The sequence below is a fragment of the Pezoporus flaviventris genome, unplaced genomic scaffold, assembly GCF_033815535.1.
Source record: "Pezoporus flaviventris isolate CSIRO_AGI_PZ_B2104156 unplaced genomic scaffold, CSIRO_AGI_Pfla_v1 ptg000035l, whole genome shotgun sequence".
NCBI classification, from domain to species: Eukaryota; Metazoa; Chordata; class Aves; order Psittaciformes; family Psittacidae; genus Pezoporus; species Pezoporus flaviventris.
The window spans coordinates 28876-98288 of NW_026892583.1; the positions used below are offsets into that span (position 1 = coordinate 28876).

General features: G+C 47.0%; 8 protein-coding genes across 9 annotated transcripts; 5 read left to right on the forward strand and 3 right to left on the reverse strand.

The window, feature by feature from the left end:
- The first annotated feature begins 2233 nt into the window (after positions 1-2233).
- On the forward strand, positions 2234-3491 carry LOC133273968 (olfactory receptor 4S2-like). The gene has a single exon (XM_061462737.1). The coding sequence runs from the start codon at positions 2298-2300 to the stop codon at positions 3294-3296; it is 999 nt and encodes a 332-aa protein (XP_061318721.1). The 5' UTR covers positions 2234-2297; the 3' UTR covers positions 3297-3491.
- Positions 3492-7594: 4103 nt separating this feature from the next.
- LOC133273969 (olfactory receptor 4S2-like) lies at positions 7595-8542 on the forward strand. Its single transcript, XM_061462738.1, has one exon. It carries the CDS (start codon positions 7613-7615, stop codon positions 8540-8542), a length of 930 nt encoding a protein of 309 aa, XP_061318722.1. The 5' UTR covers positions 7595-7612.
- Positions 8543-12999: 4457 nt separating this feature from the next.
- LOC133273970 (olfactory receptor 4D5-like) lies at positions 13000-13999 on the forward strand. The gene has a single exon (XM_061462739.1). It carries the CDS (start codon positions 13000-13002, stop codon positions 13954-13956), a length of 957 nt encoding a protein of 318 aa, XP_061318723.1. The 3' UTR covers positions 13957-13999.
- Positions 14000-19007: 5008 nt separating this feature from the next.
- Positions 19008-28370, forward strand: LOC133273971 (olfactory receptor 5F1-like). Of its 2 annotated transcripts, XM_061462741.1 has the most exons (4): positions 19008-19117; positions 21114-21202; positions 25011-25105; positions 26381-28370. In XM_061462741.1, the coding sequence occupies exon 4, from the start codon at positions 26406-26408 to the stop codon at positions 27411-27413; it is 1008 nt and encodes a 335-aa protein (XP_061318725.1). In that variant the 5' UTR covers positions 19008-19117; positions 21114-21202; positions 25011-25105; positions 26381-26405; the 3' UTR covers positions 27414-28370. The 2 variants fall into 2 exon arrangements, with proteins under 2 accessions (XP_061318725.1, XP_061318724.1); XM_061462740.1 differs by lacking the exon at positions 25011-25105.
- LOC133273963 (uncharacterized) lies at positions 27469-32762 on the reverse strand. Its single transcript, XM_061462731.1, has 3 exons — positions 32500-32762; positions 31306-32384; positions 27469-27597 (listed from the first exon to the last, which is right to left on the reverse strand). Exons 1-3 carry the CDS (start codon positions 32735-32737, stop codon positions 27469-27471), a joined length of 1446 nt encoding a protein of 481 aa, XP_061318715.1. The 5' UTR covers positions 32738-32762.
- Positions 32763-40918: 8156 nt separating this feature from the next.
- On the forward strand, positions 40919-42419 carry LOC133273671 (olfactory receptor 5AS1-like). Its single transcript, XM_061462043.1, has one exon. It carries the CDS (start codon positions 40932-40934, stop codon positions 41868-41870), a length of 939 nt encoding a protein of 312 aa, XP_061318027.1. The 5' UTR covers positions 40919-40931; the 3' UTR covers positions 41871-42419.
- A 10277-nt stretch (positions 42420-52696) lies between these two features.
- Positions 52697-54144, reverse strand: LOC133273672 (olfactory receptor 2D2-like). The gene has a single exon (XM_061462044.1). The coding sequence runs from the start codon at positions 54131-54133 to the stop codon at positions 53192-53194; it is 942 nt and encodes a 313-aa protein (XP_061318028.1). The 5' UTR covers positions 54134-54144; the 3' UTR covers positions 52697-53191.
- A 12750-nt stretch (positions 54145-66894) lies between these two features.
- Positions 66895-67902, reverse strand: LOC133273973 (olfactory receptor 5AR1-like). The gene has a single exon (XM_061462742.1). It carries the CDS (start codon positions 67855-67857, stop codon positions 66895-66897), a length of 963 nt encoding a protein of 320 aa, XP_061318726.1. The 5' UTR covers positions 67858-67902.
- Positions 67903-69413: the final 1511 nt, after the last annotated feature.

The following is a 69413-nucleotide window of genomic DNA, read 5'->3' on the forward strand; positions in this document are numbered from 1 at the left end:
AAGGGCAGGTTGGACACAGGGGCTTGGAGCAAGCTGCTCCAGTGGAAGGTGTTGGGGTTGGAGCTGGATGAGCTTGAAGGTTCCTTCCAACCCAAACCAGTCTGGGATTCTATGATTCTGCATTGTAAAATGCAATTTGGTAGTGGTGACAGAGGCCTTACGATAACGCATGCACGGTAAAGGTGTCTGTTGTGAGTGGGTGGTATCTTTATAATCCTTTCAGAAGTATGCACTTTCTTTCACTGGGCAATTTCCCACCTGCCATTATTCAGGAATATACTTTTCCTTGATCATCTGTCTCTTGCTCACTCCTTTATGAACCACAGATTGCCTGAATGTGACACTGAAACTGGTGGGGTTTGCTTCCCATCCTGCTCTGGCCAGACAGATTCCTGCTGTTTCTCTTCCACTGGCTATTGCACAGCCATAAATACATACCCATTTTGTCCTTTTGTTTTCAATGGAAAACTGTCAGTGCTAAGTGAAAAGAGGAGGGATGGAGGTAGAAACCAGTATCACATTCTTACTGCTTGGAGATACACCAGAAAAGGAATTATCCATGTAAATTTTACCTTCCCTTCTTGACTATCTTTTACTTTGTTAGCACATATGCAAGCACAGGAAAAGTCCCTAACTTTCCCAACTTCCTCTCTAGGCTTCACTTTGTGGGTTTGAGAGCAATTCTGTTTTTTTCAGTGTTTCCTGTGGGTGCTTGATCAGTATTTGCCTGCACAAGAGTTTCACATTTTTCTGTAGTTCCAAATAGGTGCTATGTAATTTGTGTTAGCTGAATCATTCCATGGATCTGATCCATGGAGCTGCTCTGATCACTGCTTGTGTTTTTACTGGGCACGACTTGCAAAGGTGATTTATAATAGCAGTTGACTGGGGATGTTTGGATACCAGGATAGATCCCATACAGCTGAGAATCTGCTTCTAAGAGAGAGAATCATAGAATAGTTAGGGTTGGAAAGGATCTTAAGATTATCTAGTTCCAACCCCCCTGCCATGGGCAGGGATGCCTCACATTAAAGATGTTTATTTTCGGTTAAACTCAGTAACATGTTTAATCTAGTGGTTTCCAGGCTTCCCTGACCAAAGCCACTCTGATATTTGGGTGTGTAACGGCAAGTTGGCAGTGTTAAGGAGTAAGTCTTTTTAAAGATGTAGATTATTTACTAGTGACATTTACTTCTCTGGGGCTATCACTGGAACAGGCCAAACCAAAGAAGCCCCACACTCACCCTGGAATTTCTGAACAGAGAAAGTGCAGAGGTCTAGAAGTACGTAGAAGTACGTTCAGCCATAGCACATACACAAGAAATGAGGATGGCATCATGAAAGCTCTGACCTACCTTCAGACGGCAAACAGGATTATTCCCTGAAGTTAACTTTACCCTGGTGATGTTAATTTACTTAGGCTCCTCTTAGTCAGTGGAAAAAGAAAGGGTTCTGAAAAGGACCTTAGTTTAGCTATAGCTATAGTCTTCAATAGAGGCAGAGAGGCTTTGACCACCAGCTACACTGGTTTTACTAACCAGAAATTAACTCTTCAGAATATCTCCCAGAGGGTATCATGAATCAGTATAAAGCAAAAGCCATACAATGCTGCAATGAGTTCTGAAAAGATCTTTTCATTCTTCCCTTATCTTAAAGAAACATTGCTGAGATTTAGAGCAAGCTAAATACTAACGCATGTCATGGAATCATAGAATAGTTTGGACTGGAAGGACCTGCAAAGGTCATCTTCATATGTGATACTGTTTGCTGGTTTTGCCATTATTATTAATTTCCCCAGAATTCATAGTTCAGCCCATGAAGCTGCATATTCATGTTCCAAAATGTACATACACCAGAGAGGTATATTTTTTTCTCTGTAGGTGGTTTCATCACAACTCAATAAATATATATAAATAAAAAAAAAAAATCATTATTCCAAGGAATACTTCTTCCAGGCACTATTGTTACAAAGACTGTTTTTATGGATTTGGTCTACACTGAGGGCAAACATGCTTTTAAACATCTATGGAGCCTCTAGTGAGCACTCTAGTCTTATCCTTAGCACATCAGCCATAAATCCTGGAGGACCAGAATAGAGGAACATATCCCAGAGTGCACTCGTCTGGGAGTGCACTGCAGGAACAGGCATGGCTCAAATCTTGTGCAAGGAGAATTAAAAACATAAGGGAAGGGAAAAAAATCCAACCCCCCCCCCCCCCCCCCCCCCATAAACTAAATACCAACCCTGTATATCTCTTAGTGTGTGTGACCATTTGATAAGGAATCCATTTTTAATAATGGAAAAACTGACAAATCATTTGCCTTTATGTTTCCTTGTGCCTAGGCATTTTGCTGCCCAACTGATTAACATGGAGAATGCAAGCAGTGTGAAGGAATTCATTCTTCTGGGCCTCTCAGAGGATCCAGGAGTGCAGAAGATATGTTTCGTGTTGTTTCTCTTCTTCTATATGATTATTGTGGCAGGAAATCTGCTCATTATTATCACCGTAACCAGCAGTCAGCCTCTGAGCTCCCCCATGTATTTCTTCCTCTGCTACCTGTCCTTTGTAGACATCTGCTACTCCTCTGTCACAGCTCCCAAAATGCTTGCTGACTTCCTTGTTGAAAATAAAACCATCTCCTTTGTAGGCTGCATAGCCCAGCTGTTTGGGGTACATTTCTTTGGCTGCACAGAGATCTTCATCCTCACGGTGATGGCCTACGATCGCTACCTTGCCATCTGCAGACCTCTCCATTACACCTCCCTCATGACCAGGCAGGTGTGTGGCCGGATGGTGATCGGCTCATGGGTAGGAGGCTTCATGCACTCCATAGTGCAGACTCTTCTAATCATCCAGCTCCCCTTCTGTGGCCCTAACAAAATAGACCACTACTTTTGTGATGTCCACCCATTACTACAGCTGGCCTGTACGGACACCTATGCTATGGGCATCGCTATTGTGGCCAACAGTGGAATGATAACTCTGAGCAGTTTCTTCATCCTGGTCATGTCCTATGTTGTCATCCTGGTTTCCTTGAAAAGGATAGGGTGGCACAAGGCCCTCTCCACCTGTGGGTCCCACATCACTGTGGTGATTCTGTTCTTCGGGCCATGCACATTCATCTACATACGTCCATCCAGCAATCTGTTGGAGGACAAGAGCATAGCAGTGTTTTACACTGTCATTGCCCCCATGCTGAACCCGCTCATCTACACGCTAAGAAATGAGGAGGTGAAGACTGCCATGAGAAAACTGTGGAGTAGAAAAGTGGGAAGTGAAAATGGGAAGGTATAGAACTGCAGTAACATTCCCAAAGGAAATATCTGCCATGGAAATTCCCCAGGAACTGCCTTTCGAGGAAAATCTTGCTGTTAGTTCCTGTTGTAGTTAGGAATCATAGACTATAATACCAGTTTGGAAGATAGTGGAAGTCAAACTTTTGATCTGAAGGACATTGTGAATTCTGTGCTGAGCAGGCATTCCATTTCTACTCTCTTGTCAGCTGGGGCAGGGGCAGACCTGGTGCTCCTGAGCACTAACCGAAACACCAGTGTTTAAATAATTACCATCAAAACCACTGAGAATGGTATCCAGGTAGAGCATCCCATTACTCAGGGATAAACTTCAGAATGGACTTCATCTGCTGCGTAATCCATTCAGCTGGGAAGGAGAGGATCATGGCCAACTGATGCTGGAAACCGAGTCCCCTTTCTGCTTCAAGTAATGCCTTTTTATGAGAACTACATTGTGGTATCTTGAAATCATACATCAGCAAGTAAAAACCTGGTATTAGGTGCTAGCTGGGTCATCTGCTCATGCAGGCAACAGGAGAGGAAGCTTCTCCCCTTCCCCTGCCAGTGCAACAAATGCTTTCTGCAGTGTTCAAGGCCAGGTTGGACAGGGCTTTGAGCAACCTGGTCTAGTTGGAGATGTCCCTGCCCGTGGCAGGGGTGATTGGAATAGAAGATCTTCAAAGGGTCCTTCCAACACAAACTGCTCTATGATTCTATCTACTCCACCTATCACTGATGTCATCCTTCCAACCACCCTCTCTACCCTTCAGCTCTGACTCGGGTGTTTTAATGTTGATCTTAAGGTCCTTTCCAACCCTCACCATGCTATGATTCTAATACAGAATCATTGATTCAATGAAGGACATCTTGCTGACTGTAAGAAATGAAGGACCAAACATGGCATTTGGAGACACAATTCCATGTATCAATGGAAAAAGAAAAAGAATTGTTTAAGAACTATTCCAGTATACAACTCCAAGACAACAAAGCACGTTTACACATCCACACAAGGGAAGAAGTGTGTTTGCCATGGGAAAGAGCTGGTATACTCCTACTGCAGGAGGGAAGAGAAGAATCGTCAGGATGAAAGACCAAACCAGGCAAAGCTGCCACAGGGTGATAAGCTGTAGCAGCTCAGGATCTCCACATGAGGATCCACAATGAGACAAGAGACCCTAGCCCCTACCTTACCAGCAGAAAACCACCAAATCAGCTGAGTGAGGAAGGGAAAGACTTGCTTCATGCCATTTGAAAGTAACTGAAGCACTTTGATTCCTTCACTTTCATTCCCTATCAACATCACGTGTTATGCATTAACATGACTTAAGTAGGATTCAGCGTCACAAGGTGTTCTGAAGCCCAAGTTAGGGCTTATAACTTTTTTTATATATCAATAAAATTGCATATGTATGTGTATATGTATAATAGATTGTTGTGTTAATGCTTTGGAGATGAACACCAGTGTTTTTTTTTTTTAATCAAAATTATATATATACACATATATGTTAAAAATAGATTATTTTTTAATGCTTTAGAAATGAACACAAGTTGTTTTCTTCTGGAGTTCTCATTTCTGGATACTGCTGGGCAAATATTTGACTGTAGCTTACGGAAGGTGTCACTGAAAACAACATTAAGCTACTCTACACAAGAATTCTTATAAGAACTTATTACTCAGGCTAAAGAGTTGCTTCTGTGTTTTGCATTGTATCAGTAAAAACACCTGCAGTGAGGACTAGCCACAAACCTTTCTAAATGTTTGAAGTAATTTCCTGTTGTACTTCTTGTTTCAAATTTGTACAGCAGCAGCCTAAGAAATGAAGTCTGTAGCACAATTGTGATATTCTTTTGTGATGGCAACATGCAATGGTAAGAAGTTAAGAAGAAATGAGAATGTGTATGAGATATGTTAGCTTAGGACAGAAAGCAGAATTTACGTAAATGTCCTGTGTAAGGGACATTTTTATGCCAAGAATATTTGTTTGCAAAGGTAAGGTGAATATAAATCATAGAATCATAGAATAGTTAGGGTTAGAAAGGACCTTAAGATGATTCAGTTCCAACCCTCCTGCTATGGGCAGGGACACCTCACACTAAACCATGTCACCCAAGGCTCGGCATGGGGCAGCCACAGCTTCTCTGGGCACCCTGTGCCAGCATCTCACCGCTCTCACAGTAAAGAATTTCTTCCTTATATCCAATCTAAACTTCCCCTGTTTCAGTTTGAACCCGTTACCCCTTGTCCTATCACTACAGTCTCTAATGAAGAGTCCCTCCCCAGCATCCCTATAGCCCCCTTCAGATACTGGAAGCTGCTCTTAGGTCTCCACACAGCTTCTCTTCTCCAGGCTGAACAGCCCCAACTTTCTCAGCCTGTCTTCGTATGGCAGTGGACAATAAAGCTTGCAAATGGTGAGATGTGCTGGTTATTTGAACCAGAAATGCTTCCAGAGCAAATACATATCCACTAGTAAATAAAGCTTATTTATCTGGACAGCATTGAAAAGCCATTCAGCAAACAAAGAAGCAAACAAGCAAACCTATGTGCAGTGTAAGAGTTGAGGTGACCACACTCCAACACTACTCTCAAGAGATGACCCTAATAGATATCTAAAGAACAAGTCTTAGCTCCTTGTCCACTGACGATTTCTGATAAAGCTTCGTATGCCTCTGGGATCTCATTACTCTTGATAGTCTTGTGCCTCTGCTGTGTGATTTACTTTAAATATATTTGCTACCATTTCCCCACCTGGTGAGAGACAATTGTTTGTGTAGGTGCTCTTGGGTGTTGTGGGTTTTTTTTTTGCAGAATGAGGAATGCAGATAGCCAAGCTGCTCTTTCAGCCGTTCTAGGTTTCAGAACCAGCAGCCACAACTTGCAGCTGAGACGTGCTGATGAAGCCACCTAAAAGTGGTCAGAGGAGGTCATCAGAGGAGCAATGCTCAGAGGCTGGCAAATATGAACTGTGTAAGTATCGTTCCTTTGTTCTGTTCAAGAGTGACTGAAATCCTGCCTATGAAAATAGTGAATTTTGTGTGGTCCATTTTATGAATTAGAAAACACTCCATTATATATTTTCCAGCTTTTGTTTTAGTTGATGTTTTATTTGCTTTTTCCCCCACTTATGTGTTCTTTCCAACAAAATCTGTGAAAAGGATGTTGTCAGTGTTACAGAGAGGGCTCGGCAGCTGATGGACACTTCCCATGTGCTCAGTCTTACTTTGCCTGAGTTGGACATGTCACATATAGCCATGACATGCACACTTTGGCCTTCTTCACAATGCTTTCCCATGGAGAGGCATGGAAATAGGGATGGAGACACTGAAGAGCCTTCCCTTTGCTTCCCTAGTTGGGCAATAGCTGGGAGGTGAGGCAGAGAGCTCAGGAGAAAGAGCTGAGCATTATGTGGTTGTCAAATAGAATTCAGACCCAAAAGGGCTTGATGATATCACAGTCAAGGTTATTACATATTTACCTCCTCTATCTTCATATATACATTGAACTAATGATACTTGTGTCCATGGGAATGCCACAGAGGTGGATTCATGGGTGTTTTTGAGTAAAGCAAGGTCACCAGCAATACATTCGTTACCCTGGTATCACTATAGGTGTATTTATGAGATATTCCACACTAAGTCCTGGGCTTGGGTGAGGTATAGGAGCCCCGCTAATGTGCCATTAATGTATATTAGCTCCAATTAGTCAATTTATGTGCTGTAAGAAAGGTGGTTTAAGAAAACACTGGCCAGCTCTTTCTGTGGCTGAACTTATCCGGGTCTGTCGCAGGGGGATAGTAAGGAGTAGTTCTGTTGCAATCCTTTAGAGGACTGAAAAGGAAAGTACAATCGCTGTGCAAGGACCTTCATCAGGCCATGATCAAAGTGTTGAGACTGGAATTAGAGCCACACTGTCTCTTTCAGTCAACTTTTATTCCTAAATCAACATTATAGGTTTAAAGTTAGTCTTCAGAGGACTTTGTAATTAGTCTTCTGTTTTAAAAGAGGCAAAGGCGAGAACTTGAGGGTGTTATTTCTACCACTCTTCTCAAATAGATAACCTGAGCTTGTTATATATTATTATGTTGTGTTATATATATTATTATTATATATGTCAATAATACATTCTGATTTGGATATCGACTGTTATTCCTTGAGAAAAGCATTGTCTTTAAATGGAAACTGTCCCCAAAAGACAGCAAAGGAGAAACATTAAACGTATTTAACATAGCAGTTGTCACTGTGTATGTGTGATAATGTCCCATGTCTAATGCCATAGCTGGTCTTTTCTGTGCTTCAGGTCCTGTCTACGTGATACCTATGGAGAAAGCAAACAACGTGACAGAGTTCATCCTCCATGGGCTGACACAAGATAAGAGAGTTGCAAAAGTTTGCTTCTTGTTATTCTTAACTTTCTACGTCACTATCATTCTTGGAAACCTGCTTATCATTATTACTATAAAAACGAGTGAACAGCTGAGCTCTCCCATGTACATCTTCCTGAGCCACTTGTCTTTTGTGGACATCAGTTACTCTACTGTCATAGCTCCCAAACTCATTTATGACCTTCTTCTTGAGAAGAAGACCATCTCTTTCGTGGGCTGCACAGCTCAACTGTTTGGGGGCCATTTCTTCAGGTGCACTGAGATCTTCCTTCTCACAGTGATGGCCTATGACCGTTGCACTGCTATATGCAAGCCGCTTCATTACACAAATATTGTGACCAAACGCGTCTGCACCTGGCTGGTGGCAGCTTCTTGGGTGGGAGGCTTTGTACACTCCATGGTGCAGACCCTGCTGGTCATTCAGCTGCCTTTTTGTGGGCCCAGTGAGATCGACCACTATTTCTGTGATGTTCACCCTTTACTGAAGCTGGCTTGCACTGACACCTATATCATTGGTGTCAGCGTGATTGCCAATAGTGGTGTGATTTCCCTGGGCTGTTTCATTGTTCTTATTGTGTCCTACACTGTTGTCTTGGTTTCTTTGAGGGTGTGCTTTTTCGAAGGGCATCTTAAAGCTGTCCGTACGTGTACTTTCCAGATCACTGTTGTAGTTCTGCTCTTTGGACCAGGCATTTTCATCTATATGCGCCCTTCCACCACCTTCTCAGCAGACAAGACAGTCTCTGTGTTCTACACCGTCATCACACCTATGCTCAACCCCTTGATCTACACCCTCCAAAACAAAGAAGTGAAAAATGCCATGAAAAAGTTGTGGAGCAGGAAAGTGCAGAGGAGTGAGAAGTGAAACAACACAGTGTATGTTTGTAAGATGGTGTGAGCTTAAGTAATCATGGGGAGGGTTCAGAGAAGTGCCCAGGAGAGACTTTCCAGTAATGCTGCTGTGGTTTTAGTGCAGCTATTCAGAATAATGCTGACACTAAACTCAAGGGTTTATGTAACTCATGTGCTTCGGAAACTGTTAACCAAAAGGATGTGAGCTTATCATCAGCTCTCAGACATGAACTTGGTGGGTGTTATTGTGGCATTTACCTTGAGGCACCTCAGAGCTGTATCTGGGGTATTTGCTTAGGCTTCTCTTGGCATTAGGAGAAACAACCAAGTGTTTGAGAGGTTGTTCTATCCTCCAAAGCTCTGGAGAGTAGCATCTTCTTCCATTTCTGCGCAAAGGAGTGATGGTGGTACCAAGTTCTAAGAGTAAACAAACCTTTCAGTAGGGCACAACATCAACAGCTTTTATCTAACACACTTTGAGGTGTCTACAACTGAGTAAGCTGACGAAAGTCAGCAGCCTTTAGGATTCATTTCATGGTAAAACAGGACCTTGAGAGAAGGAGGAGGTTATATTTGGTCTCTGCACAACAGGGAGAGATGAAAGATTGTACTGAAACACCAGCAAATAAATAAACTCCAATATGTAACTATTGAAAGGGTTTTCCATACAGAGCATCTTATTAGCAGGAGTGTGAACTTTCAGTCGGTCAACCTGAAGCTACTCTGAAATCCCTTCAGATGAGAAATGGAAACTTCTCTCCTTCCTCTGCCAGTGCAATTCCCAGTAATAATAGCTACTATTATTGTAGCTCAATGTCAGTACTGTGATTCCAAATCTCACCAGGTTAATAGCTAAAATTCCTACAGTAAGTCTGAATGTTTCTATCTTTACATATTTAGTACTTTTCTGGTGAATGTGCTATCTACTTCAGCTTTGTTCTCATCCTGCCCCTGGTCCCTCAATCTCAGCTAGCCAGTGACAATAAATGTAAATGCATCTTAAGCCCAGGTCAAAAAAAATCCTATAAACCTGAAATTATGGCTATTCTTGCTTGGATCTACTTCATTTAAAGGAGTCCTGTTGTCTAACACTTTTCTGAGACCTTTATATCATAGGTGACCTTTATAATCTATGAGAACAGCAACCCAGGCATGGTTAAAGACCACAGAACCAGAATGATCCCATATCCAGTGAAATTATCTGCAGGTTTTCATGGCGTTATTCAGACACTGGATGAAATGCCATGTTTTGGCCGGTAGCTGCTCTGGAGCTATTACATTGGTATTATCTGAGGGATTTATATCCCAGTGGAAATACAAGAACTAAATATTTCTGTATATGGAAATACAAGCAAGTTACTTGTTGAACATAGAAAACATTCCTTAACTTCTTAATAAGAATGTTTTTGTCTGGTTGACTTTTCCTCAGCCATTTTCAGTCCCGATACAGAAACATAGAACTGATCTTGGAATCCCATGACTCTGGGCAATGCTGTTCTGCAAATGGACTGACAGTGGTTATTGACTGTTTCCTTATTTTGGGAAGGGGAACGGAGGAACAGGATGTCCTTAAAATAGTTCACAACTCAACCATTTGCTCCAAGGTGATTGGTGATGCATGGAGGCGAAATACAGGAACAAGCCCTAGCTGCTTTATGATGGTAGTAAAATTAGAAGTAAAACATCAGTACTTGGACTTAGAATTTTTATAATGTCTCCATATTTTCAGGCAAAATAGGAAGAGAAAGAGGTAGAAACGATTGACAGAAGAGGAAGGGTTTTTATTCCCTATTGTTAGGACATGAAACCAGATACATAGTCACCAAGATTTCCCTTTTAGATCTTCAGGTTCCTCCTCACTAGGAGAGGATACTCCTTTCATCTCCTGGATGGGGTCTTCATCAAACTGCTCCAGTAGAAGGTGTCCCTGCCTGTGGCAAGGGATTGGAACTGGATGAGCTTTGAGGTCCCTTCCAATCTAAAAACATTCTATGATTCCATGTAGGAGAAATGGCCACAAAATTCAGTAATCACATTTCTTTTCTTGTATTGCAAGCTTTCAGAAACTCATTTCCAGTCTTAAAAGTTTATACCAGTGTTTGTTTTACCCTGGCTAACTGCTGGACACCCATCCAACTACTCTCTTACTCATCTTCCTCAACAGGAAAGGAGGAGAAAATGAGATAAAAAAGCTTGTGGGTCGAGATAAAGACGAGGGGATCTCTTACCAGTGAACATTTATGTTTTTATTATTAGACACTTCGGGATTTTATCATACAAATGGCTTCTGAGTGCTTAGAAGCACACATTGTTTCATCCTCTATCAGCCTTCAAGACTCCGCACGCAGAAGGTCATTGGGCAAATTGATGTGCTCCTGCACACCAAGGGACCCAGCCACAAAAACTGCTTAATAAGGCCCTCAGGTACCTACTTGGAGTTTGGTAATGACACACTTGTCACTCTTTTTTGCCTGTGTTTAGTACTTAGCATGTTACAGGGGTATTTATATGCTGTGCTCGGATGGGATGACTTCAGGGAGAAGGAAGATGCGGGAAACATAAAAGTCAGCTCAGAAAGCCTTGGAGATGTTGCCTCATTGGATCTTTCTGTCTAAGTGATAGACAGAAAATGGGACATTGATACCATCACAGTAAAATTTGCCTGTAAGCTGTCAGGAAAAGAAAAAAATGCTTGGAAACTTTCTGATACAAAGAAATTCAAAAGCAAGGATATGGCAATGACAAGCAAGAGGAAGAAGAGTGGGACAACACCCTGACCTCTTGGATGGATAACTTGAAGCAGATTTGGAGGGAATGATTAAAAATGTTTTCAGACAACAAATGTGGAGTTGAGACTTGAAATTTCATGTTGTAGCAGCGATTAGTAACTGGGTACAGTAGTAACCATTTTTTCTTCTCCTTTGCCTATGTTCTTCATATCAGCCATGGCATAGTAAAGCCCATGTGTGTGGTTATGTTTATATGAAAGGCAGAGAGAAAAGCTTGGTAATTTGTTCAAAAATATACATAAAAAATGTAAATACTATTATGATGGTTTTGGTCATTTGTATCCTTCAAAGCAGCTTCATTTAATGTTGATGACACTGTAGGCATTTAGCATGGGGCAGGTATCTGCTCTCCAAGCAAGGACATCTCAAGGACAGATGGACTGTCTTCTATGGAGTAAGTCATCTCACTGTGGTATAATGATTTAAACAAGGTAAGCCAAGAGCCTTTAAGGTGTTTATTCTTCTTCATTAACTATACAGGGAGTTAGAGCTGTTACACTCAGATGGTGATGCCTATTCTGCAGGTCTCTAGCACAACATCAGAGATCTCTAGAGGCAGCTCACCCTCTGTGCAGCTCTGGAAGACTGCTGAGCCCTTGGGAGTGCAGAGAGGAAAAAGTGAGATAATTCCTGAACCAGTGTTGTGATTTGCAGATGTATATTCCCAATTCTGCATGAAGCAAGCCTGTTTGATGGGCAAGAAAAACAGTCGTTGAGAACTACCAGGAAGTGGTAGAGAATAGGGCAGGACCTGAGGAAAAGTGCTCAGGTATTAGCAATGGCAAGAGGCATATATGACAAGCAGACACTGCTTTCTTAGTAGTAATCTGCTTGCTGAGTTATAAATGTTGAGGCAGTAATGAGCAGGTAAAGGATTTCCTGGTATGATTGTAAATGAAAATGAGCACTGATATGCTGGTCACATCTCAGCGTCCACAAGACAGTGAGTTTATCTCTCCACTTAAGAGCTATATGAATTACTCAGAGAGACAAAGATGTGGAGAAACTGTGCAGAGTTTCACAGCTTCTGCTCTGTTAGAAAGCACCATTTCTTCGGGAAAGGATTTTCTGTTAACAGCAGGCTTAAGAGATCACTCAAGATACTAAATGGCTGCTAGTTCAATAGAGAGGAATTGGTGAAGAACCTGTTTTCTGTGCTTGTATTTCTAGTTTCAGAGTAGACTGGAGGGCCCTTTCATCAGCTTAGAGGAATGCAATTAGGAATAGAACATGGAACAGCTTATGGTGGAGCTGTACACCATAGACACAATACTTGACTGCGACAAACATTTGCTTCCATCAAGACACTCTCAGCAGGTAAAAGGACAGTGTGCCATTCCTCCATTTCTGGTGGCTATTATCCTGTGACAGTAGGATGTGATTTCTCCCTGACGGAATGGAAGCATGCACTTTATTACACCAAATAGTGGTCAGAAAGATAGTGGCCAGAGTGAAGGTCAGTGTGGAGGGGCCAGAAACCTGGAAAGAGAGTGGGAAGGCAGCAGATGGATGGTGCTCTTTGCGAACACTGCTCACCATAACTTATGATGCAACACTGTGCTTTCTGTGGCAGGCACAGCAGCAGTAAATGCATCCTGATCTCATCACTCATGAGCCTTGGAGCCATAGCACATCCCCTTCTCTTCCTTGCAGCCCATGAGTCCATCCCCAGACCTGTGCTATGGGAGCCCGAGCTGAAGTGATGGTGCTGGGAAACTTCTCCCAAGTGCCTGAATTCATCCTCCTGGGCCTTTCTGATACAAGGGAGCTGCAAGTCCTCTTCTTCATTTTCTTCCTCCTGGCCTATGCCATGGTTCTGCTGGGGAACCTTCTCATCATTGTGACCGTCAGGACTGACCCCAAGCTGTTGTCACCCATGTACTTCCTCCTCTGCAATTTGTCCATCTTAGATATCTGCTGCACCTCCGCCACCTCTCCCAGGCTGCTGGTGGACCTGCTGTCCCAGAGGAAGGCCATTGACTTCGAAGACTGCATGGCCCAGCTCTTTTTCCTGCACTTTGTAGGGGCATCAGAGATGTTCCTCCTGACTGTGATGGCTTATGACCGGTACACTGCCATCTGCAAGCCCCTGCACTACACAGCCATCATGAACCGGAGGGTGTGCTGGCTCCTGGTGTTTGCCTGCTGGGCAGGGGGCTTCCTCCACTCCATTGTCCAGACACTGCTCACAGTCCAGCTCCCCTTCTGTGGCCCTAACACCATCGACAACTACTTCTGTGATGTGCCTCTTGTTATTCGGCTTGCCTGCACTGATGTCTATGTCATTGAGTGGCTCATGGCCTCCAACAGCGGTTTGATATCCCTGTTTTGCTTCCTGGTGCTGGTCACATCTTACATGTTCATCCTGGCCACCATCAGGGTTCGCTTCACTGAGGGGCACTGGAAGGCGCTCTCCACCTGTGCCTCACATGTGATGGTCGTCACCATCTTCTTTGTACCCTGCATCTTCATCTACCTCCGTCCCTTTTCTACCTTCCCCTCTGACAAGCACATCTGTGTGATCTACACTGTCCTCTCCCCAGTGTTAAACCCCCTCATTTATACCCTGAGGAATAATGAGGTGAAGGCATCCATGTGGAAATTGTGGAACCGCTGCAGAGACAAGCTGGGTTTGTGACAAACCTGGAGGTCCTTCCCTACAGACTAATGGCAGAGTGGGGCATGGGCACAGGGTTGGGATCCAACATGTAGGGAGTACCTGAAATCCATCTGAAATCATGTTTAGTTCCTGCTAAGAAATATACCCAACCTTGGTTTCTGCAGAGATGCTCTCACCTCTTTTGTCGGCTTCAGGTCCCCTTAGTCCATCAGTGAATGGATTTTTCACTGTTGAGAACACATGAGACTTTGTAAAGGTTTTTACTATTCACACAGCTTTGCAATTAGAATTGCAGCTCCTGGTGACAATTAGAACATCCTTCTCTACAAGGTTAAAGAGAAGTCAGGAGGACCCAATTCTTGACTACAAAGCAATAGCGTTATGCATTAAGATACGTGATGCAGTGAGTGGATTGGATGTTTCACCTGGGCAGAGCTCAGATGTTTGGGACGAAATTCAAAGGGAAAAGGAATTGTGCTGTGGAATACAGCAAAGTCTAAATGACAAGCATTTGAGCACTGGATCCACTCGAGTGGGGAGCATTGAGCAGCCTCTGAACATGGCTTGAAAAGAGTAAACCACCATTACACAACAGAGCTTGCGCTACAGTTGTTACTGTTTGTTAAGAAAAGAGAGATTTTTAAGGCATGGATAATTCTATTCTCTGAACTATAAATCAGAAAGAAATGAACAACCGTGGGCTTTGTCAGTGTCTTCACATCCCCCCTCCCTGTTGTCTTTGCTCTTCAGTGTTTTTGTCCATGATGTTCCCCTGATTCTCATAGAAATGGATGGACTCTTCCCATCACCAAAGCCATGTCTCTGCTATGGCAAGAGATTACAACCTGTTCAAACATATTTCAGATCCCTTCTGAAGACATTACCTATTGTTACCACGAAGATCTGGTTAGGAAGGAGTTCTGGAGCCTGAGTAACTCCTTTTTCCCACACTGTTGGTGAAAGAAAGGAATCTCCTTCAGATCTGAAACCATTAGCTGTGTGGACTCTGCTTTAGGCCTCTTAGTTTTTAGACTGCTTCTTGGGTTTTGGACTGCTTCTTCCAGGCATTTTCTGGCAACTATCTGAAATAGCAGAGACAAAGTCAGTTTATATTTAAAACTGGGCTTGCATTCAGCACAGCATCACTTTGGGACTAGACTATTCCACTCTAAGAATCCCAGAATAATGTTATGCCTGTTTTGCTAACTCCCAGCAGTGTAAAAGTAAAAAGCAGCTCCACAAAAGGCTTGAATTAGGTTAACAATGGACCTTTTATGTATATGTATAGACATTGGGAGATCAAAGATCTACAGGGAAATCTGGGCAGTAACCCAGTCTGTACCAGAAAGACTTACAAGCCATTACACAGCAGCTTCTGCTTGGGCCATACAAGAACTGCTGAAATGCACACCAGGGCTGTTTCCCAATTCGGGAAACAAGCAATTCTGCTGTGTTGAAATCCACTGTTCTAGCAGAATTGAGCGGTACCTACGACAGAAGGTTTCGCCTTCTGTCATAAAGGAGAAACTGGAAACAGGAAACAGGTCTTTCACCACTCATGGCTAAGACCTGAAGAACCCAGGTTTCGTACTAACTAGCGTAACTGCAGAATTCCTTCCCACAAGAAGCAAGAACTGGTCTTTTTCTTTACCTTTCCATGTATTATGTGTCAAACACCTTTCTTATCTTAGCCTGAGAGAGCAGCATGGCAATATTTCAGACCACATGAGAGAGTAATAGGGTTATGTTTCCCAATTTGAAGAGCAAGGTGTGAGTTCTTGCTTTCTACACTGTGGCTCTCTGAGATCTAAAGTACGTGAAACTGAGATCTAAAGTACGTAAAACCAGCTTCATGCACGTTGCTCGTCTGATCTTCTTTTAGCTAACAATGAGACCCCAGCTCTGGGGCAACAACACAAGAGGGATGTGGAGCTGTTGGAGCAAATCCAGAGGAGGCCACGGAGCTGCTGCGAGGGCTGGAGCAGCTCTGCTCTGGAGCCAGGCTGAGAGAGCTGGGCTGGGGCAGCCTGGGGAAGAGAAGGCTCCTGAAGGGGAGACCTGAGAGCAGCTCCAGTGCCTGAAGGGGCTGCAGGAAACCTGGAGAGGGGCTTGGGACAAGGGATGTAGGGACAGGCCAAGGGGAATGGCTTGAACCTGCCAGAGGGGAGACTGAGATGAGCTCTTAGGCAGAAGCTCTTCCCTGTGAGGGTGCTGAGGCGCTGGCACAGGGTGCCCAGAGAAGCTGTGGCTGCCCCATCCCTGGCAGTGTTCAAGGGCAGGTTGGACACAGGGGCTTGGAGCAAGCTGCTCCAGTGGAAGGTGTCCCTGCCTGTGGCAGGGGTTGGAGCTGGATGATCTTAAGGTTCCTTCCAACACAAACCATTCCATGATTGTATAACAAGGTCTGTGGACCCTAGGGTATGCACGTGCCTATTCTAAGAGATAAAAAGTGCCCAAGAAATGCCTTTTTCTTTGACCATAAAGGGAGTTTATACTAATGAGATCAGATGGACTCACTTCGGGTGCAGATTTGGGTGAGATAAATCAATCTGCTCATCCACATTTGGAATAACCTGGGTCAGGCTGTTGCTGCAGCTTACAGCTAGAATCACACTCAGCTATTTGAACAGAGTATGTTTTATATCTTTCTGTCATCAAATCAATATATAATGGTATCGCATTCAATATATACAACACAAGATAATACATTATCAACAACCAGCAGCATGAAACAGTAAGTATCACAAAGTATCTACAAAATATAAGCCCTCAAATCATGAAGATCTATTTTATTGGTAATACTGAAAATAAATGCTGAAACACTGAAACCTTCTAAACAGTTTCACCCGTGTGCGAGCGTAACTTTCAAAGAAACAAATCCAGCGAAAGCATTTTCTCTCTCTTAGACATGCTATTGCTGCGCTTAGCCATCAGATGGCAGAGGTGCATACACACAGTGTAACTGCGTCCGCTGATGCTGATGCTCACAGGCAAGCTAAAGACGGTGGAGATACTGATTGTAGGATTTCCTTTAGACATAAAAGGCTGTAACAAAGCCATAATTCTCTCACACAAGCGAGTTACTAAAATCATACAAGGGACGATATATAGATGAAGAAGTGACACAATCCAGCAGTATATCTGGGGAGATAATAACAGTGCTTGGGAAAAAGACTGAAGAAGAAAGGAGCTTCTGTGATGTGTTTTTAACAACTGACATTCCCACCTTGCAGTAATGAGGTTTCTGTGCTCCTTCAGCAAACTTTATCCTTTACGACAGTAGCAATTATGTCACCAAATCCATCAGTTCAGTGTCTGCCATCAGTAGAACATTGTAAGTTTCCTTGTGCTAGACTAATTCAGGATTGGATTCATCCCACCTTATTTAAGGCATCCCACTGCAGCGTCTCATTCTGGAGCCTGAGTGGGTCAAGGTCTCTCGATAGAGAAAAAGATGCCTTTAAAGGGAAGAAAATAGAGAGGATGAGTGTGAAAAGTCGGTGCCATCTGCCCATAAGCGTGTACAAGTGTTGCCTGAGATCTATACACCCAAGCTCATTCCGAACTCAGTGGAGATGATTTATCTCTCTGAAGTTAAGCTATTTAAACATTAGGTGGCTTGATCTGATCTAGTTGTCTTGGCTCCCTTTATAATAAAGGCAAGAAACAAGCCCTCTCAGAAGCCAAACAATCACATCCTTCTTAGAAACTCATCTTAGGGGTCATAGGTTGTCCTCTGCATCTGCTTGTATACAAGCTTTCACTACAGAGGGAGCTGAGCACCCAGTTACTGGTGGGTGAGATATTCACATCCCACATCTCCACTGTGCTTGCTTGTGCTGCAGCACTGATTCGAGGTATTTGATCTGCCCAGGGCACAGGGAAAACCCTGGAAACACTGTATGGAAAGAGCTGAGTGGGAACAGCACCAGCTACGTGTCCATATCTGTATGTCCATATCTGTTCATCTTCTGTATGGAAGAAATACCTGCACAATCTGCATCTGCAGTATCTAATTCCAATTTAAGACTCAAGCAATGATATTTATTTTTAATGGTGAATTTGTACTTCTGTGAGGGAGAAAGTTGAAATACTGAAATGTCCTTTGGGTCACTTGGGTACATTTCAATTGAGATAAAGAAAAATGCATGAGGCCACGGAGCTGCTGCGGGGGCTGGAGCCAGGCTGAGAGAGCTGGGCTGGGGCAGCCTGGACAAGAGAAGGCTCCTGAAGGGGAGACCTGAGAGCAGCTCCAGTGCCTGAAGGGGCTGCAGGAAACCTGGAGAGGGGCTTGGGACAAGGGATGTAGGGACAGGCCAAGGGGAATGGCTTGAACCTGTCAGAAGGGAGACTGAGATGAGCTCTGAGGCAGAAGCTCTTCCCTGGGAGGGTGCTGAGGCGCTGGCCCAGGGTGCCCAGAGAAGCTGTGGCTGCCCCATCCCTGGCAGTGCTCAAGGCCAGGTTGGACACAGGGGCTTGGAGCAAGCTGCTCCAGTGGAAGGTGTCCCTGCCCGTGGCAGGGGTTGGAACTGGATGAGCTTGAAGGTCCCTTCCAGTACAAACCATCCTGACATTCTATGAGTTCAGTAAAGAAAAGCTTTTGTTAGGCATTTCAGAATGTATGCTTCAGAAATCATACAGAATCATATCATATTTAATGACACCCTGCTTTAAAGCAGACAAAACTAGACAGGAGAACAGGCCTGAACCATGTTTTATCTCACTGAGGCGAATGCTTCAATGTTGTAAGATACAAACTCTCCAAACTTATCTGGCATTTTGAACTTCTCCCTAATGGATAATAGTGGATGAACTATAACGAATTAAAGTCAAACTATGCCAGCTGGGTAAAAATATTTATGGCAAAAATAACTTTTGCCATAAAGACTGTATGACTCTGAAGCCTGTAAACCAAATCCTCAAGACAGTGTAAGCACAGTTATGGGCAACAGGTGGAAAAGCATTCAGTTGTTGTAAATCAATGCAAGTCTCTTCAGAGCCCCATGTCTGGTTATTCAGCTGTTGTTAATTTGTTTTGCTTCATTTGTTCAGCAGGTATAAATCAGGGGCATCAACAGGTCAGGGCTTATAGAAGCTGCTGATGTAAGCTCACAGTTGAGGTAACCATGTCTATAGGAAAAGGTCAGAGCTTCTGCTAGCAGAGATTTATGGCTAGAGGGTAAGTGAGCAATGTCCAGGACCTTGGCCAACTATCTCAAAGCTTGGGGGAGTGTCCATTGTACCCTAGAAATGTTGCTGCAGCTGCTTGCATGAAGCAACTGCAACTGGCAGGGGCTCTTTGGTCAGCTAAAGGACCAATTTTCCCCTTTGTGATGACTCTATGTAACTAAAAACCGGATCATTCCTACCATTGAGTTTCTCAGGAAGTCTGTGAGGTTTTGGCAGCTTGTGTTAGCTTAAAACTGTTGCTTTGGGATCAGCAGATGTTGAATTGGGTTGACTGGCCCTGTTTTTGAAGGAAATAGAAGGGAACTACCAAGGTGAGCAGCAGGATCAGAGGAGACGGGGATGGGAGACAGAGTCCCTCTGCTTTGGCAGCCAGAAAGGATGTAACCAGCCGTCTTCACTGTTTCTGTTATTTAGTGCTATGCACCAACCTAATCACAAATCCAGGCTTTAGATACTTATGGGATATTTAATTAATTTAAGCTGTGTTTAATTAATTTTAAGATCTCCTGCTCTTTTGTGTCAGCTCCTATTACCTGTATCCTCATGGTGAAACTGGCCTGCAGAGTGCTCATTGGCCTCCCCAAAGACATAGGAAATTGCCATATCCACTCTAAATCGTTTCTCAGTGCTACTACTGCTTTGTGCTGAGCTTGCCACTGGATGCTGCAGGAGAAGCAGTAAATCCAAGAATGTTGTCTTTTAAAGAGGAAGAACTGTGGCAAATGCAGAAGGGGAAAATGGTGACATTTAAGTGGCTGATCTATAAATAATTCTGCATTTCTTTGCCAAGCTCATCTGTAAGGTCACAAAACATATCAGCTGAGAGTAATTGGGAATGTAGCTATCCACCAGGAATGGCTTGTGGGAGAGCTATATCCCTGTCTGTGTGGGGTTAAGGGCAGACTGGAATAGCAGAGGTCGTTGTGCTGTGAGGATGAAGTGGCTCAGTGGGGCTTTGGAGAGAACTCAGAGTTGCAGTCAGTGGTGGTGAATCCAGGAGCAGACCCACCCCTCTGTGTGAATTAAGGACATGAGCTTTAAGGTCCCTTCCAACCCAAGCCAGCATGTGAGTCTATGGTTTTTGAGTAGTTCATGCCCAAGTTGAGTGACTTTTCTCCTTGACAGTGTTTCAGTCTTTGTTTCAGTTTGGATCTCTGAGACCCCTGAGGAAATTCAAGACTGTCTTGTCTCTGTCCCGCCCCATGGCAGGAGGCTGTGGGGCAAAATCCATGGATCTTAAAACTAGAAAGGACCTTGCTGCTTGTCTGTAGAAGTTGCATGGCCTGGAATCCCATGGGATTTACACTCTCACACCTCGATCACTGTAGTGTGAAAGCGTTCCTCATACGAGGGGATCCATTTCACAGTCAGTGATGCACATTTTTGCTCAACACAGGATTTGTCAATCACCATTTTTCTCTCAACATTATGCTGGGCCCCATTAAGAATCATAGAATAGTTTGGGTTGGAAAGGACCTTAAGATCATCCAGTTCCAAACCCCTGCTATGGGCAGGGATGCCTCACACTAGACCATGTTGCCCAAGTCTCTGTCCACCCTGGCCTTGAACACTTCCAGGGATGGAGCATTTATCACTTCCAAAGAAGAAACATTTGTGCTGGGAGACAGAAGGGAAACTGTGCAAAACAGGGACACCAGGCTGATAACTGTTAGTAAATGCCTAAATCTGTCTGATGATCAAGTCCCCATCAGAATCAGTGCTGGATTTCATCTGTTTCTTTATTTGTAATCACAAAACTCTAATTTCCTACTTTAAGTTCTGCATGTGCTCTAAAGGAGGATGTGGACCTTCATGGCTCAATGTGAGCTATTTTCTTTGCTCTATAAGGAAACACAGTGCAGATCATTGCAATTACTGATCTGAAATCATCACTTGGATTTTGAAGCCAAATGCAAGCTCCGCGTGGTTTGGGGAAACCTGTGTCTCAAGACAAGCAATTTAATCTAATTGATTTTTCTCTCCAGGAAACAGCTTGGGATGGTTTTAATAAGGCCTCAGAAGATGCTGTTTAAAAAGTTAGTGCCTGGCAAATTGCAAGGGTGCAACTTGGCAGGTGAGTTTGTAAGTGTGTAAATTGGTTTCTCTGTGCCTCATTAAAATCTCGGGTTCTTTCTCTCCTGGAAATTAGCAGCTCTGTGAGTTTATGCTCAGCTTTGATTATTGCCTTAATCTAAAGGACAGTGGAAAAACTGCCTCAAAGGACAAAACGTCATAGAATTGTAGAATGGTTTTGGTTGGAAAGGGCCTTAAGATCATCCAGTTCCAACCCCCTGCCATGGGCAGGGACACCTCACACTAGACCAGCTTGTTCCAAGGCCTTGAACCTTAAATATATCCATTTCTTGAAGCATTAGATACAAGGCATTCCTTGATATTGTTTAGACCCTTGACTGCAACACAAAATATCCCAGCCTCTTATTGTAGCAAATGATGCCATGGTCAAATCAAGTCCTTTGAAAACTGGCTGGATCTCTACAATGCTTTTGTTAAATCCCCCAAAACTGAGGAGATTCTGATCTAATCAATTTTATTTAAAGACTATGGGTAAAGCAGAGCAACCTGCATTGCACTGTTGAGGGGCAGCTTTACAACTGCTTGGATTGGGCTGGCTTCAATCATAGAGTCATAGGTTTAGGTTGGAAGGGACCTTAAAGCTCATCTAGTTCCAACCTGCTGCCATGGGCAGGAACATCCTTCAGATATCTCTTTTGTGGTGTGACACATTATCTGATCTTCACAATAAAAACCAGAGATGGTTCTTGGTAAAGCTAAGGCTAATCGACACCTGTCCCAGGGTTCCTGCTCTACAGACCTCTTCTGGCTGCTGCTTCTTGCCAGAACCTATAGGGCAAATAGGGGACAAAGTTTTGACTAAAATCCCAAATTTAACTTTTAGAAGACGTTGTCAGGGAAGGTGACAGTGAGTATGGAGCCCATCTGCTGTATGAGATTGTTACCTTGTTAGGCATGAAGACAGCAGAATTACATCAAATAATCCCCACGTCTGAAATACAAATGAGAAACACATCAGAGGAAAAGGAGCTTTATCAGCAGCCAAGTCTGTAATCGGTCTGTGTTCATGATAAGCGTTCTGTGGTCATGGTAAGCATTCCAAGCTGGAAAGCTCAATACTCAACAAGGCTCAATCTCATAACTGGCCAATATCAAACGGCTTTGGTTGTGTTGTGCTGTGTATGGTCCTGGCATGGCAGAAGGGATGGGCAGCACCAGCTCCGATGATGTCTCTGAATTCATAGAGTTTGTTTTGCCTTATCCAGCTCCAACCTCTGCCACGGGCAGGGACACCTTCCACTGGAGCAGCTTGCTCCAAGCCCTTGTGTCCAGCCTGGCCTTGAGCACTGCCAGGGATGGGGCAGCCACAGCTTCTCTGGGAACCCTGTGTCAGCGCCTCAGCACCCTCCCAGGGAAGAGCTTCTGCCTAAGAGCTCATCTCAGTCTCCCCTTTGGCAGCAGAGGGCCAGGATCCCCTCCCTGAGCTGCTGCTCATGCTCTGGGTGTGCAGCCCAGCACACACTGGTCACGGGGAACTTCTCATCCACCAACACCCACTCCTCAGGGCTGCCCTCATTCCAGTTTCTGCCCAGCCTGCATCTGTGCTTGGGACTGGGATAATTCAGCTTTAGCCCACTACTAATTTCTAGGCACCAGCATGATGCACAGGCAATAGCTATCTTGCCAAAATGCGAACTTCTAACGTGTGGCAACATGTTAAAGTACAAACATGGTCAAGAAGAGGGTCACGTCATAAATCTTAAATAATTCTTATGGCCTTAAATGATTCTTTAAATGATTGAATGATCCAATCCCTTGTGGCAGGGGATTGGGAGCAGATGAGCTTTGAGATCCCTTCTAACCCAAGCCATTCTATGCTTATCAACAGTGGGCTTTAGACATAAGGTCTCAGATTAAAAATACTGAAAGCAAATAATAGCAGCTCCCTTTTTGTGGCCTGTATACGCACATTTATCTCCTGACTCTCGGTACGGCGCTGTGCTCTGTAGCCTTTCACCACGTAGAGATTTTGCATGAGCTATTGCCCTCTTGTGCCTGTTCAACGAAAAGACGGGTAGCTGTCAGTGGAAGAGGCATGAAACCAGTTTCAGAAGTTGGAAGGGCACAGTCAGTCTTAGCTCTTCTCCCAGCTGTGATGAGATTGATCTATTTACTGTATCTCTTTCCGGCATCTGGGTTTATTACAGAATGATTAGCTCCATTCTTTGTTCCAAAACTTCAGAAGTCTGATGGGCCTAGGGCTAACAGTACATAAAGATCTGGACCACATGGATTTATTCCAGCCACAGGTCCATACAACCATAGCAGGAAAAGCCTCTGCTTTATAACTCTTTGAGAACTCCAATTTATCTTCTGACATATGCAGAAGTCTTTATTTTGTAAAAGAGGCACACTGCAAGCATGACAAACAGGCTTTAAGAATGATTGACTGTATCATTCATGTTGACAGTGCAGGAGCTATAGGCAGGTAATACTGGGATATGAGCAGTACATCAGATGGAAAGTGATGCTCAAATAAATGAATGCGTAATGCATGGATGCTTTCTGGAATCAGAGGGGGATTTATTAGCTCTTCAAAGTACTGCTGATAACTTATGCTCCTCCTTATGCTAGGGTACGTATCTGCTTCAAGTAGTGCATGGATTTCACAAGTAGCTTATCTTCTGTTGTTTCTGTAGAGGGTAAACAAAATTAAAAGGTTTCTCCCCTGAAGAAGTAGAGATTGCCCATAAAACCAACATGGAAAGCACTTACACAGGCACGTGATGGTGTGCTAGCTGCCCTTGTAACACCAGCACAACTGCTCCACAGCAGTCACTCGGGTTCTGCTCTTCATTCACCCTGTACAGACACCGATACCACTGTCCTTCTCTAAGGTACGTGCCTTTGCAAAGGAGCTGTTCCCCAGCTTATTGTGATCCAGTATGTGTAAGCAATAGATTTAAGGCTCCAGAGCAAGACAAATCAGTCTGAAAACAGTTTGTGACCAAGTAGCTTTAAGGCTGTTTAAAGCAATCAGAATGCTAGACTCTTGTGAGATCATAGAATAGTTAGAGTTGGAAAGGACCTTAAGATCATCCAGTTCCAACCCCCCTGCAATGGGCAGGGACACCTCACACTAAACCATGTCACCCAAGGCTCTGGCCAACCTGGCCTTGAACACTGCCAGGGATGATGGAGCATTCACAACTTCCTTGAGCAACCCATTCCAGTGCCTCACCACCCTAACAGGAAAGAACTCCTTCCTTATATCCAATCTGAAGTTCCCCTGTTTAAGTTTGAACCCGTTACCCCTTGTCCTATCACTATAGCCCCTAATGAAGAGTCCCTCTCCAGCATCCCTATAGCCCCCCTTCAGATACTGGAAGGCTGCTATGAGGTCTAAGATGTAAGACTTCAGGAACTGGAATGGTCGAGTTGTGCTGGCAGCCCCTAGGGAGAAGGACACCATCTCCTTTTCCTGGGAGAAGAGTCATGTATCAAACCACAGCCCTTTAAAAAGGTCCTGCAACATGAAAGCCATGGGAATCAAATGGTATAGAGTGAAGAAATAGCTTCTCACATTTTAGCCTTCTCCTGATTCTGAAAAGGCCTCATAAACGCAACACAGGTAGCATCCAAAAAAGCTTCAGAGACACTCCTCCCCAGGTACGTCTTCACGTGTATAAAAGCTCATTAAAGAGGTACTCACCCTTGTAGGCAAGGGTTAGCCAGTGCCTGCAGATGTCTGCCTGCGTGTTCCTGTGCTGCTAAACCCGGACCCATCGCTTCCTTAATGGATTGTTGCTCCAGAGACTACAGTGAAATCATTTTTCTGCTGTATGCAGATATTCTAGGCACGTGTTGAAAGAAGAAAAAGGATAGTCATGTTTCCTGGAGTTACGGATGCCTGTGTAGCGCCAGTAACTAATCCTTTGTAGCAGTGAGTATTTCTGTGTTAGGTTTCTGTTGTATTTCACCTGGAGAAGTTTCCAATTTTAAGAATGAGCGATATTATGATTTAAAGCACTGTGTGCCTTTTATTTCTGCTTAAATGAATCTTACAGTATTTTAAACTCTGATTTTGGTCCCTTTTGAGGTGGAAGCAAGCTGCTGTGAGAACATGAGAGGATAGATGAGCCTGTCTCAGATGGGATGTCAGTCACCTATTTCACTTGTTATTTGTATTTCTCATACGTAAGAATGTGTTCCGATATTCACACCATCTCATAATCATGCTCTAATCTGCAAACAAAGAGCTGCTTGTGCCAAACTTTGACCTATCTCTCTACAGGGCTACTAGGTAAAGCATTACTGTAAGTACTGAGTTACATTCAGTGTAGCAGTGCAGGTTAGACAGATCTTCAGTGACAATCCTAGACTACTTTGAACTGGGAAAAGGGGATGGGAAGTCCAGCTATTCCTAGAAGTACTAATAATATTATGGAATCCTATATGGTAAAATAAAGAAAGAAGGGAGGTCTTTAAGTGAATGCTAGATTATATCTCTTTATATCCCACTGGATAAAGCTGAAAAAAAATCTGGGATATACTGTCTGTCAATCACCAGCAATTTAATTCTTCTCTTATAATATTATTTGCTTAAAATTAGGTTCAGCTAGTAATCTAGACCTTTTAATGACATTATCACTAAATTATTTATGCTGAAAGGATTTCTAGAGATAGAATCACAGGATGGTTTGTGTTGGAAGGGACCTTAAGATCATCCAGTTCCAACCCCTGCCATGGGCAGGGACCCCTTCCACTGGAGCAGCTTGCTCCAAGCCCCTGTGTCCAACCTGCCCTTGAGCACTGCCAGGGATGGGGCAGCCACAGCTTCTCTGGGCACCCTGTGCCAGCGCCTCAGCACCCTCACAGGGAAGAGCTCATCTCAGTCTCCCCTCTGGCAGCTGCAGGTCCATTGGATCTGTCTCCATTCCCCTTGCTCAGAGTACTGCTGTCTTCAAAGCCACCACAGAGGAGGTATCTTTGTCTTCAACCGCCAGCACTTTAGCTTGCAAGAATTAAACCTTTTTGATTAATCACTGTTAAGCTTAATACCTATATTTTTGCCTTTAGGTTGTGTGAGTGAAGTTTAGATTTTGTGTGGCAATACAAACTTGCAAATGATTTTGAATTGCAAAACAAGCCATAAAACATTCACACTTTAGAAGGGAGATGCAATTTTAACTAAGTTACAACTCCTTCTCTTTTCCAGGTAAACCTCTGCAATCATTTCCACAATGAAAGATAAGATGCAGAGGGGCAACCTATCAACGGGAACTGAGTTTGTTCTTGTAGGCCTTTCTGATGCTCCAGAAGTCCGTTATCTTCTCTTTGTGCTGTTTTTGATCACTCATTTGGCCACCGTGGCAGGCAACATCTCAGTTCTTGTTGCCATTAGCACAAACACACATCTGCACAACCCCATGTACTTCTTCCTTGGCAACTTATCCTTACTGGATATCTTATGTTCCACTATCACTGTGCCGAAGATGCTGGAGGCCTTGTTGCTTGAGAACAAGGTGATTTCATTCCATGGCTGCATGTTCCAGCTGTTTTTCCTGATTGATGTCGTAGGCACAGAGATTTTCCTCTTGGCTGTGATGGCATATGACCGGTACGTTGCAATATGCCATCCACTGCAGTACATGAATATCATGAGTACAAAGCTGTGTGCTCACCTAGCCACTGGCATCTGGGTAGCAGGGCTGTTAAACTCCCTGTTGCACACATCTTTGATTTTTACACTCTCTTTCTGTGAGTCTAATGAAGTTGACCAATATTACTGTGATATCCCTCCCATGCTGGCCCTCTCCTGCTCATCTACTTATAGTAGGGAACTGGTAATTCTCACAGTTGCTGGAGCCATTGGGGGCAGCGCCTTTGCGGTCACTCTGGTCTCATATATCTACATCCTGTGGGCTATTCTATGCATGAACTCTTCTGAGAGCAGGCACAAAGCCTTCTCCACCTGTGGGTCTCACTTGACAGCAGTATGCCTCTTCTATGGGACCACCATTTTCACATATGCACGGCCTTCCTCCACCTACTTGCCTAATCAGGACAGGATAGTTTCCATGCTCTATGGAATCCTCACTCCCCTGCTAAACCCCATAATCTACAGTCTGAGGAACAAAGAAATTAAATGTGCCCTGAGAAGAGTGGTCACCCAGGTAAGAACTACTTTAACAAGACAAGAACATCACTCTTGGTCTCTGACACCCTGTGGAGCTCCACCAGCTGGATAGGAACTGCAGTTTGTGACTGCTCTAACTTTAGCCAACTAAAAGTTAGGTGCTGGAATCAAACATCCTTCTCTGGGTTCCCTTTGGAGTTGGAAGAGGTGTGCACCTCCAGGAGACCAGTTGGATGGCACAGTTTTTGGTCACTGTCACAGGAGGAGATGACTTCTGCTGGTAATGTTATTCTCCGCTGAACACAGAGGAAGCTTAGATGAGATCCTCAGCCTTAGACACAGGTGATGTAAGCATATCTTAGTGTGAATGCTGGGAACTGGTCCTGTAGGCACACTTACATCTACATCCTTCTGTACTAAAGCAGCCTGGAGGACTGGTACCTCATCCTGACCACACTGCTCCTGCAGAAAACATGAGCACATCCTTTGTGGGAGGCTGAATGGAAGGATGGCTCCTTTGCCATCATTTCATGTCATCAGTCTGGGAGTGTTCTCAACCAGCATGCCGAGAATCCAACTGCAACACCAAGCACAATCTGGCCATAGTTTGCACCGTGTATCTCAAAATCAGTCTGCCAGGGTGTGAATCAACTCCCACAATCATAGAATCAACTTGGTTGGGAAAGACCATTAAGGTAATCAAGTCCAACTGTTCCCCAACACTGCCAAGTCCACCACTAACCCATGTCACTACGGGCCTCATCTGCATGGTTTGTGAACGCTTCCAGAGATGGTGATTCCACCACTGCCCTGGGCAGCCTGTTCTAACGCCTGAACTAGAGATGTCAATTGTGCTCATGTGTCCATATATTAGACAGCTTTAAGACTCCTCTTATGGCCAGTGAGGGGAAAAGGGAGGCTTTGTATTCATGGGCTTTGTGACCATTGCTCTGGCTTTTCCCAGTCCCAGCAGACTGAAGGAAGGTTTACAAAGTGTGCTTTAGGTCTGAGTCCATAAGTAAAACCAGTGCTTCACACCAAGCAAAAAGTGAAGGCATGGCTGACTAAGGTGGAAGACAAAGAAGACATGGCTGACTAAGGTGGAAACAGATGTGCAGAGAGGTGGGGTGCTGTGCAGTCTCTGTGTGTTGTGGCTACAAGTCCGTGTATCTTAGCTACGAGGGTCTATGCTGGGATGATAAACTCTTACAGCTTGAGATGGGCCTTGGACGGTGTTAAAGTGCTGTGGTGTGTCGTTCCAGCTGTTGTGCCATGTGCTAAATCCCTGCTGTGACTTTGTTGCTTGCACACTACTTACTCAAACCACGTGTCAAGGATGTCTGTCTCGGTGGCCTTTTTTGTGGTTGCTGCCTTGGTATAAAAGATAAGCTAATGGTTTCTCTGCAGGAACTTGAATCTTAGTCATAGCAAATGCACATTCTTAATATTAAAACAATGGAAATCACTCAAGCTTTATCCATTCTCAGCTGCTGGTCATGTTGACAACGGGTTCAAAGGTCAACAGTAATGACCAAAGAGCTTTTCTCTTGGGTAATACATTCAGGATTTTCTGGGGTTTTCTTTTGGTTTTAAAGCATATCTCAGCAGCTTAAGAAAACGCATGTAACTCCATCTGAGACCAGCTTCAAAGACAAGCACTAAGAAGTCAGGGCTACCCATGTAGCTGTAACACTATGGAGCTTCCCACAGAGTTCAATGCCATGACTTACGGTGCAGTTGGGATTTAGTTTTCTAAGCACAAGTTTCTATAGCACGCAAGGTCACCCAAAGTATCCTTCCTGGTCAATAGTTCCTGCTCCATCAAACATACAGAGAGAGTAGATGAGAAAACAGAAGTTCTTGAACTATAACAGTGGAAACCATTTAAAAAAACCCAACCATTTATCCCAAAGCCGTCTGACAAATCACAAGATATGCATCAGCGTGGACAAAAATGTACACAGAAAGCCCAGCGCGGGCTACGACACCGTTCTACTTCTGGGGTCAGGTAACTGCTCTTCAGGGGTTACTTTAAAGCAAATCCCCTGTCCTGTCACTACAGGCCCTTGTCAAAAGCCCCTCTCCAGCGTTCTTGTCAGCCCCTCTAGGCATTGGAAGGCTTCTATAACGTCTTTTTTTTCCTTTAGTAGGCACTGCCAAACTACTTGTACATTTAATTATTCTCATTTACCAAATCTCAGGTTCTTTGAGACCTGTTTGGACTCCTGAATCTCTGTGGTACTCAGAGAAATACAGGCTTGCTACTGCTCTTGGAATGGGTGGTTTGACCTCCCTGTTCTTAAGACTGTACATCATAGGATTGAGCATGGGAATCACCAGAGCATAAATGAAGCAATAACTACTGTGCTCCGTAGAGAACTGTGAACTGTGTGTACGTGAAGAAGCCTGTTCCATAAAACACAGCAGCAGGAATCAGGTGGGAAGCAGAAGTGGAGAAGGCTTTTGCCTGCCTTTGGACTTAGATCTTGTGGATGGCAACTGTGATGCAGGTGTAGATGAAAATGAGGAGCTTGGTTGAGATGATGAGCACAGCCGCACAGGTGAAGTGCTCCATGATGTGCGCGTTGGAGCAGGACAGTTTCGGGATGCGGGGCACAGCATAGAAATGTTACTGCAGCAACTGGCCCAAGAGACGTGCTGTAGGCATCGAGGACCTCAGCCCTGCATCTGGACACTGGCATCATCTTGTCTGGTCAATGAGCTTGTGTCTGGGCAAACCACTGTGGAGCTGCCCCTGAGAGGCAGCTGCAGGCACTCCGAGGGCCCTGTGGTCCCCAAAGGTGCCATGGGGTGGGGCTGGAGGGAGCTGCTCTCAGGGAAGGCTTGGAGAACAAGTGAAGTTGAGCCAAAGGACCTGCCCTGCAGGGTGGCAGAAGGGGCTGGCCGGGGCAGGGCTGAGCAGGAGCTCTAGGAGCAGCAACCCCCTTACCCAGGCTTCTCCTCTTGGCCAGGTCCTCCTGCTGGGACAGCACAGCTTCCCCTGTGCCCCTGAGCCCGCCTTCCCTTTCCCATCCCCAGCACACCCTGCCCCTCCAGCAGGGGTTAGTCCACTTGCATGGCTCTTTGGAGAACCATCAGCATGTTTATTTACAAGAAGAGAGGGCTCACAGAGAACAGGAGCTCTGGGAAGCCTGGCCCTGCCTCTCCGCACCACGTCAGCTCCATTCAGTGGGAGAGCTTTCCGGGGATGAGGACACACTCCTTCGCCGCTGCCGAATCCTCTCCAGCACCGCACGCAGGATATTGTTGGTCGATGCTGCTGCAGTGTTCTGCGCATCCCGGGCTGGGCACGGTTGGCATGAGCTCACGTTCCTGGTGACAGGGGAACCTCAGTGCTGCTGCGAGGATGGGCTGTGCTGGCTGGGGATCCCCTCTGGGCAGCAGGAGTTCGAGCTTGGAGCCATCTTGGGTGGGCTTCCCTGTGAGAGGCCATCAGGACATCTCCTTTGCTTCTCTGTGCTCCTGGAGGTGTCCATAGCAGGGAATGCTGGGACAAGGCTTGGGGACACAAGGGTGGATGCTGGCCCTGGCGAGTCCTTCACCATCCCACAGGGTGGCCCTGGCACATCCTTGGTGTCTGTGGCCATCTCCTTCCCAGAGCTGCAGGATGTGCTGGGCAGGGTCCTGGCCTCCAGGAATGCCTGGCTGCTCTCCGTCCCTGGAACGGGGCCGTAGGAGGAGACACAATACAGGCAGGAGCACGGTGTCATGGGGACCAGAGTGCAGGTGAGGGATGCCTGAACCTGCTGCTGCAGGACCCATTCCTTCTGCCTGAGCTGCTTTGCTTTTGCCATAATGGCAGAGCTCTTGCGGGGCTGCAGCTGCCCAGCCCCAGCCTGCCTCCATCTGGGCAGTGAGCATTGCGACATGCCCATGGACCTCTGCACTGCCTTGGGGAGAGTTTGGAGTTTTATCTCCGGGCATTTTCTTGCTGTGTGGATCCAGAGCTTGCTGTGGACCTTCTGGTTCAGCTCCAGCCTTGCCTTGCTGATAGGCGCTGTGGCACAGGACCAGCTCCTGTCCTCATTGTGGGCATGGTCCCTGTCTTGTGTGGGGATGTTGATCTGACAGGCAGCACCTTTCTTCAGTAGCATGGAAGCTGGTCCTGCTTCTGGTCCTGCTGCTCCATTATCCAGGCTGGGACAGGCAGGGGGGGCCGCGCCTAAACCAAAAGGCCTCAGGCACTCCTTGTCCCACGGTGACAAGCACCTACCCAGGTGAAGGAGGCTCTTCCTCAGTGTATCCTCCTCTGGTGCTTGGATGGCTGGTTTCTTCTCAGATCCACAGGGGCTCTGTGGCTCCTGCTGTCCTGCTTTGTGCTGTCCCAGTGCACTGGCATCGCCCGGGGCCCTGGGCTCCCCAGCTCTGCTCTCCTTTGGCAGCTTTGGGTCCAGGGGACCAAGCAGCGGTGGAGGGCACAGCATCTGCGGTGCCAGGGACTCCTCGGTGGGGTTTGGATCCCCCCATAGCCTCTGCACTTCCTTCTCTTCAATGGTATCCACAATAGCGTTTGCCTTGGCCTGCATTGAGGGGCACAGAACGTGCCGCAGCCAGGGCTGGCTCTGTCCCGGCAGGATGAGCTTGGGCAGGACAGGGAGGCAGCCCTGCTGCTGTGCTGCTTGCTCCTGGGACTGCTGCACCGGCACGGGCAGGGCCCCCAGCCGTATCTCCAGGGCTTTCTGAGCCACGTGCATCTTCAGGGCTGAAGAGACTCTGCCAGCACACGTGTGGTCGAGGGAGCAAACAGACCTCACCTCCATAGGGGCTCCTTCATCTTCAGTCAGGAGCGTTGCTGTCAGGCTCTCGGGGGGACTGAGGCTCTCGCTGGAACTGATGCTCTCAGGGTAACTGGGGGAGCCGCAGCAGCTCAGCTCTCCCTGCTCCACCAGCTCCTCCAGGTCCTGCCATAGCGCCTGCCACGTGCCAGCATCCAGAGCGGCTGCAGCTCCTCTCCCAGCCCACGCTGACAGCACCAGCTCCTGCAGCTCCTGCGCAGCCTTGATGCAGTGGGTGCAGCCGGGCCTGCAGCGCCAGGGCCCGCACAGGGGGGACACAGCGTTACCTGCAAGGCAGGGAGGGGTTCTTGAGTGTCGGGGGGCCGCAACCGACCTGGGACCGTACACCCAGCCTGCTCCACATGGGGCTGGGCTCCCCTGGGTGACCTGCCGGGGACTTACATGGCTCTGCTGCCCGAAATCGCCGCCTCCATCTGCGCTGTTGCTTGCCCTGGCCATCACCCTGTGGGAACATCATTGTGGCACAGTCACGTTTCTGGGGACTGGCACCACCAGTGCTGGAACCAAGTGGGCCCCATGGCCACAAGTGATCCCATTGGCGATGGCTGATGGCAAGCAGCATGGCCCCAGCAGCCAGGATCAGGATGCTGAGGCCCAGAAGAAAGCTGCTGTTGCCCATGGGCACTGCCCGTGACAACCACACTGGGAGCTGTGGAACAGTGGCACGTGTTGCTGTGAAGTTAGAGCCTGCTGCTGAGAACAGCCGAGTGATGTTACAGGCCACATTATGCCAGCACCGTGGACATCCTGCTGCTTCATGAGCCCTAAATATCCTTGTGCAGATATGGGTCTTGAAACCGGAAAGAAATCATGGGTCAAAGAGCACGGCCGTCCTTGTGCTCAGTGTCTCCTTGTGTGTGACTCCCCTGAGACACCTCAGTTTTGCCTTCTTCTCTTAGAAGAACCATAAAAAAACATATCCCTAACATACAGCATAGCCATCCAGGTGTGCGTAGCAGCCGGTAATGCTGTCACAATGGGGGTTGTGTTCAGGATGGCAGTTGTCAGGGGTGGGGTATTAGTGTTCAATTTCCTGTAAGCAGTTTGTAGAATCCCGGACTGGTTTGAGTTGGAAGCCACCTTCAAGCTCATCCAGTTCCAACCTGGCCTTGAGCACTGCCAGGGATGGGGCAGCCACAGCTTCTCTGGGAACCCTGTGCCAGCGCCTCAGCACCCTCACAGGGAAGAGCTTCTGCCTAAGAGCTCATTTCATCTCCCCTCTCTTTCAGTTTAACACGGCGAGGATTACATGCCGAGGATTGCTGACCTTGTGAAACAATCAGCCTTTATATGAGAGCTACAAGGAGCAGACATAAAGGGAGGGGAATCATTGTTTTAGGTTTTGCTGGTCCTCATTAAACAATAGACATGCAATCCGAATTCCAGTCCACAGTCTCCTTACTCAATCTAGAAGTAGTTCACATCACTGCCAGTCTTCCCTATTGGACCATTAAGTTGTATTTTTACTGATTCACAGTCTGTGGTCCTCTGAGACTAATACTAGACAGCCGATTAAGAGATGACTTGTCCCTGAAAGCACAGCCAGAGCAGAAGAGAGACACAAAGTCCTCTCCTAAGCTCAGGTAAGCCGTGTCCACAGCCTATATATAGATGTTTGCACTCTGGATACTTCCTGGAATTTGAATGATTATTTCTCTACATTGATTACTAGAGCAGTAGAAGTTTAAACTTAGAGGAGTAACTTTTAATTGTTTTACGTTGACTGGTGAACCCCATATTACCAATATCAAATGATAGAGCAGAGGCGTGAATAACAAACCAAACATGATAATTTCCCCTATTCTGGACTGGCTTTCCCACATCATCTTCCCCCAAAGCAGAGCATCCATTTCATCCCTTTCATGTGTCATGGTTTAGCCTCTCACCAGAGGTATTTGGAAGGTCTAAGCATATCCATCACTGGCTACTACAAGCCTCTGTGGAGCTTTCCCATCTCATCAACGACAGTTTGAAATAGGAAAGTTAAAGATCAGTTCTGCCGTGGTGTTTTGCTTTCCTCCCATGTGATTGTTTTGCTCAAGATCTAGTGTCTTGCCTCAGGGATGTCCTCTCTGAACTCTTTAGCCCAGAGCTTCTGCCTGTGTTCTGTGTAAGTGCTGGGGAACAGGCTATGGCAATAGGAACATAGACTCTGTTTGGTGTAATTTCACCAAATTTCAGCATAAAATTCAACCAGGTAAGACTAATCTAACCGTTGGGGCTTCTTCTGTAGTCAGTGTAAGGAGGGAGAGACCTGCAGAAAGCAAAACATGCTATTTTCCTTAAACTTATATTACAATGGGATGAACCATCTTTGGAAGTGTCCATTTCTTGCCAATGATAGCTAAAAAGATAGCTAAAAGAACCCAGCTAACTTTTAGATGCCTAAAAGTAGTTAGGATGAGTTTTCATGCATTTTGAGGACTTCTCTGACCTCCAGAGCCTTTGAGGTCTGCTGTTGTGCCAACACAAATTTCATGTCATACAAAGCTATCCTCATTCCATTTAGATGTTACTGGGGACTACTGGGAGGAATGTCTCAAGTTCAGAAGCAATAAAACTGTAGGACCTTACGTGCCTGCCTCTGGACATATGTAGAATCATAGAATGTTTTGGGTTGGAAAGAACCTTAACATCATCCAGTTCCAGCCTCCTGCCATGGCAGCGACACCTCACACTAGACCATGCCACCCAAGGCTCTGTCCAGCCTGGCCTTGAACAATGCCAGGACATGGAAGCAGCCCTGCTGCTGTGCTGCTTGCTCCTGGGACTGCTGCACCGGCACCGGCATGGGCAGGGCCCCCAGCCGTATCTCCAGGGCTTTCTGAGCCACGTGCATCTTCAGGGCTGAAGAGACTCTGCCAGCACACATGTGGTTGAGGGAGCAAACAGACCTCACCTCCATAGGGGCTCCTTCATCTTCAGTCAGGAGCATTGCTGTCAGGTTCTTGGAGGGACTGATGCTCTCGGGGTAACTGGGGGAGCCGCAGCAGCTCAGCTCTCCCTGCTCCACCAGCTCCTCCAGGTCCTGCCATAGCGCCTGCCACGTGCCAGCATCCAGAGTGGCTGCAGCTCCTCTCCCAGCCCACGCTGACAGCACCAGCTCCTGCAGCTCCTGCGCAGCCTTGATGCAGTCAGTGCAGCCGGGCCTGCAGCGCCAGCGCCCGCACAGGGGGGACAGAGCGTTACCTGCAAGGCAGGGAGGGGTTCTTGAGTGTCGGGGGGACGGAACCGACCTGGGACCGTACACCCAGCCTGCTCCCCATGGGGCTGGGCTCCCCTGGGGGACCTGCCGGGGACTTACATGGCTTTGCTGCCCGAAATCGCCACCTCCATCTCTGCTGTTGCTTGCCCTGGCCATCACCCTGTGGGCACAGCAGTGTGGCACTGTCACCTTTCTGGGGACAGGCACCACCAGTGCTGGAACCAAGTGGGCCCCATGGCCACAGGCGACTTCGTCTGCGACGGCTGATGGCAAGCAGGATGGCCCCAGCAGCCAGGATCAGGATGCTGAGGCCCAGAAGAAAGCTGCTGTTGCCCATGTGCACTGCCCGTGACAACCACATTGGGAGCTGTGGAACAGTGGCACGTGTTGCTGTGAAGTTAGAGGCTGCTGCTGAGAACAGCCGAGTGATGTCAGAGCCTGTAATGCTGTCACAATGGGGGTTGTGCTCAGGATGGCAGCTGTCAGTGGTGGGGTGTTAGTGTTCAATTTCCTGTAATCAGTTTGTAGAATCCCGGACTGGTTTGAGTGTGAAGGGACCTTCAAGCTCATCCAGTTCCAGGCCCCTACCACGGGCAGGGACACCTTCCACTAGAGCAGCTTGCTCCAAGCCCGTGTCCAACCTGGCCTTGAACACTGCCAGGGATGGGGCAGCCACAGCTCTCTGGGTACCCTGTGCCAGTGCCTCAGCACCCTCACAGGGAAGAGCTTCTGCCTAAGAGCTCATCTCAGTCTCCCCTCGGGCAGGTTCAAGCCATTCCCCTTGGCCTGTCCCTACAGGCCCTTGTCCAAAGCCCCTCTCCAGGTTTCCTGCAGCTCCTTTAGGCACTGGAGCTGCTCTAAGGTCTCTCCTTAAGGAGCCTTCTCTTGTCCAGGCTGACCCAGCCCAGCTCTTTCAGCCTGACTCCAGAGTAGAGCTGCTCCAGCCCTCAGGGAAGGGAAGGCACAAGGAGGACTTTATCTCTCCCGACAACTGCCTGACAGGAGGATGGAGCCAGGAAGGGGCTGGGCTGTGCTCCCAGGGAACAAGGAATGGGACAAGAGTTAAGGGCCTCAAGCTGCACCAGGGCAGGTTTAGATGGAGAAGAGGAACAATTCCTTCCCCAGAGGGTGCTCAGCCATTGGAACAGGCTGCCCAGGGTAGGGCTGCAGTCACAGTCACACACCGCCGACTCGAGGCCTCAGTGCCATGGGTTAGTGGTGGTCTTGAAGGTGCTGGGGGAGCAGTTGAACTTGATGATCTCAAGGGACTTTTCCAACCTGATTGATTCTATGGCCTATGATTCTATGAACCTTGTATGCTTTTACAGATAGCACTGTCTATGGAGGAGATCACCTCAGAGACTTCAGCCCCAAGGCAGCAGAAACGACCTGAGAAACACCAGCACAGTTAGCATCCCCAAAATCAGTAGTTCATGTAGGTCCGGACCCTGATGGCAACAATAGGTCCTGATCAGCCTCGCCCAGTGTTTTCTTCCCTCAGCACATCATACTCCTCCTCTGCCATAGACTAGGACCCCTCATTGTAGGAGTGTGTCTGGCTGCATCTGCCTCCTGGATGCATCTTGGACCTGAGCTGTAGGTAGTTTTATTTCTAGACAGGGAAATGTATGTACATTGTATTTTGTCTTCAGCCACATCACCTTTTGCTTCTGACTGATAAACCCTGAATCTAGCGCATCACCTGCCACAGCTGTGGCTGTTTATGGACCCCTTGTGATGTCCAAAGAACTTGCTGTTAAGATGCCAAGTGACTTCTGCCAATCAGTTGTTGTTTGCCAGGGGTGGCTGCTCTTTCCTTCAAACTCCAGGGGTCACTACTGTAGTGACCAGGAGGAGGACTGGAAAGAAGTCTGCCAATCCATAAACTCTCCACCCACCAGCTTCAGGGTGTGGAGGAGTTGTGCCAAACTGAACTGCTTTAGAAGCGCTCTTGCCTTTAAGAAAGAGGAAAGTTTCCTTCTCCTTAATGTCTATGAAGTTGTCCCCAGGGGCTTGTTAGGAAGAATGAGGTAGGTTTACTTTGAGCTTTCTAAGAAGGTTTCAAGATCATTAGAGGCTTCTTTAGGATGCCCAGAAGCCTGCCCCCCAGAGGAATTCCTTGTTTTGGGAAGGGAAAACGTTTAATTTGTGATGGCAATTGGTTTAATGACTTCGCTGATGTTGGAGTACAGGCCTGCTGAGAGGCTTGCAGTGGGTCATCCTGTAACTTTTGCCTTCTCCTACTGCTAGACAAGGCCTCTTATTTAGTCTCGTTATGGATACCATGCTCTATCTTTACATATGCCTGCTCTAGTTTTCCTGACACCTTCCTCTGGTGCTTCTGGTGATAGTTATTTGACAGGGAGAAGGGACAAGAGACAAAGTTGAAGGGTATTTCTTACAGCAGAACAGTTTGGACCACAAAATTAAAAGGGAAAGACAAGATTTTGGCTTTAAAGATGCTCTGTCTCCTTTGGCTTGTCGTGGTTTAAACCCAGTCAGCCATAAATCAAACACTCCCCTGTTCTTGTTCGCCCTGGCTCCTGGAGGGGTGGGAAGGAGAATCGAAAGAACGTAACTCCCAGGATTGAGATAAGAACAGTTTAGTAACTAAAGTACAACACAAATCACTACTGCTCCAGAGGGGCTGTCCCACTTGAGAAGCTGCCGTCAGCAGGTCAAGCTTGTTTCCTGCAGCAGCCACAATGGCTCTGTAGGGCTCCTTGTGCTTGTGCCATGAAGCCTTCATGGGTTGAACACATGTGTGCTCCCTGTGCCTTCTCTGGCTTGGTGTCCCTAGCAGGGAATGCTGGGACAAGACTTGGGGACACAAGGGTGGATGCTGGCCCTGGCGAGTCCTTCACCATCCCACAGGGTGGCCCTGGCGCATCCTTGGTGTCTGTGGCCATCTCATTCCCAGTGCTGCAGGATGTGCTGGGCAGGGTCCGGGCCTCCAGGAATGCCTGGCTGCTCTCCGTCCCTGGAACGGGGCCATAGGAGGAGACACAATACAGGCAGGAGCACGGTGTCATGGGGACCAGAGTGCAGGTGAGGGATGCCTGAACCTGCTGCTGCAGGACCCATTCCTTCTGCCTGAGCTGCTTTGCTTTTGCTGTAATGGCAGAGCTCTTGCAGGGCTCTTCCTCTGTCTGGGCAGTGAGCATTGCGACATGCCCATGGACCTCTGCACTGCCTTGGGGAGAGTTTGGAGTTTTATCTCCAGGCATTTTCTTGCTGTGTGGGTCCAGAGCTTGCTGTGGACCTTCTGGTTCAGCTCCAGCCTTGCGTTGCTGATAGGCGCTGTGGCACAGGACCAGCTCCTGTCCTCATTGTGGGCATGGCCCCTGCCTTTTGTGGGGATGTTGATCTGAGAGGCAGCATCTTTCTTCAGTAGCATGGAAGCTGGTCCTGCTTCTGGTCCTGCTGCTCCATTATCCAGGCTGGGACGGGCAGGGGGGGTTGTGGCTAAACAAAATTTGTATTAATGAATAAGATTAACTACTGCTTAATGTAAGTAGTAAAGTAACAACTTAAATTGCTCTAAATCTTCCCCCGGTGTGTAATTTCTGTGTAATGTAGGGACCTTAGCTAGCATGATAGCTAAGGTCCCTACATTATTGATATAATTGTTGATATGATATTGTTGATATTGTTCATAATTTGATATGAACACAATCCTGTCACCAGAAGTTCTGATGGCCTCTGGATTTGCATTTTCTAAATTGTCACAATCATTTTGAGGTGCATTTGAAAGTCTTTTTCCCTGAAAGCTGTTGCTTCAAGGTCACAGTGACTTGACTCCAGCTCACGGTCTGGGACTCCATTTGCCAAGATGGCCATTCTCATTTCAATGCTGTTTTGAAGCTTAAGACTGTCCCCCACTCTGTGTGGGACTCCAGTCAAAAGAAATACTAGAAGCATTTCAAGAGTGTGTACAACACCTCTACAGCACATCGTTTCACTGGAACATTTCCACACTGAGACAAACACCAGCAGCACTTTAATTGTTTGCTCTACTCTTCCCTAGAGAACATTACGGTCTCCCGTGTCCAAAAGGAAGATATAAAATCCGTGACATTCCTCAAAAGAAACATTTCCTTCATCCAGGAATATAAACCAAATATTTCCCTAGTAGGTAAGTTTCCTAATGAATAAAATTTCCTTGCATTCAGGGTGTTGTGTAGGAATTGTTCCAAGTCAGTTGCTTTGGATGTATTTCTGATTCAGAAAAGCTTTGCAGCACCATGAGATAACAAAAGAAAACAATAAATATGTATATATCTTTAATAAGGGGGGAATTTGGTTTATCTTTGATTTTTACACCTAAATTTTGATCTGATACCTCTTGCAGGTCCTCATCAAAGACCACTCAGCAGCTTCTAGGCTTTCTCTGCCTGGATTTCCGAACATGAACCACAGCTGAAACTAGGAGGAAACAGCTACATGTGCTTAACTATGGAGTATTTCTGGGGGCAGAAAGGTTCTTTTTCTTACTTTCACTAGAAATCTCTCAAATTACCGGTGATAATGTTAAAATAAGTGGTAATGTTACAAGGTCACTGTTTAACTGGTCTCAACTAAAACTAAAACACAATTGAATTTTGGCAGAGCTTGTCATCTTAGTCTAGGAATCACGGTACCAGAGTCACCCCAGACGTCATCTGGAGTAAACGGTCACATCCACAAAGTGATTCAGATTCTAGGATGCATCAAGAATGAAGGACCTTGAAAAAAGATCAAAGAAAACAGTCTAAAATGGGATTCATCTCACTAACCATCTAAACTTTTGGCAGTGAATTGATACTGGTCATGCAGGCGTCCTTTCTTATCAACAGATGAGCGCATAGCCAGGATACGATGCATCCCACCCACCCCTCTGCAGTGATTATAGATGGAACTGAAGATGATGCACTTAGACCAACCTTTACAAAGCCAAATACAGGTGAGGTCAGTGCAACCCTCCTTTCTGAACCCCCAGGCTCTACTGTAACCAATTAATATCCTATCCTGAATGAGTCAGCTTAGATTATTATATATTGTTAAGGAACATAGACATTTCTGGTCTGGCTGTGCTTTTATCCATTTAGCATTGATATTTACAGGACTATTTAACTGACCTGCTAGCGGTTTCGTTATCAAATGTCCTTCTGCAATCCTTATATTTCCCGGAAATGTAAAGGTGAGCAAGAGAGATCTGCCCTGCCTCGAACTTATACTGGCATCAGCAGATGCTAACTTTGGCAAAGTTAAGTTACATGATGCACTTCTGGAAAGGTAAAATTAAGACCCGAAATTAATTTGAGAGAGGACTGAATCAAATTCAGTTGGTTTTACGTGAAAAATAAAGTGGGGGAAAATGCTTGGAAAATCTAACAGTATTTGTGCTCAGATGCTTAAAAACAACACTCATGGCTTTCTTTTGATGTAAAGCTCACTTTTAATGTCCTCCTAAAGTTTCTTTTCAATGGGCATTATCTAAGTGATTGGTTTCCCCCTCTGATACTTGGCGAGGTGCCTACTTTTCTGTCTTCTGAAAGATACAATGTGTTTGTGCATTGCTCTACCCACTAGGATTGATCCCCTGACGAACCAAACACAGGGTCATGAGATGCCTGAAGAGAACTGCACCACGCTGACAGAGTTCATTCTCTTGGGTTTCACCGACCGTCTGGAGGTGGAGATACCTTTGTTTGGGCTCTTCCTACTCATCTACATCACCACTTTGGTGGGGAATGCTGGCCTCGTCGTGCTTCTCCAGCTCAATGCCTGCCTTCATACTCCCATGTACTATTTCCTAAGCAATTTGTCTTTCTTAGACCTTATCTGTTCATCTGCCATTGCTCCCAAGATGCTGGTGAGTCTGTTAGCACAGCAGAAGACCATTTCTTTCACTGGCTGCGCAACACAGATGTTTTCCTTCGCTGCCTTTGCTGACGCCGAGTGCCTCCTTTTGGCTGCGATGGCCTATGACCGCTATGTGGCTGTATGTCATCCTCTTGTCTACACTGTTGTCATGTCTCGCAGGGTCTGCACCACCCTGGTAGCTGGGGTTTATCTCAGCGGGGGTCTGACTTCGCTGGTGCACACATCTTTCACCTTCACATTGTCATTCTGCGGCTCCAATGTCATCAACCATTTCTTCTGTGATATTCCCCCACTGCTGGAGCTCTCCTGCTCCAACACACACATCAACGAGGTTCTTCTCTTCACTCTCTGTGGCTTTATACAAACCAGCACCTTCCTGGCCATTGCTGCCTCCTACACCTGCATCCTCAGCACCATCCTCCGGATCCATGTGGCAGACAACAGGCACAAAGCCTTCTACACCTGCACCTCCCACCTGATGGCTGTTGGGTTATTCTATGGCTCCCTCCTCTTCACGTACTTACAGCCCAGCTCCAGCCACTCGATGAACACAGACAAAGTGATCTCTGCATTTTATACCCTTGTTTTTCCCATGCTGAACCCCCTCATTTATAGCTTCAGGAACAAAGAGGTGAAGGATGCTCTAAGGAGGACAGTAGGGAGAAGAGTGTTTTCACAGTGATTTTCTTTGAAGCAAAAAGACAGTGTGTTTCTGATGCAACACAAGTGATGGGAACTGCCTGACTAAATGTAGGTGACATGTTAGGAACACCTGCATCTGATCTACTTCCCAGATTCATTTGGTAATTGCTGGGAAAAAAACAGTCAACTTACAAGGTGATTCCCAGTATCACAAAACAGAAGGCAAAGTCAGACAGCTCCCATCACAGAAGGATCTCTTTCTCCTCTGCTCTAAGTTCTCCCCCGAGGCTTCCCTTCTCCAGGCTGAAAAACCCCAAATTTCTCAACCCAACTCCTCTATCCCAAATGCAGAAGAAAGTTCTATTTTTATAGCTTATGCTTATTGAGACAACAACCAAGATGCTCTAAAGAAAAGTTCAATTTAGAAAACTCCTACATACGGGTGTGAGCGTATGTATTAAACTTGGAAATGAAAGCCTTTTGTACAGTGGAAAAGACTGCGATTATTTAGCAGCCAGCTTCGCCATACCCTCTATACAGAGAGGAATCTCATGTCCTCCTAATTTATTGCATTTTAGGACCAGGCTTGTTCATGTTTCATCACAAATCCTTCCTGCTTGTTCTGCTCTCCTCAGACACCTTTCATGCTTCTCCTCCTGTGTTTTACCTTAAAGACTTTACTACTTGTGTATGTTTTCCCATAATCTGTTTCTGCCTTTATACCACAAGCCTTCATTTCCCTTCTCATAGCTTAATTGGTTATTCCTGCTTAATTGTGTTACAAAACGTTTGTTGATGGGTAGGGTATCAGCAGCGTCACAGTGTTACAAAGCACGTACACACTGTTGTAGTACAGTGGTGTCTAGATACAGTATAGAATCATAAAATGGTTTGGGTTGGAAAGGACCTTAAGACCATACAGTTCCAACCCCCCTGCCATGGGCAGGGACAGCTTGCGCTAAACCATGTCACCCAAGGCTCTGTCCAACCTGGCCTTGAACACCGCCAGGGATGGAGCGTTCACCACTTCCTTGGGTAACCTGTGCCAGCCCCTCAGCACCCTTACAGTAAAGAACTTCTTCCTTATATCCAATCTAAGCTTCCCCTGTTTAAGTTTTAACCCACTACCCCTTGTCCTGTCACTACAGTTCCTAATGAAGAGTCCCTCCACAGCATCCCTATAGGCCCCCTTCAGATACTGGAAGGCTGCTATGAGGTCTCCACGCGGCCTTCTCTTTTCCAGGCTGAACAGCCTGTCTTCATACGGGAGATGCTCCAGTCCCCTGATCATCCTCGTGGCCTCCTCTGGACTTGTTCCAACAGTTCCATGTTCTTTTTATGTTGAGGACACCAGAACTGCACACAATGCTCCAGGTGAGGTCTCACAAGAGCAGAGTAGAGGGGCAGGATCACCTCCTTCGACCTGCTGGACATGCCTTCCTTGATGCAGCCCAGGACACGGTTGGTTTCTGGGCTGCAAGCGCACACTGAAGCCGGCTCATGTTCATTTTCTCATCAACCAACACCCCCAAGTCCTTCTCCGCAGGGCTGCTCTGAATCTCTTCTCTGCCCAACCTGTAGCTGTGCCTGGGATTGCTCCCACCCAGGTGCAGGACCTTGCACTTGGCATGGTTAAACTTCATGAGGCTGGCATCAGCCCACCTCACAAGCGTGTCGAGGTCCCTCTGGATGGCATTCCTTCCCTCCAGGGTATCAACCGAACCACACAGCTCGGTGCCATCGGCAAACTCTTACAAACAAATACTGTACATACTTAGCAACTTACTTAAATATCCTGGTGACTCAGCCCCAAACCACACATATATATGTGCCTGGGACATGCAAAGTTAACTCATGTGGTATACATTTGAGGTACAAGCTGAGAACAGAGGCCCCACACGGAGTGAGTAAGATAATTTGCCAAAGCTATGTTATTTCTTAGCCTACATGCAGGAAACTCTGCAGTCAGTGAACCTTAGGAAAGATCAACAAATGTAAGATGCTCTTCCTCGTTTTCTTTGTGCATTGTTTTCAGTGGTTTGCTTCCTTCATTCTTCTGGCTGTGATTTTTTCCTTGTGTCCTTACTCAGTGTTACAGCCCCAAGCCATTGCCAAGCTACCTTGGTGAAGTGGGAGAAGACAGAAGCTTGGGACACTCCTTTACCTTCATCTTTATCTTACCGTGCCCTGCTGGAATGCAGAACAGTTCCTCTAAACCCAGGGAGCAGCCACCTATGGCGAGAGGAAGACTGGAGCATTCAGATCAGGCATGGACATTGTAATGGGAGGTTGAATGAAAAGCTTTTGCTTCTTTGACTGTACCTGCAGTTGTGGGATAAGGAGGGCCTGGAGCCCAAGTGTGATGGGGAACGACTGAGGGACCTGGGGGGTTCAGTGCATAGAAATGTTACTGCAGCAACTGGCCCAAGAGACGTGCTGTAGGCATCGAGGACCTCAGCCCTGCATCTGGACACTGGCATCATCTTGTCTGGTCAATGAGCTTGTGTCTGGGCAAACCACTGTGGAGCTGCCCCTGAGAGGCAGCTGCAGGCACTCCGAGGGCCCTGTGGTCCCCAAAGGTGCCTGGGGTGGGGCTGGAGGGAGCTGCTCTCAGGGAAGGCTTGGGGAACAAGTGAAGTTGAGCCAAAGGACCTGCCCTGCAGGGTGGCAACAGGGGCTGGCCAGGGCAGGGCTGAGCAGGAGCTCTAGGAGCAGCAACCCCCTTGCCCAGGCTTCTCCTCTTGGCCAGGTCCTCCTGCTGGGACAGCACAGCTTCCCCTGTGCCCCTGAGCCCGCCTTCCCTTTCCCATCCCCAGCACACCCTGCCCCTCCAGCAGGGGTTAGTCCACTTGCATGGCTCTTTGGAGAACCATCAGCGTGTTTATTTACAAGAAGAGAGGGCTCACAGAGAACAGGAGCTCTGGGAAGCCTGGCCCTGCCTCTCCGCACCACGTCAGCTCCATTCAGTGGGAGAGCTCTCCGGGGATGAGGACACCTTCCTTCCCCGCTGCCGAATCCTCTCCAGCACCGCACGCAGGATATTGTTGGTCGATGCTGCTGCAGTGTCCTGTGAGTCCCGGTCTGGGCACGGTTGGCATGAGCTCATGTTCCAGGTGAAAGGGGAACCTCAGTGCTGCAGCGAGGATGGGCTGTGCTGGCTGGGGATCCCCTCTGGGCAGCAGGAGTTGGAGGTTGGAGCCATCTTGGGCGGGCTTCCCTGTGAGAGGCCATCAGGACATCTCCTTTGCTTCTCTGTGCTCCTGGAGGTGTCCATAGCAGGGAATGCTGGGACAAGGCTTGGGGACACAAGGGTGGATTCTGGGCCGGGCGAGTCCTTCACCATCCCACAGGGCGGTCATGGCGCATCCTTGGTGTCTGTGGCCATCTCATTCCCAGAGCTGCAGGATGTGCTGGGCAGGGTCCTGGCCTCCAGGAATGCCTGGCTGCTCTCCGTCCCTGGAACGGGGCCGTAGGAGGAGACACAATACAGGCAGGAGCACGGTGTCATGGGGACCAGAGTGCAGGTGAGGGATGCCTGAACCTGCTGCTGCAGGACCCATTCCTTCTGCCTGAGCTGCTTTGCTTTTGCCATAATGGCAGAGCTCTTGCGGGGCTGCAGCTGCCCAGCCCCAGCTTTCCTCCGTCTGGGCAGTGAGCATTGCGACATGCCCATGGACCTCTGCACTGCCTTGGGGAGAGTGTGGAGTTTTATCTCCAGGCATTTTCTTGCTGTGTGGATCCAGAGCTTGCTGTGGACCTTCTGGTTCAGCTCCAGCCTTGCCTTGCTGATAGGCGCTGTGGCACAGGACCACCTCCTGTCCTCATTGTGGGCATGGTCCCTGTCTTGTGTGGGGATGTTGATCTGACAGGCAGCACCTTTCTTCAAGAGCATGGAAGCTGGTCCTGCTTCTGGTCCTGCTGCTCCATTATCCAGGCTGGGACAGGCAGGGGGGGCCGCGCCTAAACCAAAAGGCCTCAGGCACTCCTTGTCCCACGGTGACAAGCCCCTACCCAGGTGAAGGAGGCTCTTCTTCAGTGTATCCTCCTCTGGTGCTTGGATGGCTGGTTTCTCCTGAGATCCACAGGGGCTCTGTGGCTCCTGCTGTCCTGCTTTGTGCTGTCCCAGTGCACTGGCATCGCCCGGGGCCCTGGGCTCCCCAGCTCTGCTCTCCTTTGGCAGCTTTGGGTCCAGGGGACCAAGCAGCGGTGGAGGGCACAGCATCTGCGGTGCCAGGGACTCCTCGGTGGGGTTTGGATCCCCCCATAGCCTCTGCACTTCCTTCTCTTCAATGGTATCCACAATGGCGTTTGCCTTGGCCTGCATTGAGGGGCACAGAACGTGCCGCAGCCAGGGCTGGCTCTGTCCCGGCAGGATGAGCTTGGGCAGGACAGGGAGGCAGCCCTGCTGCTGTGCTGCTTGCTCCTGGGACTGCTGCACCGGCACGGGCAGGGCCCCCAGCCGTATCTCCAGGGCTTTCTGAGCCACGTGCATCTTCAGGGCTGAAGAGACTCTGCCAGCACATGTGTGGTCGAGGGAGCAAACAGACCTCACCTCCATAGGGGCTCCTTCATCTTCAGTCAGGGGCGTTGCTGTCAGGCTCTCGGGGGGACTGAGGCTCTCGCTGGAACTGATGCTCTCGGGGTAACTGGGGGAGCCGCAGCAGCTCAGCTCTCCCTGCTCCACCAGCTCCTCCAGGTCCTGCCATAGCGCCTGCCACGTGCCAGCATCCAGAGCGGCTGCAGCTCCTCTCCCAGCCCACGCTGACAGCACCAGCTCCTGCAGCTCCTGCACAGCCTTGATGCAGTGGGTGCAGCCGGGCCTGCAGCGCCAGGGCCCGCACAGGGGGGACACAGCGTTACCTGCAAGGCAGGGAGGGGTTCTTGAGTGTCGGGGGGCCGCAACCGACCTGGGACCGTACACCCAGCCTGCTCCCCATGGGGCTGGGCTCCCCTGGGGGACCTGCTGGGGACTTACATGGCTCTGCTGCCAGAAATCGCTGCCTCCATCTGCACTGTTGCTTGCCCTGGTCATCACCCTGTGGGAACATCATTGTGGCACAGTCACGTTTCTGGGGACAGGCACCACCAGTGCTGGAACCAAATGGGCCCCATGGCCACAAGTGATTCCATTGGCGACGGCTGATGGCAAGCAGCATGGCCCCAGCATCCAGGATCAGGATGCTGATGCCCAGAAGAAAGCTGCTGTTGCCCATGTGCACTGCCCATGACAACCACATTGGGAGCCTTGGAACAGTGGCACGTGTTGCTGTGAAGTTAGAGCCTGCTGCTGAGAACAGCCGAGTGATGTTACAGGCCACATTATGCCAGGACCGTGGGCATCCTGCTGCTTCATGAGCCCTAAATATCCTTGTGCAGATATGGGTCTTGAAACCGGAAAGAAATCATGGGTCAAAGAGCACGGCCGTCCTTGTGCTCAGTGTCTCCTTGTGTGTGACTCCCCTGAGACACCTCAGTTTTGCCTTCTTCTCTTAGAAGAACCATAAAAAAACATATCCCTAACATACAGCATAGCCATCCAGGTGTGCGTAGCAGCCGGTAATGCTGTCACAATGGGGGTTGTGCTCAGGATGGCAGTTGTCAGTGGTGGGGTATTAGTGTTCAATTTCCTGTAAGCAGTTTGTAGAATCCCGGACTGGTTTGAGTTGGAAGCGACCTTCAAGCTCATCCAGTTCCAACCTGGCCTTGCGCACTGCCAGGGATGGGGCAGCCACAGCTTCTCTGGGAACCCTGTGCCAGCGCCTCAGCACCCTCACAAGGAAGAGCTTCTGCATAAGAGCTCATCTCATCTCCCCTCTCTGTCTGTTTAACATGGCGAGGATTACATGCCGAGGATTGCTGACCTTGTGAAACAATCAGCCTTTATATGAGAGCTATAAGGAGCAGACATAAAGGGAGGGGAATCATTGTTTTAGGTTTTGCCTGTCCTCATAAAACAATAAACATGCAATCCGAATTCCAGTCCACAGTCTCCTTATTCAATCTAGAGGTAGTTCACATCACTGCCAGTCTTCCCTATTGGACCATTAAGTTGTATTTTTACTGATTCACAGTCTGTGGTCCTCTGAGACTAATACTAGACAGCCGATTAAGAGATGACTTGTCCCTGAAAGCACAGCCGGAGCAGAAGAGAGACACAGAGTCCTCTCCTAAGCTCAGGTAAGCAGTGTCCACAGCCTATATATAGATGTTTGCACTCTGGATACTTCCTGGAATTTGAATGATTATTTCTCTACATTGATTACTAGAGCAGTAGAAGTTTAAGCTTAGAGGAGTAACTTTTAATTGTTTTACGTTGACTGGTGAACCCCATATTACCAATATCAAATGATAGAGCAGAGGCGTGAATAACAAACCAAACATGATAATTTCCCCTATTCTGGACTGGCTTTCCCACATCATCTTCCCCCAAAGCAGAGCATCCATTTCATCCCTTTCATGTGTCATGGTTTAGCCTCTCACCAGAGGTATTTGGAAGGTCTAAGCATATCCATCACTGGCTACTGCAAGCCTCTGTGGAGCTTTCCCATCTCATCAACGACAGTTTGAAATAGGAAAGTTAAAGATCAGTTCTGCCGTGGTGTTTTGCTTTCCTCCCATGTGATTGTTTTGCTCAAGATCTAGTGTCTTGCCTCAGGGCTGTCCTCTCTGAACTCTTCAGCCCAGAGCTTCTGCCTGTGTTCTGTGTAAGTGCTGGGGAACAGGCTATGGCAATAGGAAGATAGACTATGGTGTAATATCACCAAATTTCAGCATAAAATTCAACCAGGTAAGACAAATCTAACCGTTGGGGCTTCTTCTGTAGTCAGTGTAAGGAGGGAGAGACCTGCAGAAAGCAAAACATGCTATTTTCCTTAAACTTATTTTACAATGGGATGAACCGTGTTTGGAAGTGTCCATTTCTTGCCAATGATAGCTAAAAAGATAGCTAAAAGAACCCAGCTAACTTTTAGATGCCTAAAAGTAGTTAGGATGAGTTTTCATGCATTTTGAGGGCTTCTCTGACCTCCAGAGCCTTTGAGGTCTGCTATTGTGCCAACACAAATTTCATGTCATACAAAGCTATCCTCATTCCATTTAGATGTTATTGGGGACTACTGGGAGGAATGTCTCAAGTTCAGAAGCAATAAAACTGTAGGACCTTACGTGCTTGCCTCTGGACATATGTAGAATCATAGAATGTTTTGGGTTGGAAAGAACCTTAAGATCATTCAGTTCCAGTCCCCTGCCATGGCAGCGACACCTCACACTAGACCATGCCACCCAAGGCTCTGTCCAGCCTGGCCTTGAACAATGCCAGAACATGGAAGCAGCCCTGCTGCTGTGCTGCTTGCTCCTGGGACTGCTGCACCGGCACGGGCAGGGCCCCCAGCCGTATCTCCAGGGCTTTCTGAGCCACGTGCATCTTCAGGGCTGAAGAGACTCTGCCAGCACACGTGGGGTCGAGGGAGCAAACAGACCTCACCTCCATAGGGGCTCCTTCATCTTCAGTCAGGAGCGTCACTGTCAGGTTCTTGGAGGGACTGATGCTCTCGGGGTAACTGGGGGAGCCGCAGCAGCTCAGCTCTCCCTGCTCCACCAGCTCCTCCAGGTCCTGCCATAGCGCCTGCCATGTGCCAGCATCCAGAGCGGCTGCAGCTCCTCTCCCAGCCCACGCTGACAGCACCAGCTCCTGCAGCTCCTGCACAGCCTTGATGCAGTTGGTGCAGCCGGGCCTGCAGCGCCATGGCCCGCACAGGGGGGACACAGCGTTACCTGCAAGGCAGGGAGGGGTTCTTGAGTGTCAGGGGGCCGCAACCGACCTGGGACCGTACACCCAGCCTGCTCCCCATGGGGCTGGGCTCCTCTGGGGGACCTGCCGGGGACTTACATGGCTTTGCTGCCCAAAATCGCCGCCTCCATCTGCGCTGTTGCTTGCCCTGGCCATCACCCTGTGGGCACAGCAGTGTGGCACAGTCACCCTCCTGGGGACAGGCACCACCAGTGCTGGAACCAAGTGGGCCCCATGGCCACAGGCGACCCCATCTGCGACGGCTGATGGCAAGCAGCATGGCCCCAGCAGCCAGGATCAGGATGCTGAGGCCCAGAAGAAAGCTGCTGTTGCCCATATGCACTGCCCGTGACAACCACATTGGGAGCTGTGGAACAGTGGCACTTGTTGCTGTGAAGTTAGAGCCTGCTGCTGAGAACAGCCGAGTGATGTCAGAGCCTGTAATGCTGTCACAATGGGGGTTGTGCTCAGGATGGCAGCTGTCAGTGGTGGGGTGTTAGTGTTCAATTTCCTGTGGTCCGTTTGTACAATCCCCGACTGGTTTGAGTTGCAAGGGACCTTTAAGCTCATCCAGTTCCAGGCCCCTGCCATGGGCAGGGACACCTTCCACCAGAGCAGCTTGCTCCAAGCCCCTGTGTCCAACCTGCCCTTGAACACTGCCAGGGATGGGGCAGCCACAGCTTCTCTGGGCACCCTGTGCCAGCGCCTCAGCACCCTCACAGGGAAGAGCTTCTGCCTAAGAGCTCATCTCAGTCTTCCCTCGGGCAGGTTCAAGCCATTCCCCTTGGCCTGTCCCTACAGGCCCTTGTCCAAAGCCCCTCTCCAGGTTTCCTGCAGCCCCTTCAGGCACTGGAGCTGCTCTAAGGTCTCTCCTTAAGGAGCCTTCTCTTGTCCAGGCTGACCCAGCCCAGCTCTTTCAGCCTGACTCCAGAGTAGAGCTGCTCCAGCCCTCAGGGAAGGGAAGGCACAGGGAGGACTTTATCTCTCCGGACAGCTGCCTGACAGGAGGATGGAGCCAGGAAGGGGCTGGGCTCTGCTCCCAAGGAACAAGGGATGGGACAAGAGTCAACGGCCTCAAGCTGCACCAGGGCAGGTGTAGATGGAGAAGAGGAACAATTCCTTCCCCAGAGGGTGCTCAGCCATTGGAACAGGCTGCCCAGGGTAGGGCTGCAGTCACAGTCACACACCGCCGACTCGAGGCCTCAGTGCCATGGGTTAGTGGTGGTCTTGAAGGTGCTGGGGGAGCAGTTGAACTTGATGATCTCAAGGGACTTTTCCAACCTGATTGATTCTATGGCCTATGATTCTATGAACCTTGTATGCTTTTACAGATAGCACTGTCTATGGAGGAGATCACCTCAGAGACTTCAGCCCCAAGGCAGCAGAAACGACCTGAGAAACACCAGCACAGTTAGCATCCCCAAAATCAGTAGTTTTGGGAAGGGAAAACCTTTAATTTGTGATGGCAATTGGTTTAATGACTTCGCTGATGTTGGAGTACAGGCCTGCTGAGAGGCTTGCAGTGGGTCATCCTGTAACTTTTGCCTTCTCCTACTGCTAGACAAGGCCTCTTATTTAGTCTCGTTATGGATACCATGCTCTATCTTTACATATGCCTGCTCTAGTTTTCCTGACACCTTCCTCTGGTGCTTCTGGTGATGGTTATTTGACAGGGAGAAGGGACAAGAGACAAAGTTGAAGGGTATTTCTTACAGCAGAACAGTTTGGACCACAAAATTAAAAGGGAAAGACAAGATTTTGGCTTTAAAGATGCTCTGTCTCCTTTGGCTTGTCGTGGTTTAAACCCAGTCAGCCATACCTCTAGGAATGCCTTTTTGGCTAGTTTGTGTCAGGTGTCCTGTCAAAAACACAGCGCTGCACCAGCTACTAAGGAGAAAAAAATGCTACTGCTGAACCCAGACAGGCTGTATGCCTTAAATGTCACAGGGACTTGTTCTTGCTTTCTTTTCAAGCATTGGTTTATTTAGACTTTGAAGTCCATTGGAAAAGGACTTTCTGTGGGCTTCTCTAGGCTTGAATTATTCCATAACATTATTCCATATTTTCCATATTCAATTATTCTGTAACAGTAGTCATCAAAATATGTCTACGTAAGAAGGTTGATCAGGCTTTGGAGAGGCCTTCTCCCTCTGGAGTCAGTGGGGGATTCAGACATGAAATTAGAATTCCAGTGGCATCCAACAGCATGCAGATTTGGGGTGTAATGTCCCTGAGTAACAAATAAACCCACACAACAGAAAGGAGGATGCCCAGTGGTTCATGACTGAGAAAGCTAGGGGTTGGGGAGAAAACCCACCTGTGCTATATCAGTGTGAGTACAAAGCACATCTTTAAAAAGGTTCGTTTAATTGTCAGAGGAAGTTCAGGAGGTCAGAAAAAACTCTGCATCTAGCCTGGGTTACCTAAAACCTAAGGTTCTGCCTCTGAGCTACACAAAGGAAAAGCCTTCTCTGATACTCATGTCTGATTGTGCCCTACTGAAATCAGAGTCCATGAGGACCCAGAGCTGGACTGAAATGCAGCAGGCATTAGAAGGGGCAGAAAACAATTACCAAGGGAGCAAAGCAGGTTATGGGTCATGTGAGTATTGGGGCTGTTCAGCCTGGAGAAGGGAAGCTGCATGGAGACCTCAGAGCAGCTTCCAGTGTCTGAAGGGGGCTATTAAGACGCAGGAGAGGGACTCTTCTTCAGGGACTGCAGTGACAGGACAAGGGGTGATGGGTTCAAACTGAAACAGGGGAAGTTCAGGTTGGATATAAGGAAGAAGTTCTTTACTGTGAGGGTGCTGAGGCGCTGGCACAGGGTGCCCAGAGAAGCTGTGGCTGCCCCATCCCTGGCAGTGTTCAAGGCCAGGCTGGACAGAGCCTTGGGTGACACGGTCTAGTGTGAAGTGTCCCTGCCCATGGCAAGGGGTTGGAACTGGATGATCTTAAGGTCCTTTCCAACCCAAGCCATTCTATGATTCTACGTAGCAGGGATAAGAAAATGCTCAGAGCACAATGGGATCAATATTAGTTGTAGACAGCTGCACCCTTTATTGGAGAAGATGGCAGTTTTGTTTGCTAACCAACAAAACAGATACTGAGAGATCTCCAGGTTTGCAGAGAAATCACAGTAGCAGCTCATGTTTGCAACATAGCTTAAATGTTTGCACGCTCCAAAGATAATTAGAAAACCCTTCAGATGCAAAATACATTTTAAACTTTACATAAAGCTCTTAATTTTTCTCACAGTTCTCTAACTCTTCTTTCTTCTTTTCTTCTTTCTTGTCACGATGGTATTGGCATTTCCCACTTGTATTTTAAATGAACTGCCAGTGAGGCAGGCTAAAGCCACAGTGTCTTGATATTGTCTCTGGCTTTAAGGCCAAATCCCAAATGTTGTTTAGAAAGTTATGTGTATGCAAGGTCTTTTTGTTTAGGTGTTGTTGAATTTAGCACATTTATTATTTCATCTCAGTCTGGGACAATTGCAGGTAGAGAAATAATGACATTTGAGCATTGCTTCAACTCACAGAGCTCAATGCAATACCACCAATCCCTGAAAAGCCTTTAAATAGAGAGGGATTTGGGTCTATTCATTGCCCTTCTCAGGGCACGCTTCATGTCCTTGTTCCTGAGGCTGTAGATGAGGGGGTTCAGCATTGGGGTTACAATGGTGTAAAACACTGCAACCACTTTGCCTCTATCCTGTGGAGACCTTGACTTGGGATTCATGTACATGCAGATGGCTGTCCCATAGAATATGGTTACCGCTATCAGGTGGCATCCACAGGTGGAAAAGGCCTTAGATTTCACATGTGCAGACTGCATCTTCAAGATGGTGGAAAGGAGGTAGGAGTAGGAGATGATGATCAGAAGAAAGGGGATGCAGGCAATGAGGATGCTGAAGATGAAGATGACCAACTCCAGGAGGGCAGTGTCAGCACAGGCCAAGGCCAGCACTGCTGGCACTTCACAGAAGTAATGGTTCAAGGTGTGAGGTCCACAGAAGGGTAGATGCAAAGCGAGGCTGTTGACTACCATGGAGCTCAGCAGGCTGCTGGCCCAGGAAGCCATGACCATGTGAATGCAAGCCTTCCGGTTCATGACAGTGTTGTAGAGCAAGGGGTGACATATTGCCATATATCGATCATAGGCCATGACCCCAAGCAGGAAACACTCTGTCATGCCAAAAGCCAGAGAGAAATACATTTGAGCAGCACATCTAGAGAAGGAGATGGTCCCCTTCTTGGTCAAGAGGTTCACCAACATCTGGGGAATGTTGCTGGAGACGTAGCAGATGTCTAAGAAGGACAGGTTGGCAAGGAAAAAGTACATGGGTGACTGCAGCTGGCAATCAGCTCTGATCACTGCAATGACCATGATGTTACCAACAATTGTGAGCAGATAAAATAACAGAAACACTAGGAAAAGAACAGTCTGTGTCCCTGGCTGGGAGGAGAGGCCTTGTAAGATGAACTCTGTCACTACGCTTTGGTTTTCCTTGGCCATTATTATTCTAGTGGTTTTAACTGTCAAGATAAGAAATAGTAACAAAGTCAACTCAAATCTTTCGCAAGATAAGAGTAACGAGGTTTGAAGGGGAGAGAATGTGGAAAACAAGGTACAAGACACAACGTACCAGCTATTTTATATGTCACGGTGACCAGAAAAACGAGAACACGTTGAGAAAGTTTTCTCACGGTACAGTTAGCTGAACCCCTGTTCATGTTGGTTGCAGTCTAAGGACACAGATTTAACAGAAGAAGCCTAATTTATACACATTTTAATGCCCAACAAAGTTATTATGCTCTTTAGAAATCAAAACTCAATGTTAGATCAAAAAATTATGTGTTAAAATCCCGGTTCTTACTATCCTTTCTTAATATGGGAAGAAACATGGAATAGACTTCTAGAGTGAAACAGTCCTTCAGAGAGTCTCATCATGACACACATCTTCTCTTTTGGACAAATATCCATACAGCTGTATCCTTTTCCTGCAATAAAGCCAAAATTCATCATACAGACCACATCTAGCAAACTAAAGATGTCCAACCACCTTAATGCGTATTTAGGATCTTCTGGCATTCTCATCACTATTGCTTCTAATGTTCATATTTTGTCTTTACGCTGTACTTTCTAGGATGTTTTAAGGCTTTACATGAAAGTTTCTGAGTAATATATGGTCACATTTGTTGGATCCTAAATCTTCGTGAAGTAAAAGGCGAGTACCAGATGGTCTGCATTAGTAATGCTGTGGAAGACACTCTTAAATGTCACTCAGTATGCTGCATGGTATCTGAGACATCTGAAGGCAGCCGTCATGTTTGATGCAGGGATGCTGCAGGGGTTGTGCTCCTCTGGAATCAGAATTGGATAAATGACAGGTCACACTAGAATGTCTCAAGTGGCACCCGACTGTTACAGCTGAACAAATTACTTGGATGCCTAGTTGATACAGTCAGCGGACTCTGAAGGGTGATTCAGATCACCAGCTAGTTGGTGGTAACTTCATCTCAGCTTCTCAGCTGTTTCTGAGAACCTGAGCAGCCTTCTGGACTTAACCCTGGCACCTGATTTATTCCTCACTCATGACGGAGATTTAGATGTATGGTTTACAGATACACGCTTATGTGTAGGTGCCTAAATCTGACGCCTTAAGCTGAAACTGAATCCTATCCCGTGTTTTTAAGACAAAGTAGAGTCTCACAACCTGAATGAGCAATAATGCTGTCAAGCAAAAGTATTGCAAAACGAAGCGTCTTTCCAAAACAGAAACTATTCTGGAAGGGAGGTTAAGAAATAATCCTAAAAAGCTCAATTCAAGGAGGCACTTTGCGTCAGCCCAAAGCTACTGTCTCAGGTAGGAGAGATAGCTATCACCCCAGTCCATACAATCGGATAACTCTGTCTGCACTGCAGCCCAGACTGCTCAGCACCCATCTCCTGGTCAGTCACAGCAGGCACGTCCCTCCTGTCCTGAAAGGAAGGATTAAGGTACCAAAGCATTGGTGCTTCTTGTCAATTCAGGCACTGTTGATATCCAAGATATCTGTATGGTACCAGCAGGTAGGATAAAAGCTGCAAAAGACTTGCATCAAGCAGCTTTTCACTGGCACCTGTGCAAATGTGGCAACGGCTGACACGGAAACACCTACATTTCAGAGAGATGGGCCTGATCCCTGATGTCTAATGAGATTAATTGAATTCTCATTCAAGACACGATCTTGCTAGACTAGGTGGACTCTATCAGTTATGATGCCTACAGCAAGAACCTGAATAATATGAAATCCAGCATCCTGCTTAAAATGGATGTAGAACTTGAGAGAAGTCTTTCATTTGAGCAGATACATACACAACCATTTTAAAGGCTGTGCCAGCATAAAAAGCTACACTGAATTTCTGATTCTGTTCAGGCATGTATAACACACGTAACTACACTGCTTAGGCAAAGAACAATGAAATTTTGCCTTCTGTAAACCAGTCATGGTAATGTTTCTGATGAATATCGTACTGCATGAAACAACATGCTTCAGGATCTGAAAACTGCAGGCCTCTGGGAAGGAGAAGGGAAATTCAATATAAATAGTATAAATAACTAGAGTAGGATTTTATATAGGGTTTAGTTTTAAAATACTTTGGAGTATCTAGGACAAAGAGGCATCTAGAGGCACCATCCAAGACATGAAAAGTTCTATGGACTTGAGATCTGTGCTTCCAGATCACTTACCTACTTCTGAAAATCCTCTCCTATTTTTGATGTTAGTAGATAGTGCAAGCTCTGAACTTTACATCTTTCGATCTCAAAGCAATTTGAAGGTTGAGGGTTCTATAGGTTTTATAGGTGGGAAAAAGACAAAAATAAGCTAAGGACTTTGCTCAAGGTTGAAAGAGGATTCTTAGAGAAAACATTATCACAGCTTCTCTATCAGCAGGACAAATGTATCTTGGACCTAAGTGAATTCTCATATAGATCAAAATACCTTGAAATCATCCTGACTCGTCTTTGTTCAGGATTTGTAAATTAAAGAATGTTTTTTCTGTACCTGCAAACGTCCTTCTGCAAGAAGGCTGAAACTCATCCAATAATGGGAATACTGACAGCAGAATCCACAAAAGAGTATTGCAGACACCCTCCCCAGTCTCAAGCAATGATAGATGTTTGTAGATAAAGAAACGAATGTGGAGCGCCTTGGTCCTTCGCGACGATTTAACTCACTCAAAGCGATAGCACAGTAGTGGAAGAACTGAAATTACATTTCAGATATTCCCTTTTGAGACACCCTAACTAATTTTAAAGGCCAAAGGGAAGTAGTCCCAGAGGTAACATTGCAATTACTTCTAATAAGCACAAGCCCAAGTATAGTTTAAAGTCACAAACAATTATAGTCGTATTAAAAGTTGTTAAAATTGCCCATTCTCTGTTCAAGACTTGCTGCAGTGGGTGTTACACTTCAAATCTCAAGAGACAAAATATTTTAGTAGATTTGTGGAGTTTTAAGAGGGTTGTCTAAACATGGAATTTTACCCAGTCACTCCTGTTTTGTGCCAAATGACTTCTGTGAGGGTGAAGCACACCAGCGCTCTGATTTTGGTCTGAAGATATCAGGAAATGCAGAATCTGATACATCTCATTAGGTGGAATCCTCCCCAGACGTCCTGAAGTTAGTTATCTAGATCTAAGCTACTCACGTTCTGTGTAGTTAACTGGTAAATAGCCATTTTCAGAGCACAAGAGAAACACTTCCTCCACATTCAGCACAGAAGAATCAGCATTTCTAGAGAGTGACTGATCTCTCTGTTGGGAAGAAGGAGGAGAAATACCTGTATTGGTCAACTGACTTGGCAAGGGCCGGTGGGGTGAGAAGGTAGTGCTGGAACGGGAAGGCTAGACAGTTTCCCCTAGCACCAGGTATTCAGCAAATATAGAATCATAGAATCATAGAATAATTAGGCTTAGAAAGGACCTTTAGATCATCTAGTTCCAACCTGCCTGCTATGGGCAGGGACACCTCACGCTAAATCATATCACCCAAGGCGTCGGCCAACCTGGTCTTGAACACTGCCAGGGATGGAGCATTCACAACCTCCCTGGGCAACCTATTCCAGTGCCTCACCACCCTCACAGGAAAGAATTTCCTCCTTATATCCAATCTAAACTTCCCCTGTTTAAGTTTTAACCCGTTACCCCTTGTCCTTTCACTACAGTCCCTAATGAAGAGTCCCTCCCCAGCATCCCTATAGGCCCCCTTCAGATACTGGAAGGCTGCTATGAGGTCTCCACGCAGCCTTCTCTTCTCCAGGCTGAACAGCCCCAACTTTCTCAGCCTGTCTTCATACGGGAGGTGCTCCAGTCCCCTGATCATCCTTGTGGCCCTTCTCTGGACTTGTTCCAACAGTTCCATGTCCTTTTTATGTTGAGGACACCAGAACTGCACACAATACTCCAGGTGAGGTCTCACAAGAGCAGAGTAGAGGGGCAGGATCACCTCCTTCGACCTGCTGGACACGCTCCTTTTGATGCAGCCCAGGATACGGTTGGCTTTCTGGGCTGCAAGCGCACACTGAAGCCGGCTCATGTTCATTTTCTCATCAACCAACACCCCCAAGTCCTTCTCCGCAGGGCTGCTCTGAATCTCTTCTCTGCCCAACCTGTAGCTGTGCCTGGGATTGCTCCCACCCAGGTGCAGGACCTTGCACTTGGCATGGTTAAACTTCATGAGGTTGGCATCAGCCCACCTCACAAGCGTGTCGAGGTCCCTCTGGATGGCATTCCTTCCCTCCAGGGTATCAACCGAACCACACAGCTCGGTGTCATCGGCAAACTTGCTGAGGGCGCACTCAATCCCACTGTCCATGGCAGCGACGAAGATGTTGAACAAGATCAATCCCAACACCGATCCCTGAGGGACACCACTCGTTACTGGTCTCCAGCCGGACATGGAGCCATTGACCACAACTCTTTGTGCGTGGCCATCCAGCCAGTTCTTCATCCACTGAGTGGTCCATCCATCAAATTGATGTCTCTCCAATTTAGAGACAAGGATGTCATGTGGGACTGTGTTGAACGCTTTACCCAAGTCCAGGTAGATGACATCAACTGCTCTACCCCTGTCCATCAGTTCTGGAGCCCCATCATAGAAGGCCACCAAATTGGTCAGGCAGGATTTCCCCTTAGTGAAGCCATGCTGGCTGTCACCAAGCACCTTGTTGATTTTCATGTGCCTTAGCATGGCATCCAGGAGAATCTGCTCCAAGATTTTGCCAGGCACAGAGGTGAGACTTACTGCTCTGTAATTCCCTGGATCATCCATTTTACCCTTCTTGAAAATGGGGGTTATATTTCCCTTTTTCCAGTCATCGGGAACTTCACCTGACTGCCATGATTTCTCAAATATGATGACCAGCGGCTTCGCAACTTCATTCGCCAGCTCCTTCAGGACCCACGGATGGATCTCATCAGGACCTATGGACTTGTGCACGTTCAGATTTTTAAGACTGCCTCGAACCAGTTCCTCTCCTACAATGGGCGCAGGGTCTTCATTCTCACAGTCCCTGCATCTGCCTTCTAAGACTTGGGTGGTTTGGTCAGAGCCTTTGCCAGTGAAGACCGAGGCAAAGAAGTCATTCAGAACCTCAGCCTTCTCCAAACCCTGTGTAGCCAGTTCTCCCAAGAGCTTCCTGAAGGGGCCTATATTCTCTCTAGTCTGTTTTCTATTTGCTATGTGCTTGTAGAATCCCTTCCTGTTATCTTTAATACCTGTAGCTAAGTTTAATTCTAACTGGGCCTTAGCTTTCCTAACCTGGTCCCTAGCTTCCCGGACAACATCCCTGTACTCTTCCCATGCCACCTGTCCTTGCTTCCACTTATTATAAGCCCCTTTTTTCATTTGAATTTTCCTCAGGAGCTCCTTATCCATCCAAGGAGGTCTCCCGGTCCTCCTGCTGCACTTCCTCCTGGTTGGGATGCAACACCCCTGAGCTTGTAGCAGGTGATCCTTGAATATCAACCAACAGTCTTGGTCCCCCCTGCCCTCTAGGGCTGTATCCCATGGAACCTTACTAAGCAGGTTCCTGAAGAGGCCAAAGTCTGCTCTTCTGAAGTCCAGGGCAGTGAGCTTGCTGCACGCTCTTCTCACTGTCCTGAGGATCTCAAATTCGAGCATCTCATGATTGCTGCATCCAAGGCTGCCCTGGAGCGTCACATTTCCAACCAGCCCTTCCCTGTTGGTGAGCACGAGGTCAAGCATGGCACCTCTCCGTGTCGGCTCCTCTATTACTTGCAGAAGGAAGTTGTCTTCTACACAATCGAGGAACCTCCTGGATTGCTTGTGCCGGGCCGTACCGCCCTTCCAACAGATGTCAGGGTGGTTGAAGTCCCCCATGAGAACAAGGGCCTGCGAGCGTGAGGCTTTTCCTATCTTTCTATGGAGTGCTTCATCTGCAGGTTCTCCTTGATCAGGCGGTCTGTAACAGATCCCCGCAGTAATGTCTCCCATAGCTATATTCCCCTTAACCCTGACCCACAAACTCTCTGTGGACTGCTCACCTGTCCCCAGACAGAGTTCCATACTCTCCAGCCCATCTGTAACATAAAGGGCAACCCCCCCTCCCCGCCTGCCAGGCCTGTCTTTTCTAAAGAGCCTGTAACCTTCCATTCCAACACTCCAGTAGTAGGAGCCATCCCACCATGTTTCTGCGATGCCTATTATATCATATCCCCGTAGACGTGCTCACATCTCTAATTCCTCTTGTTTCTTCCCCATGCTACAGGCAGTTGTATAGAGGCATCTGAGCCGAGCTCCAAATGAAGCCGGCTCATTGGCTGGAGTGGCTGGGATATCTCTACATTGCTCCAAGCTTTTATTATAGGTGCTGGCAACTGACTGGGTGTGTTGGGATGGAATGATGCCCCCCTCCATATAGAAAACTTCAGCTGTCTGAACTGCAGAAATTTGGGCTCCGTGACTGGGTTTATCTCACGATGTGAGGACGGAGGCATGGACGCAGAGGTAGAGTGCAAGCTGGATCGTTTATTGAACAGATTACACGATATTTATATGCTTCCAAACAATTAGCCAAGCACATCTGTGTTTGCCTTGCGGTTACATCAGGTGAAAGGCCTATCTGATTTTCCTATCGACATCCTCTTTCCAGTTCCGACGTCCTTGTTCCTTGCCAGTTCCAACATCTTCCAAGTACTAGTCAGGGAAGGGTCACTCTTAATTGCCAGCTGTAGCTTCTCCTTCCCATGGTCTCTGACAGTTTCAATACATTCCGCACCCCACAGTTCCCCCTTCTTGTTTTTGCAATGCAAAAATTCAGTGTTGCTAAAGCTTGAGCGCTAGCTACTCCGGGAGCTAAAAATGAAGCAGCTGTTGTTTCACCTGGGTTCCAAAAATTTACTTTGTCATCTCAGCTCGTTTGAAAGGCGCGCGTTTACCTTCAAGAATGCAATCCTTGTTTATTCATTATCATGGTATTACTGGGGATGAACATGCCTAGGGTCCCTACTGCACACAGGCCATCCTTTATATGGGATAGCACCCTTTGCCAGGCCTGATCTTGTGGCAACTGAGGCATGGACTCTGTTTCTGGCTACAAACAAAATCCCTTATTGAGTGAGCTTACAGGTTTTTACAGTATTCTGCTTAGCGGTTAGTAGCGGTTAGTTCTTTTGGTACTTTTCCATCACAAAACAATCTTATTGCTCACGCACTCTTTCAGCCAATCACATTACTGTCCACTCGCCTTTGCTTGAATAATTATTTCTAAACATAGTTCTCTGCTATCACTACTCATTACAATCTCACTTCCACTTCCCCTTGACTACACATTCTTCATCTTGTCTTAGGCATCCTCCTGTTTCCAAATTTACAGTCCTCGGAAATTATCTCGATGCTCTTTCTTCGGTTCCAGCCGATGTTCTTTCTCCAGTTCTTTCTCCGTTTCTTCCCGACTTGTCCTGTTCACTTCTCCCAAGGTTTGTGGCTGATAGGAGTCCAGATGTCCGGGCTCTCGTCCAGGTCTACTGGCACAGCTTCTTGGGCAGCATTCCCCTCATCTCCCCCTTCTTTACAAACTAACAAAACATTGTTAATAGATTTAGTGAACAAACGATTTATACAAGCAATTAAACAAGGAACTGTGATTAAAATATATAAAAAGATTTTTACACAGGCTACTGCGATTTTAATAATATCTTTCAACCATGCACTGATGCCGTATTCTGACAACAAACTTTCTAGCCAATTCCAGCTACTCTCGTTCATGCAACACATCTCATCAAAGTCTTTACAGCCACGTCCTTGAGCTAATAGCAAAACATCTATGGCAGCTCTATTTTGAAGGGTAGCGTGTTTGACTGAATCGTTGTCTGTTAACAGACCATTACTGCGGGTGAAAAACCTCCGGGGCAGAGGCTGGGTTTCTTCCCGCCTCTCACCGGGAGGAGTGGACCCCGCGCGGCCCCGCAGCGCGCATCTTGGCGGGCGCAGCGCGTACCCGCGCCTGCCGGAGCACACAAAGGCGAGGGGCGGGCGAGTATCACAGCCCTCTGCCCGCGGGCAGGCAATGGGGGGAGCCCGCCGGGCGAGTGAATGAGGTCGCGGCAACGGGGAGGTGTAGGCGGCGCGCCCGTGCTCCGCAGCTCCTCGTCCCACCGCTGCCACCAGGCGCAGCCCCTCGGTCGGAGGGGAGCCCCCGCCGCAGCCTCCGCTCGGCTCCCGCGGGAGCGCTGTTTTCCTCCCCGCCGTCCAGCCCGCGGTTCACCTCGTGCCGGACGGGATGTGGAGCATTCAGGTTGTGGGGCAGGTTCACAGCACCTTGATTTTCCGCTTCTGTTTTAATGTTTTTCCACATATCGTGCGGGTCAGGGGGGTAGAGGTGGGGTTCTCTGTCAGGGTCGATTTGTCCGGGATCAAAAGGGTCATCTTTGCCTGGCTCATTTGCTGTTGCAGCCTGCCGGCGGGTATCTCCCCACACATCGGTAAGCGCGGGAGGGTGTGTGAGCACCGGCCAAGCTCGTGTCTCGTGACAGCCAATGCCAGGATCAGGCGGGGGTAGATCTGGCTCAGTTTCTGGGTCTACTGTTCTTTTATCTCTCGTGCCCAGTAACACTACAAAGAGGCAGCTCTGTCAGCCAGCCATGATTTTCTTTGCCAGAGCTGGAACAACCTGAACCAGGAAGGATCTTAATACACTCATCCACTTTGTGATACTCTTTCTTTTTTGCAGCTGCTGAGGTGAGCAGCTGGAGAGAGGACGCCTTCACCACTGGAGCGGGGGCAGATCAGCGTCCAGCAGCCTCAGCTCAGAGCGGCAAAGAGCCACCGAGGCGGCCTCGAGTCCTCGCCGGGCCTTGCCCAGGAGCCGGCAGCTCAGCTGAGGCGAGCAGGGACTCACAGGGGGCGGAGCCAGGAGGGGCGGCACCAGCCCTGAGGGGGTAAAAACCTGGCGCAGGGAGCGCGGCGGACAGAGGGGGTCGAGGCAGTTTGCGCGGGAAGGCGAGCGGGACGGTGAGCCCTCGCCTCACGACCAGGGCCCCGCTCTGCCTGCCCAGCGCAGGCACCCAGACGGAACCGATGAGAGCGGAGGCTGCAGTGTGTAGAGAGTTCCTGCACTGGTGTTGTGAGGGGAGGGTGCGCAATGGGCAGGGCTGCACCCGGTGCTCCCTGGTGGAGGCCCTCCTGCAGCAGGTGCCTGAGCTGTGGGACGCTGTTAATAGACTGCGAGATGCCAGGGAAGCTGAGAGGAAGCAGGACTGCTTGCTCCAGGCCCAAGCGGTGCAGCGGCCTCCTGGGGCTTATCCATAAGTGTGATAAACACGTAAATGGATTGGCTTTTGCAAATCATAGGTGTGGTTATGTGGCTATAACTGTACCAGTTTACAAAAGCAGAAACAAAGCTTGCTAAGGACACAAGATTAGACAAGTTAAAAAGGGCCAGAACTCTTGAGCAAAATGGAGTCACATAGTGAAAGAATTTGTAAAGGTAAAAGAAGAGGGGGGCGGAGCTTTTTATAAGGAAAGCTAGTGCCTGGAAAACATAAAGGACTTTTTAGCTTCACTTAGGTTGTAGAAGGAGAACAATGTTTATGTTGTAAGTCTGTGGGATGTAGTGGCTGCGCTAAACATGAGTTAATTGTTTCAGACTTGTCTTCCAAAGTATCTTCAGTTTTAAAGAAAAATGTTTGTGTTGTGTCGTGCCCAGTAGCACTGGAAAGAGGCAACTCTATCAGCCAGCTGTGATTTTCTTTGCCAGGGCTGGAAAAATCTTAACCAGGAAGGATCTTAATACACTCATCCAGTTTCTGATAACTCTTTCTCTGAACATCTACTTTTGGCTGCTGTCAGAAATCGATACCAATGGGCTGACCCAGCTCTCACCACAGAGCTACTCTCATATTCCTGGAAGTGGGGCTGCCCTGTTGGAAGGGGAGGATGGGAGCACAGACAGCTCTTATCATTGAACAGCCAGCTGAAACAGGCACAAAATTGTTGGCAAGCTCTGTTTGGTGATCTTTTTTTTTATCTTGCTGCTTCAGAAGAGCCGCCAGCCTTTCCCTGCCGTTGCTCGTTCACATCTCGACACATAAAGTCTTGTCTGACGTGCTCTCTTGCAGCAGGATGCTTGGAATTCCGTAAAGGTATCCCTGTGAATGAATCAAGCAGGGGGAGTCCAAATACAGTGAAGAAAAACATCCTGTATCAATGAAATCCCCATACTAATCATTATCTGTGCATTTGCACTTCGTATTTGCCACTGAAAATCAGACTTCACCTATTTACGTATCTGGCTAATCTCGTATTATTAATGGGGGATGAAAATGAATCATTTTCATGTATCTATTCCTAAAGAGAAATGATCTTGGGAATTCTTAAGGTGCCTTCAAAAGATTATTTCATATGCCTGTTACTCTTGAACTTCAACTGAAATCTTGACAAAGACTGACTTTTACTGCTTACTATAACCATATAGACCAGTTGTAGATGACTTAATATGCCTCCTGAGCCACTCCAGCAGTCACTGCCGTAATTCTTGTCTCATATAAATGTCCTGTATTCTTACAAAGTGTATGTTAGCCAAAATGTAGAACCAGTGCCCAAGAATATGCACTGGTTCTTATATGCACTGGTATTAAGTTGTTTTTTCACTTCTCCATATTTGCTGTGAAGAAGGTGTTTCTTACACGGAAATAAGTTTTCTTAAGCAAAATTCAATTATTAATGTGTGCTTTTTTTACTGCTTGCAATGCAATCAGGGCAGATTTTCCTCTCTGTCTTTTGCATTGTGCTGTCAGATGTGAAAGTGTGCGCTTGCAGCCCAGAAAGCCAATTATATCATAGAATCATAGAACAGGTTGGAAAGGACCTTTAGATCATGCAGTTGCAACCCCCCTGCCATGGGGGGTTTGAGCATAGTTGTGCTTCTGCTCCCTGGATGTATCCTGGACCAAGAGCACAGCTTTGTCTCCAACCCTGCTCATGGCCTACCTCCATTTGCTCCTGATGGTATAGTGTGGATGGACTCTTCTAAACTTCGTTGGACTCTGAAAGTAAACACCGCTTGCTCTGTCCAACCCAGGTATTAAATATCCCTGCATTTCTCCAGTATTAAATCCCCTTACTTTTTCTTCACAAACTTCTTGGTTTTCAGACTGGACTCTGATGTTCTTCTCCATCTCTCCTTGAAGCTATTTTCTTTCTGTTCCCAACCTATGGCATACACTAGAAGTTCTCATCCTACTGGGTGTGTGCATTTTCTGTTGTCTCTGAATTGCCACATGGATACAAGATTTGCATTCAGTTTGATGTCTCAGCTAACTGTGGTGAAACAATTGCACTGCTCATACCTGGCATTTAGTTGCATCTCTTCCCCAAAGAATTTCTAAGCTTTAAACCCCAGATGTTGTCGTAAATGCATAGCTCACCATTGTGAATACAATTCAATAGCAGGATGGGACAGCTGTGATGGTCAAGCGTGGAACTTGGCCAGATAAACTGACCAGCAGCCTGCTCAGTGGCCACTGGCCCCTTTTAGTGCATCTTTTCTTGCTCTTCCCTCATCAGCCATGATACCTCAGTTTCACCACCATTGTGTCCTCCCAAATAAATGACCCTCTCTGATCACTTTCCCATGTTCATTCCAGTTTTGCCACATTCACACCTTATCTGGGGATGATGACTTTTGAAGTTTCTTCCAACCCCAACTTTTCTATGATTTTGCTATTCCTGATACCCAGGTAAACTAGACCCATGGTGTTTCTGGAACCTTGGTACTGCTGTCCTCATTAAGGTCTGCTTCCCAGGGATGTCCAATGCTTCCCCTTCAACCATCTCTGAAGTTTGAACCACTGTTCCTACACAGCTAAGATACATGTCCCTAATTTTGTGAATCTAACAAGAAATGGTCAACTCATTTACTTCTCCCTCTTTGACAATCTTCATTATCAAAGGGTGAAACATTTATTACCTAAGGTAACTCTTCCCAAGTGTGGCACATAGGAAGAGCTTCCCCATGAGTATTTTGAGACAAAAGCTTTCCTTTTCTCTGCTGCTCCTAAGGGCTTCGGCTGGTGTGGTGTGGTCTAGCATTGGTTCTGTTAATGAATAAGTATTTGTGTGTGGTGACCCATCACCTTAGATGACATTTTCTATTCAAATCCGCAACTGGGACTTGCAATTTTTTTTGTTTGTCTCTTAAAAATAGATGGGTTTTCTGTATCAGCAAAGGGTTCTATAAACATGTCACCTAGAATTGATTGCATTGAGCTGTGTGTGATTGCTGAACCTTATCTGGGGAATGCACATAGGTAGCATTAATTTATTTGATCTTAAACCAGCACTGCTCATTCGTAAAGTTAAACCTGGCTTCTGCACTGCCAATTGGAGATGTTCCTGGTTTCAAATGCATTAGCCCAGATTTATTCTTAGCAAACATTCATGAGGACTTGGATCTCCTCTTTGCCCCATCATTCCCTCTTGAAGGTCTAGCAGAAGAACTAAATAATGTGAGGGATGCTTCTTAATCTTAAAAGTACAGTTCCTTATGGACTGACACAAAGAGCAGCAAGTCTTTAAGCTAGGGGGTGGCATGTGGGGCAGGAGTGCAAGTAGGGCTTTGAGTATAATTAGTGAGTTTAAGGGTAAAATCAGACAGTATAGCTACATCCTGACAGAGGAGAAAGAAAGAAGTGGTTCACTGTGTCTTGTAGCAACATTTACAAGCACTTGAGTCCTAGTGATTGAAACTCAAGGATTTCCAAGTTTATTTTATGACACCTCATTGCCAGTTTGATCTCTAAAGGAAACTAGAACTTTTTTTAGGAGTCTCTTGAGAGCACCCCTCACCTCCATGTTCCTGAGGCTGTAGATGAGGGGGTTCAGCATGGGAATCACCATGGTATAGACAACAGACACCGCTTTGTCCTGGTTCAGGGAGTAGGTAGAACTGGGGCGGAGGTACATGAAGATCATAGTCCCATAGAAAACTGAGACTGATGTCAAATGTGAGGCACAGGTGGAGAAAGCTTTGTGCCTGCCCTTTGAGGAGCGCATCCTCAGGACAGTGGTAAGGATATAACCATAAGAGACAGCAATGAATGCTAAAGTGCTGAGTGCAACAAGAGTAGCAATGGTAAAAAGGACATGTTCATTGACAGTAGTGCTGGAGCAGGAAAGTTTCAGGAGCGGAGGGATGTCGCAGAAGAAATGATTGATGACATTAGGGCCACAGAAGCGTGCACTGAACACTGATCTGACAAGCACCATTTGACTCACAGAAGCTATTAAGTAGGATCCCACAGCGAGTTGCACACAAACCTTCTGAGACATGGTGGCCATGTAGAGCAGAGGGTTACAAATGGCCACGTACCGGTCATAGGCCATTGCAGCCAGCAGGTAACACTCAGCGATGATGCAGAATCCACAGAAGTACATCTGGGCTGCACACCCAGGCACAGAGATAGCCTTCCTTTCTTCAAAGAAGCTCACCAGCATTTTGGGAGCAACTGCTGAGGAATTACCTAGGTCCACCAGAGAGAGATGGCAGAGGAAGAAGTACATGGGGGTGCGGAGTCGAGAGTCAAGTCTGATTAAAGCAATCATGCTGAGATTCCCCACCAGTGAGGTGACACAGATCAGAAGGAACAGCACAAACAGAATGACCTGCAGCTCCCAGATATCTGTGATTCCCAAGAGAATGAACTCAGCAGTTGCATTGTTTCTTCTGACCATCGCCTGAATGAACCCAAGTCTTTAGGAGGGGAGAAAAAGCAAAGAACTCAAGTAAGTTATGGAATAAATAAGTCATAATGATACTGGGAATGTCAGGTAGGGATGCAATAGAAGAAAATGGGATGCTGCTTTATTTTAACAGAACCCTAGCTGCCTGTTACTATGCAAGAACTGAATGCTTAATTCTCTTGAGAAGCTTGCTGTTACCCATTTAACACCTCCGTAATGACACTCTCAAAGAAGGATTACTTTTGTTCCATTGCTAAGATTGACTAACAAGTTTCTCCTCTTTCCTGGAATAATCTGATCTCTTTGAGCTTTTTCTGCTTAGTTCTGTCGTTCAACTGTCCTCAAATGCTTATCTATGTGCGTGGTGCCTGGGAGGAATAATAGGATGATTCTAGTTATCTGCTCTCTTGTTCTTCCATAGTGAAGCTCTCAGCTTCTAAGAATGTTACTTAAGTTGGCCAGTGCAATTCTGAGAAGTCCCCATAGGAAGATGCTCCCAGGTTTAAAACTCCTTGTAGAAAAACAGTTTATATTACAAAGCACATGCTAGTTCCATTAAAGCTTATTTGCTGATTCCAACTATAACAATTCAAAGTTGAAGGCAGGGGCAGTGTAGTCATGGACCTTGCCCTGTGTCCCTGAGCCTGTTTGTGATAATGGCAGGAGGGAAGTTTGTCCTGACAAAATCATGCTTGTTTTTGTCCAGTGTTAAAAAAGAACTGCCTATAAATTGAACCTACTTCCTAGGTAGATAGCTGCACTTGATGTATCTGTTCAAGGCTTCATTTACAGGCATTAAAAAGAAACAGACACTTTAAGGCAAAATTCACATAAGCCACTTGAAAAGTTTACTTACCAGGGGGTGAAATGACTTTCCTCTTAGAGGTGCTGGTTTCTTATACAGAGCACACAGTGATTAGATAAGCTGTAGAAGTCTGTATCTGTAGGGGATAATATTGAGTCAGACAAATCAGACCATCAGACTTTATAGGCATTGAATCAGAATGGTTAGGGTTGGAAAGGACCTTAAGATCATCTAATTCCAACCCCCTGAGATGTAAAATAACAGCATATCTATGGGTGAAACAAAGGAAAGAACATTTCAACCTCATCATCACCTTTTCACTTCTCTTAAAACACTGACTTGAAGAAAAACACCTCTTGTTTTCAGGTTGTGCTCTTGTTTTGACATTCCTGGTTAGACTTCTGTAAGCAATAAACTGTTAATTGCAGCTGTATTAACCTGAGTTTTCATGATGGATCTTCTTACTGAAACAAGTGTATGACTGAAATAGCTTTTAAGCTGTTGCTATTTGCATGGTACTGAGAAATTGAGTGTACTTCAGACAGTTACAGTAATTGAACTAATTAGTAGCAACTTGCAGAGCCCAACTGCTTGATTGCTATTAATTTTGTGTGCTATAGGAAGTTCTAAAGGCAGTTTAACTGTTTGTAATGACCAACACTATGGTCTGTATAAGTAGATGCTATTAAACAGTTCTTTTTTCTGTAACCCCACATTTCAGTGCTCACTGACCCAATAGTAG

What these genes read in the sequence shown, in the direction of transcription:
- LOC133273968 (XM_061462737.1), top strand. Translation starts at nt 2,298, where the DNA reads ATGGAAAAACTGACAAATCATTTGCCTTTATGTTTCCTTGTGCCTAGG.
- LOC133273969 (XM_061462738.1), top strand. Translation starts at nt 7,613, where the DNA reads ATGGAGAAAGCAAACAACGTGACAGAGTTCATCCTCCATGGGCTGACA.
- LOC133273970 (XM_061462739.1), top strand. Translation starts at nt 13,000, where the DNA reads ATGGGAGCCCGAGCTGAAGTGATGGTGCTGGGAAACTTCTCCCAAGTG.
- LOC133273971 (XM_061462741.1), top strand. Translation starts at nt 26,406, where the DNA reads ATGAAAGATAAGATGCAGAGGGGCAACCTATCAACGGGAACTGAGTTT.
- LOC133273963 (XM_061462731.1), bottom strand. Translation starts at nt 32,737, where the DNA reads ATGGGCAACAGCAGCTTTCTTCTGGGCCTCAGCATCCTGATCCTGGCT. An exon ending in ATTTCGGGCAGCAGAGCCAT is followed by an intron (nt 32,385 to 32,499) that starts GTAAGTCCCCGG and finishes CCTGCCTTGCAG; the next exon opens with GTAACGCTGTGTCCCCCCTG. An exon ending in CCACAGCGCCTATCAGCAAG is followed by an intron (nt 27,598 to 31,305) that starts GCAAGGCTGGAG and finishes CTCTGTGTTCAG; the next exon opens with CGGAGAATAACATTACCAGC.
- LOC133273671 (XM_061462043.1), top strand. Translation starts at nt 40,932, where the DNA reads ATGCCTGAAGAGAACTGCACCACGCTGACAGAGTTCATTCTCTTGGGT.
- LOC133273672 (XM_061462044.1), bottom strand. Translation starts at nt 54,133, where the DNA reads ATGGCCAAGGAAAACCAAAGCGTAGTGACAGAGTTCATCTTACAAGGC.
- LOC133273973 (XM_061462742.1), bottom strand. Translation starts at nt 67,857, where the DNA reads ATGGTCAGAAGAAACAATGCAACTGCTGAGTTCATTCTCTTGGGAATC.